Below are 69,926 nucleotides of genomic sequence, written 5' to 3'. Positions count from 1 at the left end.
TTTGCAATTTTTTGTACTTTGCAAAATTTAGGGTGTTACAAAAACCAGGGGGAACTTGCTGGGCTCCGAAAAGCTCGTCCACTGGTCGTCGCGGGAGAACGAGATGGGGACCTCCGACCAACGGAGTGGTCGTGGTACCGCCGGCTCGACGGACATGATCTCCCGAAGAAGCAGCTTCTAGTCCCGCCTGGAGCCGAAATCCCCATCACCCCCGAAGATGACGTTGATGGTCTTCGAAGCATCCTGGAACTTCGGGTTGCGCCCATGGTCCTCTTGGTCGTCATCCTCGGTCTCTTTGTCCGCGGGCTTCTTGTTCTTCTTACCACCGCCGGAGTTGCTGAACATCCTCCGGAGGTGATAGCAGTCGATGGCCGCGCGATTGCCACCTGGATGCGATGGGCACTTCTTCTACAGGAGCTTCTCGAACTCCTCCTGCGTCGTCGACTTCTTGCCCCGCGAGGGACGATCCATAGCCGCGATGATATCATCTGGCTTGCGTTTTCGGGGTGGACCCGAATAGTCCCGCTGGCCTTTGTCATTGCGGTTGTCATTTGGGCGCCTCAGATTGCTATCTTGGCACCGCTGGAACCGCTCCCACATCTTCTCCTCCTGTTCGGACCAATCGTGCATCATATCACGAAGGCCCGCAACAGTCTTCGGCCTGTTCCGCCCAAAATCCCTGTAGATGCCTGGGTCGGTGATGCCGTTGTAGAAGCAGTCGATGATGTCGTCCTCCGAGATGTTCGCGATGGTGGCAAGAACGTCGAAGAAACGATGCATGTAGGACCGCACGAGCTCGTTACATTCCTATTTACACTGAGCAAGATCATGACGAGTACCTGCGCGAGCAATCGCTCCCTGGAAGTTGTTGATGAAGACCCTCTTGAGCCGCTCCCAGGAGTCGATGGAGTTGTTGCTTAGGCTCTCCAGCCACGTGAGCGGTGCAGGGTCCAAAGCCATCGGGAAGTAGACGACTTTGGTGATGTTCGAGCCCCCTGCGATCTCAATGGCCGTGGAATAGCAACGTAGCCACTACTGAGGAGCCTGCTTGCTATCGTACTTGGTGATGCCGATCGGCTTGAAGCCCTCAGGGCACTTGTAGCTACTGAAACGTGCGGAGAAAGCTAGGAATCGGTCGCTACAGTCAGTACCTTCGGTTTCAACTTCTTCACGGACCTTGCACCTGGAGGAGATCACGGACCGCGCGTCACGGCCTTCATTAATGTACTGGCGCAAGACTTCCGAAGGAGGCCGATGATTGGCCTGCCGCGGGTTACCCCCTGGAGGTGGCTGCTGCCTCCCGCCAGGGGCCTGGCTCCCGCGAGCGTTGTCGTTGTTGAGGCTTGGCTGGGGCCGAGGATGTCCGCCGACCGTTTGGCTGTGGCCCTGGCTGCGGCTCTCGCCCACGCGCTCATCCCTAATGGTGGACGCCGGGTTATGCTGATCCAGCTGGATCCAGGCACTCTGCGCGGAAAGAAGTGCTTAACGCACATTCGGGTCATTACTGCGCTCGAGAATGGCCGTAACCCTGGCGATGTTAGCCACCGGAGTCCTGATGCCTCGTTCGCTTACGGCGGCGAACTCAAGGTCAAGCTCGCGATGCATACATCGCCTGCGCTCGTTGACCCTTCGCCGCCGGATTGTGCGAGCCCTGTTCCTGGCCCTCCATGCCACACAATCGGCGTCGTTCTCGTCGCCGGTGTTGGCTGTGACCTCATCTTTGGAGACCGCTTCAAATTGATGATGGGAAGATCCCCATCGTCCTCGCCTTCTTCTGCCATTAGCACCTGGCGGGAGGCGAGCTCATCGGAGCTCGTGTCGACTAGTTCTGTCGACTCCTCCGCCACGGTAGCCAACGGCCTACCCTCCTGGAAAGGCAGAGGCTCGAGGTGGGCCACAAGTCGATCCTCGGCCTCGAGTAGATCGGAGAGCTTCATCCCCTCCAATTTACGTAGCGCCCTTCGGGTGTGGAGGTGATCATCATATCACTGGCGCCCAAACTACCCGAGGCCCCCCGACATGCGGTGGCTTCGAGCCCTCCAAGTTGGAGCAGAGAATCTAGGTCCCCCTCTGATGCAGAGAAGGACTCAGAGAAGTCGGCCCCCTAGAGATCAGTGGCCAAGTTGCGTGAACCGAGTCGAGATTGGTTACGCGAATCCTTAGATTGGAACGAGTCCAACCCAAGGGAAGTTGCCGCAACGCTGGATGAAGTCGAGCCTGGAGCAGACTCCACCTCGATCTTTGTTGTGGAAGCATGGGTCGACAAGTGGTTGAGATCGTCCACGAACTTGTCGAGGTCGCTGCGGGGATCCGCAGCGGAAGTCTTTGGCTTCATGTCGATGAGGAATCGACGGAAGTTGCCTGCACCATCTGCGATGCAGACCCACAAGCCAAAAACAAATGTCGTGCCCTGAGAGGGAACTGACCTGGAGAATTGGAAAGTTGCCATCGAGCTCGCCGGTGGATCTTCGACACGCTCCCCTACCTGGCGCGCCAGCTGTCGGTGTTTTACCGGCTATCCACTGAGGGATATACCCAAGGTGGTAAGTTTTAGGTGAGGAGACGCCGAGATCAGGAACTCGAACGTGCAAGGAACACAAAGCTTAGACAGGTTAGGGCCGCAAGGCGCGTAATACCCTACGTCCTGTGTGGTGGTTTGTATTGCCTTTGGTGTAGTTTGATCTGTAGATCTTGTTTTGAGATGGGTCCCTGCCCTCCCTTATATATCCGGGAGGCCAGGGTTACAAAGATACTAACCAACTCCAGCTAAGAATCATATCAGAACATGTCTCGGGTAGATTCCTTCTGTATCGGTTAGTTCTATCTCCTACTTAAACGGGATAAATAAGAGATAAACAAGATAAATAAGAGATAAGATGGATTTAATCTCTTCAACCTCTTTAAACTACATTATGTACACAGTCCCGTGGCCCCGGGTCTGACAACATGGCCAGCGGTAGGGCGGGTGTCCTTTCCGGCGCCGTGGCCTTCCCTTCTAGTGCCGCGGCAGGGGGCTCTGTGACTAGGAGTGCGACGGCCAGGGGCACCGGGGCCGCTCCCCTGTCGGTGTTTTACCGGCTGCCCACCGAGGGGTATACCCGAGGTGATAAGTTTAGGTGAGGAGACGATCGAGGAGTAGAAAAATGGGCATGGTTTTAAGGATGGCGACTGAGATCAGGAACTCAAAGGTGTAAGGACCACAAGATTTAGACAGGTTCGGCCCGCGATGTGCGTAATACCCTACGTCCTGTATGGTGGTTTGTATTGCCTTGGGTGTACATGTTCTGTTTACATGAATCCTAGTCCAATACTAGCCAAGGAATCGTACTCGAGTACAACTCGAGTAGTTTCCTTCTATACCGACTAGACCTACTCTCACACGAGTAGAGAACAATATAAATAAGAGATAGGACAAGCCTTGTCTCTTAATCCTATTTGAACTACATTATGTACACAGACCCTTAGTCCCGGGTCTGACAAGCCCCCGAGCTCTTCGTAGCTGAGTACTGCAGGCTTCTTGAGTACTTTCGAAGTAGTCTTCGACTTCTTTTGAAGCTCCGTCTTGAAGTTCTTCTTCGAGTACCTTCTTGGTTGCATACAAGCTATGAGGTGCTCATGTCCCGAATTAATTCTCTGGTATGGTGTGCGATTGAAAAATCGCACTCCATATGGAGTAGCCCCCGAGCCTTAGGTTTAATCGGAGAATCAGGCTGAGGGTCACATTAGTCTTGTATCTTTCTTACTTATTTTTCAAATAAATTCGAAAAAATAAGTAGTCGATGCCACGTATCCCGCAACCCCCGAGCCTTGAATCCAAATCTCTCAGGTTTGGAAATAAGGATCTAAAGGTCCTGGCATGCAGTGAAAAAATATTCCTATGATAAATAACTGGTGTGGTGGTACGAATGATGGAAGTTAGATCTAGAATTCAAAAAACCCCTTTTTTCAGGACAATTAACCCTAAAAAATGATTAATCGAATATTTTATCTAAACAATCCACCAAACGACCCCTCATCTTCCGAATATTCCCTAAAGCAACTCTTCAACTTCGAAACAGTAAAACTGTATCCGGCCGCAGGTTATTTAACCCCACGGTAATGCCAGGTAACATCCGTGCTTCCAATCATCAATCCGCCAAGAAATTTCCGAACCCCCCAATCAGAGCCGCACTCCGCCTTCACCCCCTTGAAAAAGCCCCAATCCAGCCAAATCTCTCTGCCCCTTTCTCTGCAGCCCCCGAGCAACTCGTGGCGAGCGGATCTAGAAATGGCGCCCAAAAGATCCAACGAGAAAGATTGGAAGGGGAAGGAGTCGCAGACGTCGTCTGGGGAATGGACACACAGTAAGTGCTCCAACAATGATCTCATGAAACTTGTTTCCGAGGGTTTGCTTCAAGAAAAAAAATCTTGTCAACTGGCGTCCCTCTTTTCACGAACCTCTTCCCATGGAAAATGTAGATGAAATCGTCATATTTTACCATTTTGCCAAACGGGGTTTGGCCCTCCCCTCTTGCTCCTTCTTCCGAGGCCTTCTTTATTTATACGGACTTGAGCTCCATCACCTCAACCCGAATTCAATTTGTCACATTGCCATCTTCATCCATTTTTGTGAAGATTTCCTTGGAATTGAACCCCACTGGGATCTTTTTCGCTCCTTTTCCAAGCAAAACCGCAACTCGCTGCCAAAAATCCATCCACCGTAGGGGGCGCCGGCATCCAACTTAGACAACAAGCCGGCGATAGGTACATTTCCTACAAGTTCCCCTCCAATATTCCAGGATGCAAAAGCCATTGGTTCTACATCAGGAACCATGCCCCCCAGCTTCCTGAAAAATCCGAAAACCCTCTGTCATTAGGCCAGAGTGGAACAGCGAACTCTCCAGAGGAGACCTGGACCAAGTCGATGAGTTGCTTGCCATCATAGCAGCTCATAAAGAAATATGAGTGACCGGAATGTCTGTGATGTTTTTCTTCTTCAAACGCCGGATCCAGCCAATCCAACAACGCCACACACTAGGCTTCGAGTACATAGGCGCTGAAGATCCCTCTTGGATGTGCGCAGAGGAGTTGATTGATGACGTCACGCTCATCCGGGTCAAGCGAGTGGTGCTGGATGTGAACGTAGTTCCCTACATCCCGTAGTTGTTTTCTGCGCAAAATCCTCCAAAACCAGTAAGTATTCGACTACTTTTTAGAACAAGCTCTGCTGTTCTGCCACTGCTAACTGAAAATCTTCTGCAGGGACACACAGAGTTGTACCGGAGCTATCCACCACAACCCGACATCCCCCGACCAGACCACCTTCTTCCCAGCATCGCGGCAGAAGCAAAGAGGGCTCAAGCATCCAAAGCTCAACCAAGCGACGAAACAACCGAAATCGAGAGCCCCCTAGCGGAAAGGGAAACTAAAGGGAAGGCGAGAAGGAACAACTCTCCCAGACCATCTGTGGAGTTGGCCAAAACTCTGGCTTTGGTAACGCAGGGTCATCGGGTTGTGCGCAAACGAAAAGCACATGTAGTCGAATCCTCCAGGTATGAAGTCGTTACCTTGTTGAATTGTCAAATATCAAAATTATTGCATGCTAACACTATCTTTTTTACAGTCCTTCTGCTTCTTCTCCCGACCCCAAGCGCCAAGAGGTGGTCGAGACCGGACTCACTGGGAATGATGTTCCAGCAGATGAAGCCACAGAAACTGCTAGGACGGACCCGTCGACTACTTCCGCAGGAGTAGTAACCATTACCGTGGCACGCACCGCGCAACCAGCTGGTGTGACCCCACCACCAGTAACGAGTACCGTGGTTGAAATACCACGGGCTCTAAGAGTAAAAATGTTGTCATGAAGAAAAATTCACTATCAGTGTAGATCTTTTCTTGCATAATGTAGATCCTATTCTTTTCGACTTGTGTAGCAACATAACTAATTCTGCTGCATCAAGTCCGTAACTGACATGAGGTATAGGCCAAAGCCCACCGCGGGTACTCCAGCCCCCGAGGAACTAGCCCTGAAGGAGGACCCAACACTGCTCGACCCAACACCCCCCGAGCCCCAGCAACCCGAAGCCGGAGCTGGTGGTGAACAACAAGTCGAGGCCACTGATGCCGCTCCTGCAGATGGCATAAGTAAGTGTCTCACCGCCCACGGCTAGCTGCTTATACCACAGACATCATGTACTGAATGCATCTTGACTTGCAGGTACCCAACAACCATCAACTGAAGATGCTGCAGGGACCACAAGGCGCACTGACGAGCTGCTGGTGTCCGGGAGTGGATACCAGAACATCATCACCACAGATCTAGTGGATGATCCAATCCTAACGGACAACAACATACGATACTTTAAGAAGATCTCCAAAGAAATGTACAATTTTACCCTGGTAAGGTATGATTACTCTTCTGCCAGTATACGTTGTCGAGTTGCTTGTCTTAATCTTCCCCCTCATGCAGGATGTGATCAAGCTCTCACAACAGAAAACCGAAAAACTGAAGGCAGTCGTGAGTGGCCACCAGGAGCTCGTTGCAAAGGAAAAACGCATCTCAGAAGAGCTGACAAAGAACATATATCTTCAGAGAGAGCTCGACAACCTGAAGCTGGAGCGGACGCGAGGAACGTGGCTCCTCAAGAACAATCTCTGCAATCTTGAGAGGGTCAATTCTGAGCTCCAGGAACAACTCAAAGAACAGAAGAAGGCGCACCAAGGCAAGCCCTTTCTTCCCTTGAGTACTTTCACTTAACAATTTATCTTGAATTCTGAAAATATCTTCACCGCAGAGCTTAGGAAAATCTTAACATATAAAGAAGAGCTGCTTACTGACGTGAAGAATATACTGTATCACCGTACAGATGACGTTGAGAGGCTGCAGAAGGTAATCGCCGATACTGAACAACAGTTCACCGACTACCATCAGCAGATCAAGACGCTGAGCGAAGAGAAGGAGCAATGACAGAAGGAGCTGGAGGACCTCAAGCGAGCCGCCCAAAAGCTTGTGGACATGGTGCACCCACAAGAAGGCAGCGAAGCAAACGAGCGGCCCTTGCTGGAGCGACTTCTCGGAGTGCTGCAGAAGGTCCTCAGTTTCCTCCCTGAAGCCCCCATCGCGTGTGTCAGCCATGCTCTTAGCTTTGTAAAATCCTTTTGGCCGGAGGCTCAACTAGAGGCGTTCGTGCAGGGTGTGGCTGTGGAGTGCTCTAAAGAACAATTCAACGAGTACCTCCAAGAAGCCCAACCTGTAGCAGAAAAGATAGTAAAAAGTGTACTACAGGATTGAGATGTAGTAAAAACAAGTACTCTTTTCCTTGCATATATTTGTCTTTGATGTCTCCCCTTGTATGTGCCTTATGACTGAATTATCATCCAAGTTCAAAGCCTAAGTAGTAGACACTACCCCAGGTGCAGCGACCCTATAAGTAGTCAAAGCAGCTCCGAGTTGGAACCCATCCAACAAGTTAGATATAACCCGATCGAGCAGGTCTAACCAGTTAGGAAAGAACGCGAGCATCGTCGCGTGACTGCCGTGCTTATGGCAAGAAGTCGAAACTACCCTGAGTGCAACGACACTGGGCATAGTCAAAATAGCTCCTCATGTGAGCCCATCCAACAAGTTAGGTATAAACCGATCTAACGGATCTAACTTGTTGGGAAAAATGCGATCGTCATCGCAAACGACCATCAAAGGTCATGGAAAGAAGTCAATTCATATAAAACATGAACGTGGCCGTAGCCTCCATAAAAACTCATGACAAGAAGTCGATTTATATAAAACATGAACATGGCTACAGCCTCCGTATGTTAATAGAAAAAATTTACATTCCAAATTTTGTGACACGTGGCCTCCAAATTGATTTGGAAGAAAAAGGCCGCCTGGGTGCCCGGAGAACAGCTATCCCCGCACATTTTCTCATGGGTATAACTTGCTCAGGTTCTGAACATTCCAAGAATTTGGGATACCTTGGCTCTCGGGGTATTGTAGTCGATACGACCCCGGTCTTGTAACCTGCTTGACGGCGAATGACCCTTCCCACCTCGAGTTGAGCTTGTGTAAGCCGGACTCGTCTTGGATGCGACGTAGGACCAAATCGCCTATACTGAACGACCGTTCTCTCACGTTGCGGTCGTGATATCGCCGGATCCCCTGCAGGTATCGTGCTGACTAGACAAGAGCGGTGCAGCAAGCCTCTTCGATAGAATCAAGCTCTAACTGCCTTGCTTCGTCCGCCTTGTCTTCATTGTACATTTCAACCCTTGGGGATTTCCACATGATGTCGGCCGGTAAGATAGCTTCAGAGCCGTAGATAAGGAAGAACGGTGTTTGTCCTGTGGCTTTGGACGGCTGAGTTCTGAGTTCCCAGACGACATGTGGCAAGTCGTGTATCCACTTTCCTCCTTTCTTGCTATTTTCTTCATAGAGTCTTTTCTTGAGGCCATCAATTATCATGCCGTTCGCCCTCTCGACTTGACTATTGGCCCTTGGGTGTGCAATAGAGACATATTTGACCTCGATGCACGCATTTTCACAGAACTCCCAGAACTGGTTGGCCGTGAAGTTTGACTCCAGGTCCGTGATGATGGTGTTCGGGAAACCGAAGCGATGCAGGATATCGGAGATGAAATCAACGACTCGATCTAGTGTGAGCTTGGCTATCAGTTTGTACTCAATCCACTTGATAAACTTGTCGATGGCCACCAATACATGGGTGAAACCGCCTGGCGCCATTTTGAAGGGCCCAATCATATCAAGGCTCCAGCAAGCAAACAGCCAAGATGGCGGTATCGTGATGAGACTGTGAGCTGGGACGTGAGATTGCTTGCCAAAGAATTAACAGTTTTGGTATCTCCGCACGAGGTCCTCAGCATCGGATACTGCGGTGGGCCACCAGAAACCAGCTCTATATGCTTTTCCCACCAGCATTCTTGAAACTGCGTGGTTTCCGCAAACGCCCTCGTGAATCTCCCACAGTATGTCGTAGCCGTCTTCTCCCGTGACGCACTTCATGAGTACACCTGATCGTGCACCATGCCGGTAGAGTTTATTGTCAACTAGGACGAAACCTTTGCTTCAGCGCATGACATGAGCTGCCTCTGCGCTTCTTGCATCCATCCCCGCTGGTAGTCTTTGGTCCCGGATGAAGTCGATATAAGCCTCTGTCCAGACCTCTCCAAGCATCATAACCTCCCGATCGGGCTGTTGAAGGCCAGCATCGGTGGTTACCTGATGTGAGGGCTTGATGGATGGCTGCGTTAATTCCTGGATGAAGACTCTCACTGGAACCTGTGCACAGGTGGATCCTAGCTTGGATAGTATATCTGCGCCAATATTATGCTCCCGTACCACATGATGAACCTCCAGGCCGGAAAATTTCTTTTCCAGCTTGCGCACTTCTTGTACATAAGCGTCCATCGTCTCTTTGTTGCAGTCCCACTCTTTGTTGACTTGCTGCATGACCAGAAGTGAATCACCGTATACAAGAAGTCGCTTGATGCCTAGTGATATCGCAAAATGTAGCCCGAAAAGTAAGGCTTCATACTCGGCTTCATTATTGGATACCTCCCAAAGGATCTGGAGGACATACTTCAGCTGTTCACCCCATGGAGAGATAAATAGGACTCCAGCACCGCCACCATCGAGCTTAAGAGATCCATCGAAATACATGGCCCAGTGTTGTCGACTGGAGTTGGGACTTGGTTCTCTCGCCACTCGGCCATAAAATCGACCACAGCATGAGACTTAATTGCAGTGCGTGGCTTGAAGTCGATGGACAAAGCCCCCAGTTCCACTGCCCACTTAGATATACACCCCGTGGCATCTTGATTGTGAAGAATATCCGCCAACGGAAAATCTGTAATCACAGTGATCTTGTACTCGTCGAAGTAATGGCGCAACTTTCTCGATGTAATCAAAATTGCATATAAGAGTTTCTGAACTGCCGGGTATTGTACGTTGGATTTAAAGAGTACCTCGCTGATGAAGTACACGGGCCTCTGCACTCCAAACGCATGGCCTTCCTCACTGTGCTTGACTACAATGGCGCTGCTGACAACGTGAGTTGTCACCGCAATGTAGAGTAGTAGATCTTCTCCCGGCAGTGGAACTGTAAGGACCGGGGGAGACTGAAGGTGGTGTTTCAGATCTTGCAGGGCTCGCTCGGCCTCCTCCGTCCATTGGAACTTGTCTTGGCGTTTCAGGAGCTTGAAGAAGGGTAGTCCTCTCTCCCCGAGTCGGGAGATGAACCTGTTCAGGGCTGCCATACATCCTGTTAGCTTCTGCACATCTTTGATTGTGGCCGGAGCCCCCATAGCAGTGATGGCCATAATCTTCACAGGGTTGGCTTCAATTCCCCGGTTACTGATGATAAACCCGAGCAATTTCCCTAATGGTACTCCGAAAACGCATTTAGTTGGGTTGAGCTTCCACCAAAATCTGCGTAGGCTGCTGAACGTATCTTCCAAATCTGCAATCAGGTCGTCGGGATTCCTGGTCTTAATGACCACGTCATCCACGTAGGCTTCAATGTTCCGATGCAGCTGATCAGCAAAACACATCTGAATCGCGCGCTGATAGGTTGCTCCTGCGTTTCTTAACCCGAAAGACATAGTTTTGTAAGCGTACGTCCCAAACGTGGTGATGAACGCGGTTTTGATTTGATCCTCCTCCTTGAGCACAATCTGGTGACACCCCGAAAAGCAATCAAGGAAGCAGAGGAATACACAACCCACAATTGAGTCGACAACTTGATCGATGCTCGGTAGCCCGAAGTGATCCTTCGGGCAAAGCTTGTTGAGATCGGTGTAATCAACGCACATTCTCCATTCATTATTCTTTTTCCTTACAAGGACGGGATTAGCTACCCACTTTGGATGGATTATTTCTTTAATAAAGCTAGCCGCAAGGAGTTTAGCTATTTCCAGTTTAATTGCCTCACGCTTGTCGTGAGCAAACCTTCGAAGGCGTTGCTTTTTGGGCACAGCCTGTGGGTCTACATTCAGACTATGCTCGATCAGTTCCCTGGGCACCCCTGGCATATCCGCTGGTTTCCACGCGAATATGTCTCAGTTAGCCTGAAGGAAACTGACGAGCGCGAGTTCCTGTTTCTCATCTAAACCTGCGCCGATAACGGCGGTCTTGGATGAGTCACCCTCCTAGAGCTGGATCGACTTGAGGACCACGTTGCTGGTCGACTGGATGATCAACTTGCTGGCCTTTCTCGAAGGGATGTCCAGCCCAGCTTGGGAGGGCTGCTATGCGGCCGCGAGTACTTCCCCTGAAGCATCTGGCACACGCGTAGTTGAAGCGTACTGGATCGTCTTCTGGTTGCAATCATATGACTTCTTCAAGTCGCCTCCGAGAGTGAGTACTCCACTTTGTCCTGGCATCTTGAGAAGCAAATAAACATAAAGCGGCACTGCCATAAATTTGGCGAGTGCCGGTCGGCCCAGCATGGCATGATAAGAAGATTCGAAGTTGGCAACTTCGAATTTGATAAACTCAGTGCTGTAATTCTCCCTCGTGCCGAAGGTGACTGGAAGAACCACCGTGCCAAATGGGTGCACCGCATTACCTGGGATGATGCCGTAGAAAGGAGACTTGCTCGGAACCAGCATGTCCATGAAGTCCAGACCCATCTTTCTCAAAGTGCTAACAAAGATGAGGTTGAGACCACTCCCGCTGTCAATGAGCACCTTGGTGAGCCTGACTTCTGCCACCACCGGATCCAGGACCAAGGGGAACTTACCGGGCTCCGAGAATCTTGTCCACTGGTCATCGCGGGAAAATGAGATGGGGACCTCCGACCAACAGAGTGGTCGTGGTACCGCCGGCTCGACGGAAATGATCTCCCGGATAAGCAGTTTCTGGTCCCGCCTAGAGTCGAAGTCTCCATCTCCCCCGAAGATGACGTTGACGGTCTTTGAGGCATCCTGAAACTTCACGTTGAGCGATTTGTCCCCTTGGTCATCGTCTTCGGGTTCTTTGTCCACTGGCTTGTTCTTCTTGCCGCCACCAGGATTGTTAAATGTCCTCCGGAGGTGGTAGCAATCAATTGCCGCATGATTGGCACCTGGATGCCATGGGTATTTCTTCTGCAGGAGCTTTTCGAACTCCTCCTGCGTCGTTCTCTTCTTGCCTCGTGAGGGATGATCCACAGCCGCGACGAGATCATCTAGCTTGCGCTTTCGGGACGGACCCGAGGAGTCCCGCTGGCTCTTGTCATTGCGGTTGTCATTTGGATGCCTCAGGCTGCTATCATTGCGCCTCGGGAACCGCTCCCGCATCTTTTCTTCTTGCTCAGACCAGTCGTGCACCATATCACGAAGCCCGGCAACAGTTTTCGATCTGTTCCGCCCAAAGTCTCTGTAGATGCCTGGGTCGGTGATACCGTTGTAAAAGCAGTCGATGATGTCTTCCTCCGAGATATTCGCAATAGTAGTGCGGACGTCGAAGAAACGGCGTGTATAGGACCGTAGGAACTCGTTACATTCTTATTTACATTGAGCAAGATCGTGACGAGTACCTGCGCGAGTGATCACCCCCTGGAAGTTGTCGATGAAGACCTTCTTGAGCTGTTCCCAGGAGTTGATCGAGTTGTTGCTGAGGCTCTCCAACCATGTGAGCGGCGCAGGGTCCAAAGTCATTGGGAAGTAGATGACCTTAGTGATGTTGGAGCCCCCTACGACTTCAATGGCGGTGGAGTAGCAACGTAGCCATTGCTGAGGAGCTTGCTTGCCATCATACTTGGTGATGCCGATCGGCTTGAAGCCCTCAGGGTACTTGTAATAGCTAAATATTGTGGAGAAAGCTGGAAAACGATCGCTGCAGTCTGTACCCTCTATGTCGACTACTTCGCGCTCTTTGCGCCTGGAATCGATTACGGACCGCGCATCGCGTCCTTCATTGATTCGCTGGCGCAGGTCTTCTGGAGGAGGCCGATGATTGGCCTATCGTGGGTTACCCCCTAGAGGTGGCTGCTGCCTCCCAACAGGGGCCTGACTTCTGCGAGTGTTGTCATTGTTGTTGCTACGCTGAGGTTGGGGACGTCCGCCTGCCGTTCAACTGTGAGCTTGGCTTCGGCTTTCGCCCACGTGTTCCTCCCTGAGGGTAGACGCCGGGTTTTGTTGATCAAGCTGAATCCAAGCCCTCTGTGTGTAACGAAGTGCTTGACGCATGTTTGGATCGTTACTGCGCTCGAGTATAGCCGTTACCCTGGCGATGTTGGCCACCGGAGTCCTGAAGCCCCGCTCGCTTACGGCAGCGAATTCGGCGTCAAGCTCACGATGCATAGATCGCATGCGCTCATTGACCCTCCGTCGGTGGGCTGCGCGAGCTCTGTTCCTGGTCCTCCATGCCTCACGATTGGCGTCATTTTCATCGCCGGCGTTGGCTGTGGCCTCATCTTCAGATACAACATCAAATTCGACGATGGGCAAGTCGCCGTCATCCTCGCCTTCTTCCACCATCAGCACCTGGCGTGAGATGAGCTCATCAGAGCTCACGTCGACTCGCTCGGTCTACTCCTCTGCCACAGTGGCTAATGGCCTGCCCTCCTGAAAAGGCAAGGGCTCGAGGTGTGCCACAAATCGGTCTTCAGCCTCGAGTAGATCAGAAAGTTTCATGGCCTTCCAATGCACGAAACGCCCCTCCGGAGTGGAGGTGATCATCAGACCGTTGGCACCAAAACAACCCGAAGCCCCCCGACGTGCGGTAGCTTTGGGCTTTCCGAGTTGGAGTAAAGAGTCCAAGTCCTTCTCCAATGTGGAGAGGGACTCGGAGATGTCGGCCTCCTGAAGATCAGTGGCCAAATTGCGTAGACCGAGTCGTGATCGGCTACGCGAGTCCTCAGATTGGAACGGGTCCAACCCGAGCAAGGTTGTTGCAGCGCTGGATGGAGTCGCGCTGAAAGCAGACTCCTCCTCACTCCTCGTAGCGGATCCATGGATTGACAAGTCATCGAGATTATCAACGAACTTGTCGAGGTCGCTATGAAAACCCGCCGTGGGAGTTTTCAGCTTCATGTCAACGAGGAATCGACGGAAACTGCCCGCGCCATCTGCGACGCAGACCCACGAGCCAAAAACAAACGTCGTGCCCTGAGAGGGTACTAACCTGGTGAACTTGAACGATGCCATCGAGTTCATCGGTGGATCTTCGATGCACTCCCCTACTTGGCGCGCCAGCTGTCGGTGTTTTACCGGCTGCCCACCAAGGGGTATACCCGAGGTGGTAAGTTTAGGTGAGGAGACGCTGAGATCTGGAACTCGAAGGTGCAAGGAACACAAGATTTAGACAGATTCGGGCCGCGATGTGTGTAATACCCTACGTCCTGTATGGTGGTCTGTATTACCTTAGGTGTAGATGTTGTGTTTTGAGGGGGTCCCTGCCCCCCTTATATATCCGGGAGGATAGGGTTACATGAATCCTAGTCCAATACTAGCCAAGGAATCGTACTCGAGTACAACTCGAGTAGTTTCCTTCTGTACCGACTAGACCTACTCTCATACAAGTAGAGAACAATATAAATAAGATATAGGACAAGCCTTATCTCTTAATCCTATTTGAACTATATTATGTACACAGTCCCATAGTACCGGGTCTAACACCCTCCCCCCCCCCCGCCCCTGGACACGGCGGCAGGGGGCGCTGGGCCCGCGGGCAAAGAGGCTGTGGCAGCGAGAGCCGAGGCCACAAGTATCGTTGCATCTGCGGAACCACATGCATATGACATCGAGGAAGAATGGCTTTGTGGGTGAGTTTCTCTTTTCTGTTCTCTTAATTTTTTATGTTCGGCAGAATCACAAGCACATGACATCGAGGATGATGTGTTGTTAACTAGCAGGATGGATCAAGGAACAAGTTACTTGTTGGAAGTTAAACTTGTTGGCAACCAAAAAAAGCTAGAAAGGATGTCAGTTATTTTTCCTTTGAGAAAGTGGTTGATTCTGATCTGATTAATTTTAAGAATTTAGTTGATTCAATAATGGAGCAATACCCTCCAAGATACATGGAAGTTGCACATGTTCAGTACCAAGATGATGTTTTGAAAATCTTCCTAGAAATTAAAATAGATCAGGAATTGATGGACATATTTCAGAGACACATGCACACAAAGGTTATGGTCATGTTCATTGTATACACTAATCCATCAGAACCCTATCACCGTGAGGAGCAAAGGCCACCTAGTACGTAGAAGGAGACAAAAACAGCACACAATCTGATGCGGATAGTTACTTACAGAATCTTTTCATAGAGAGTGAATATGTTAGGGTTGATGAGGAGGTTATGTATGTAACCAGCGAACCTGTAAGTGATGTAAATGTAATTGTCACACAAGCACAAGAAAAGGACAGGGAGTATGGTACTGAGGAGGATGAGGATGACAATGAGTTAGAGGTAGAAGTGAAGGAGAAGTTGGCAGGCGAGGAGGGGGGTGAGAGGGTATAAGAGCCAGATCATCTCCCATAGGTAGGATACGATGAAGAGGACCCTCCAATGATAGTAGGCACAATATTCTAGTATGCAAGAGTTTAAGTTGGCTCTATCCCAATATGCAATTAAACATGAATTTGAGTACAATAGTGAGAAGAGTGCATATCAATCAAGCATTGTCTCTATCCAAAATGAAGCATCAGTATCCTCCTCCATGTCTTATCCACCAAGGTTAGCATCCTCCTCCATTCCCACTCTTGAACATTATGAACACTTGCATTGAAGTCTAACTATCTTCCTTCTCACCATAGTCAATCCTCTGAACCATCAATTAACAAAAGGGAAAAAAAACTACATCAGAATCACAAGGATCAGCAAGATACTCTTAAATATTGTATTTCACATTTTAACTACATGAATGAAAGTTATTTCAGAACTAGATTTTAATTTTTTGTGTTAATTTTGGATAGATGCAAGTCAAGAAGTGGCTCTAATCAACCTGAGCCATTTAGCATTGATTATCAAGGCTCCGATGAGCAAATGCATGCTCCACCAATGCCTGTGAAGGTGAAGGCAAAAAGGAAAAGAAAGGACCTAGCTAAAGAGAGTTTAAAGCAGCCAACAGTGCCTCTTGACAATCCTGCAATGGGCACAAGAAGAAAAAAGACAAGATGCTGTTAGCCTTGCAATGAGCACAAGAGGGAGAAGAAGGGTCAGTTTGTGAACTTGTGATGTAATGTGAAACTTTTGTTTTCAACATGTCCGTCTTGTTGATATTTTGGACTAAATGGCCCCAGCCATGTGTCAAACTTGTGACAACAATATAATATCCGTGCACTTTTGCAACGCTGAACTTGTGCGAGCTAATATGCATGCACTTTGCAATGTTGAACTTATGTAACCTATGAAATATTGTTGATTAGATGTTGAACGTGGAAAATATGTTTAAGTGTTGACCTTATTGCAATTATAGTTTTCTTGCTATCATTGTGGAATGTGTTGAATATGCACTTGCTGCTGTGAAATATGAACAAAATGTTGCTGTGAAATATGCCAAAATGTTGACATCCAACAAATATTAATTACTATAATGTGTGTGCAAATTATGTATAATTTGGATTTAATCTTTGCAAAAGCAATTGTTTTACACAAGTTTGCTCCTCGTGAGTTGTGGTCGATATAGAAAAATGAGAAGAAAACTAAATTCATGGTGAATAGTCGGCTTCATGAGTTGGCTTCATTTTGATTCTAGGGTAAATTGGTCTTTCACACTCCACTTCACAGCCTTTGGGCACTAAACTGACGGTAGTGTCATTGAAGGAACAAAACCAACATTTAAGGTTATATAAGGCAGTGAAATTTTTCCTGAACCATAGACGGAATTAAGCTATATTGTGGTTTTATGCAGGAAATTTTCTCTTAAGGAAAACACGGGGTGTCGCTAGCCTGCCTGCGTGCTGCGTCCTAGACCATGAATGTACAGGAACTGCTCGTTCCAAACAACTCCTCTCAAAAAAATCCAAATTCTCGCTCTGAGTGGGTGAAGATGTCCTATCCATTATGTTCGAGGCGTAATCAGATCAGGTAATTGTGCTTCGGAACCATGTTGCTATTCACCGTACAATAAGTATCCAACTTGATAGGTAAGTACATATTGGTACAACAACTTATAAACTGTATAATTTAGTGTACCAAATTGAGCAGTATATAAATTGTTAAATCAATCTGCGCACACTTGCTAAGTTATTATACGATAGGTACAATTTACTCTGAAATCAAACATAATATTTTTTTTCCGTGAGCTAATATTGTCCCCTCGCGTCGTGGAATCAATCTGTTATCCATTGCTCCCGGCCACTGACCAGGTTGCTTGCTTTCTTGCTGAGATAAACTGGCCCGTTAAGCTAATCAATTGCTGCATCTTGCGATTCAATTTCAGTTGTGAATTTTATCTCGGTATATAACTATATAGAATTTCTTTTAAAAAAGGGTTTAAAAAAATTAAAATTTGAAAAAGGGGTGGCAGTTGGGAAAAATTTGAAAAATGGGTGCCTCCCGCCCGATCATCCGGGCGGGGGCGTGGGGCCGGGGACATCCCGCCCAACCAGAGGGCGGGATGCTCCAAAAGCTTTTTGCAGGCCCCTCCCGAGGGCCCCTTCGCGAATAAGAAAGTTTCTTATTCGCGAAGGGGTCCCTGAGGCAGCATCCCGCCCGGCCAGAGGGCGGGAGGCAACCCGCCCGGCCAGTGGGCGGGACGTTGAGAGCCATTTTTTTTGTTATTTTCCTTTGGAATTTATGATTTACAATCTATTTGAAATTCAGACTGTTTTCAAATGCAATATTGATTCGCCATACTCTTTTGTATACATATAAAATTTTAATTCAATTTTACGAAGAAGATTGCTCTATCTAAAATTCGTATGAAGATGGTTAAACGATAACGTTTTGCAACGTAGAATCCGAATATTACGACAGTACGATAGATCAACCGATTAAAAATAAAATAGTATCATACAAAAACAGTTCAAATATAAAAAGTTCACCAAATCAGGAGTATCTACTCCGCATGTCCCGGACCTCGCGCTCTCTTGGCCCTCCCGCCCCTAGTCCTAGGCCGTCGGTGTATGTGGTCCTCCGAGTACGTAAATGCATCTGGAGCACGGTGAGGACGAGGCGGAGGAGGTGCTGGCGTGAACGGGTCATCCTGGAACTGTGCACCTGGAGCGTCATACGTCTGGGATGGACCAATGATGTCAGGGCCGGCGCCGCCGCCCACCAGCTCCGACCAAGTGGCGGAGCCGCCCTCCCAGTCGTCCCAGTCCGGCACACCGAATGGACCACCGTATGCAGGAGCTCCCGTCGACCATGCATGCTGAGCATAGCCATGAGAGTACGGTGCAGCTGGCCTCGAGCCTGACGGGAGAGACGTTTCTGGAGCATAGGCGCCAAACGTCTGAGGCTCCATTCTTACAGGAGGAAGTCCCATTGCCGTCGAGTGCATGACTACAAAAAGAAAAACGAAATTAGTCGTGTAAATCAAAGGTGATTGAAATGGCAATTATGAAGCACTTACAGCTTGAACTAGCGGCAGTACCGCTGGACGCTGCGTGCGGTGCTGTAGAGGTCGACGGGCCAGCTGTGTACACGTGGGCGGACGCATGAGATGAACTGGAGGTCCCCACGTCGTCTCTGCCGCGACACGTCAGTGCACGTAACGCTCGCGTCAAGCTGTCTTGAATCTTACGGAAGCTGTCCTTGTACTGTGCCTCCGGTACACGCACTCCACGTTCAATCAACGTGATCTGAGATGTAGCTTCGACCTCCGCGAAGTTGATCAGATCGATCTGCATACGTAATGGGATGCAGATTACTATTGGTATCGATCTTTTAGAAAAAAGATTTAATAATTCAAGTTGCGAAACACGTACCGCGCCACGCTGGTCCTGATCATGGTACGAGGGATACGTGTCCGAAATGGTCGGCTGGTGCTGATCCTCCACGTCATGAATACGTGAAAGAGTGACGTACAAACGCGTGCGAAGGAGGTACCAGTGGAAGTATGCGCCGTATGACGCGTCTGTGTGTGGGTGCCACTCGTCCCACACATCGTCACGTGCGTGAAGCCACCCTTGCACGTACTCCTGCATCTTGACGACCCAGTTCACCTCGTTGGCATGATATCCCCTGCGCGAATATCTGTTGCGAACATTTGAAATTCAACATTGCTTTATGATAACGAATATATAAGTAATACAAAATGAGTTATCACAAATTTACTCGTGTACGTTGCGCGGCACGGCCTGGAACGCTCGAGGTACGATCAGGTATTACCCAACTCTAGGCGGGGCCGGGCAAATCAGGTACGTTTGGCGGGTTCGCTGGACCAAACCGCTCCTGCAGCTCCGCCCTCCAGAAAGGAGGCACGGCAACCGGGCCAACAGCTTCACCCGCAATGGGAAGCCCGAGCAGGTACGACACGTCCTGCAACGTGGGGGCCATCTCCCCGCACGGCAAGTGGAACGTGTGCGTCTCCGGACGCCACCTGTCCGCCAACGCTGCAAGTAGAGAGCGGTCCAGCTGCATCCGCTTCTTCGCGCCACCGTCTTGGCCGTCGCCGGCCTGAAGCATACGTGCGAGTGGCAGCAAACCAGCCTCACGTAACCTGTATATTTTGCATTGTGGTTACAATTATCTTACACGCTATACATTAGTTTCGTAAAAAAATATAAAGTATCACCTGTCAAGCCAGCGGTCGTCCAGGTGCAACAACTCCTTTGCTACACGAGAGCGCAACTCGTGAAGCTCCTGCCCCTCCACCGCAGCCAGGTACGACCTGTGCCGTTCGTCGATGTGCGCGTCAAGGAGCTCTGGTGTCTGCACCATATCTACATGAAAAATATAAGTACCGTAAGACATATTCCTACAAACAATTGAAAATACTAAAAACTATTTATAATAGAACTAACCTAACAAATATTTGTAAAAGCTATTCAAAATACTGAAACCTATTCGAAATATAACTACCCTAAAAAATATATCTAAAAACTACTGCAATTATAAAAACTATTCAAAATATAACTACCCTAAGAAATATATCTTAAAAACAATTGAAGATACTAAAAACTATTTATAACAGAACTACCCTACGAAATATTTCTAAAAACTATTCAAAATACTGAAACCTATTCGAAATATAACTACCCTAAGAAATATATCTAAAAACTACTGCAATTATAAAAATTATTCAAAATATAACTACCCTAAGAAATATATCTAAAAACTACTGCAATTATAAAAATTATTCAAAATATAACTACCCTAAGAAATATATCTAAAAACTACTGCAATTATAAAAACTATTCAAAATATAACTACCCTAAGAAATATATCTAAAAACTACTGCAATTATAAAAACTATTCAAAATATAACTACCCTAAGAAATATATCTAAAAACAATTGAAAATACTAAAAACTATTTATAACAGAACTACCCTAAGAAATATTTCTAAAAGCTATTAAAAATACTGAATTCTACGTATAACTACTCTAACAAATATTCGTAAAAATTAATTAATAATTATACGATTATAATACCTCCAAACCGACGTGTGGACAGGGCTTCGCCGCTTCCTCTCCTCTCCTCCTCTCCTCTCCTCTCCTCCTTTTCTTTTTTGTTAATTTTTGATGAATTTTATGAGAATTAGGGGGTGGGGGGGGCTTAAATAGGTGGTGGGGAGACATCCCGCCCGTTGGAAGGGCGGGTTGCCCCTCCCGGCGACCTCCCACCCGTTGGGGGGGGCGGGGTGCCCCTCGCCAGAACGTCCCGCCCGCTGGGCGGGCGGGATGTCCCTCGGGTGACCTCCCGCCTGTTGCAACGGCTGGAGGCCCAGAACGTCCCGCCCGTTGGGCGGGCGGGAGGTCCCTCGGAAGACCCCCCGCCCGTTGGAACGGCGGGATGTTGGCTATTTTCGCGAAGAGGACCCTGCAAAGAGGTTTTCCTCCCCCCGCCGGCCCCCCGCCCGTTGGGTGGGCGGCAACTCTCATCCCGCCCTTTCATTGGGCGGGGGGCCCCCATTTTTCGAAATATTTCAAACCGGCACCACTTTTTCAAATTTTAATTTCTTTTTAACCCTTTTTTTAAAAAAATTCTAACTATATATGGGCATCATGCCGTTTGCGTGGGCCTATTTGGGCCGGCATATTGTCAATTTTTTCAGATCCACACTGCAACAGCAAGTGCTTCACTGGGCCTATTTGGGTGGGCTTTTTCTCCTCCCTCCTTTCTTCATCCGCCTTTTCTCTTCCCGACTCATCAGGGAGCCAGGGCCCAAGTTCATCCCACACACCCACTCCCATGGCGGCGGCGGGCACCTGGCTCCGGCGAGTGGCGGCGGCTATGCCGCGCATCCCGTGCGCGCTTCCCGCCCTCCCGATCGCTCCTCCGCCTGCCCCGGTCCTGGAGGCGCCTGCCCTCGCGCTCCCCGCCCGCGGCGCCGCCATGGACCTCATGGCCGTTCCCAAAAAGAAGGTTGGCCATCCCCTCTTTTCTCTTCCTAATGCGACCTTCGGTACGCCACGTCCAAACGGTCTGTGGCATTGTGGTGTGTGGTTTGTAGTCATGCTGTGTGGGGGTCATGCGGTAGGGCAGAGTGCGCGCACTAGGTGTTCGCTGAATTGCTCCTGAGCTGTGTGGCCGCAGAGCTGCCATTTCTCATGTTCCTCGGTCGTTATGTTGTTGCCTGCGCTTAGTTTGCTGTAAAAATCCAGTTATTAAGGATGACAACTGGCAACAAGAATATCCTTGCTTCAACATGCATTTGGTTCTGTTTAGGTGCACATCAGCATCTTAGGTTTGCAAGGACAAGCAAGCTGCTTAGGAAATCCATTTAAGTTTGTAATACGAAGCTTCATAAGTTAGCCATCACTTTCTATGTTGAGCTCTGTAAGACCGGTTTTGGTTATTTGGTCTCAGTCATGCTTGCAATATTACCTGCGTCCAGTTTTAGCTCTTCATCAGGGGCTATACGTGGTTAGCCTCGTCTCAGTCAGCTTTATTTTGGTTGTACTGAGCAATTTGTTGTAATCGCATCCTGCAAGCAGTGCTTTCTTTTGTTCTGGCAAGTAGTTGTTAGTCATGGAAGATTGACTCATTGAATATCTTGTATTCCAGGTCTCCAAGTATAAGAAGGGTCTGAGGAATGGATCTAAAGCCCTAAAGCCTGTTCCAGTGATTGTGCGTTGCAGGTACGCCTGCAAATTCCACAAATTGCACATCATGTTCTACATTTCTTAGATGCGCATCATATCTACTTAATATATCTGTTGCTCAGCAATGGTTGAAGTCTGCTAATGGTTGGAAGTCTGTAAATTTCTGCACTGAATTTCATAATCCTCAATACGCACATCTGTTGCTGGATGTCCATAGTCCATACATAATTTTAGCCTTGCAGTGAATACAGAACATCAGATATGTCTAATGGCCTTTTCGTTATTTGCAGCCTGGGTTATTGGTAGATAAAAAAAAATTGGTACTGTTAATATTCCTATTTGTACCTGTAAAACTTGTTCATTTCAGAGGACACCATCGTCATGTGCTCCCTGTCAACACAATTTGAAGACAGTCTGCTAACCTGCTACGTTTTGTTGTGTTATTCTGCTCGTTGGCCATTATTGTCTTGAGGATGCCAGTACCTTGTTTTCACACGACAAGTCACATGTCTTTGTTTTCACACTATGCCGTGGCCTTGATGTGATATGATTCGTGCTGTGCAGATGCTGCGGCCGTGTGAAGCTGCCGCACTTTTACTGCTGCAGTGGGGAGCGAGGGAACCCTGATTCTTCAAGCTCGTAATGTGCTCAGCTTTGGAGTCTTTGAAATTGGATAGGAGACGTGATGGGACGCCAGATGCCGCAATAGTCATTAACCTTAGCGGTACACCGCTTCCAGTTCCCTCTAGTCGATCTCTCTCCGCCTTTCTGCTCTTGCAGCTGAGTCCACCACTCCGTCAGACTACTCTTTCGCCGCTGCTTGGCGTCCTGCAATAATCAGTTTGGGGTGCTCTTCGTAATAACCCGTGTACCTTCTTCAAGTGCCCTTATACTGTTGCGCCTGCCGCTTGCAATCTTGGTGTAGGGTTTGAGTGAACCAAGGAAGCATGGGGTGAGGAGCATGGCTGAGGTTGTTGACCCCAGTCCAGGGTGAGGAATCAGCTAGCTGCTCTGCTTTCCGTTCCTTCCTTTGCAGCAACCTTATCCTGGGGACACGTTACCTCGCAATCTTGCCGCCTCATCTTAGGCGTCCTGGAAAGGACGGCTTGGCCGCCGTTGGGTATCTCCCTTCCTTTTCCCCATCACGGTGGTTTCAGGGAAGAGAAGAGGACCGATCAGATAAGGAAAAGGCTCAGCGTGATGCTAACGCAAGGCATTTTGCATATGCTGCATCCACCAAGGTTTCAGGGCTGTCTCCGGCGATATCCTCCAAATCCTATCCTCTACATCCTTCGTTTACAGAATTTTCTACAAGATTCTCTCCTCTATATCTCATTTCTCTCCAACAACGTTCTCTAAATCTCGTTCTCTATACATTAAATCCTATATTAGAAACGTATTTTGTTCCAAATTTTTGTGCGTACGTATTTATCATACCTCAAACGCTATGGACATATTTTATTTTTATTTAATTCAGTGTTTGAAACGTAAAGTAAAAATAGAGAAGAGGAGAAAGAATCTCTATATATATAGAGAAAACATGTAGCGCTATCTATTTTAAAGGACCATTTAGAGAACGCTGCTGAAGCAATGGAAAACGGAATCTTGTCAGCTCGAGGTCTCTCACTCCGTACAGAGTTGGTTGAGAATTTCCACGCGGCATTTCCTCTTTGTCAAAAGTGTGGACGGACAGCGGACACGACGCCAGGACCTGGCCACCTGGCAGACGTTCGTGATGCTGACCCGCGTGCCACCCAATCCCGTCAACGGTTTGAACGAATTGCTGGCAGCTGGTGGAACCACTGGCAGTTGGAAGAAATACGTTTCTTGCAAGAGTCAATCTTCCAAAGACGCACTGCTACAAATCCCACGCGGAACGGAACCGCACCCACTGCCCACAGGTAACACGCACGAGACGAGGAGAGAGAGAGAGAGAGAGACAGCAGAGAACCGGTCGTCTCGTCAGCTTGCAATGGTGGTGGGGATTCAACGTCGGGGACCGGCCCGCGCGGCCCGGGTATTTAGGCCCGACCGCCCCCGCCGGTTTCTCCCTACTCCTTCCCTCCCAGGCAGGTCCACGCGGGCCGGCTCACCCGACTGACCGACTGTTAGTCTGTTGCACCAACCGCGCGCGCGCTCGGCCTCGGCGCGGCGAGTCCAACCAAGGAGCCGGCCGATCCCGCTCGCGTTCGAGTCCTCATGGCGGCGCAGCAGAGCAGGCGGGTGCTGCAGGTGGCGCCGCCGGGGAAGGGGGACGGGGAGGCGTTCCCGACGGTGCAGGCGGCCGTCGACGCCGTGCCGCTCGGCAACCGGGCGCGCGTCGTCATCAGGCTCGCGCCGGGGGTCTACAGGGAGCCCGTCTACGTCGCCAAGACCAAGAACTTCATCACCGTCGCGGGGGCGGGGGGGCCGGAGGCCACAGTCATCTCATGGGACAACACCGCCACGCGCATCAAGCACTCCCAGGTATGTAGTATTCCCTCTCTGCCTGCGCCCTGCTCGACGGAATGCTCGCCTCGGGAGGAGCAGCCTTGTTTGCATGCGCTGCGGTTACTATGAGTTGCTCCGGTTACTGCGTACTACTGCAAATTCCAAGGACTTCTGTTGCTCGACCGGACGTACCCAAACCTAAGTTGCCAATTGCATGGGTTTATTTGAGGCTTCAGGCTATGCTTTCTTTTCTTTGCATTGTCAAACACATGAACATTTCTTCCGCCGTGCCATGTGGTTTGATCAAAGTAATACCAACCTTAAGGGGGCCTATGAGATTCTCCTATAAGCAAGTAAATACTGTCGATGCATAGAGGCAACGGGTAAATTGAATTGCTCCCACATGGTTTCACTAGTTTTGGTTTTGGCCGAGCTGTACAAGATTCTCCTATGTACACAATTGGATATTTGGATAAGCAAGACTGTAGCCACACCCATGAGTTTGCTCCAGAGCACAATTCGAGATGTAATAAATATTTTGAATGATTCATATATATAGATCTCGCAATGATGAACTTTGCTGTTCTCTCTTATAAAGTCATCCAGGGTCATCGGTACGGGAACATTCGGCTGTGGTACATTCATTGTTGAGGGGGAGGATTTCATTGCAGAGAATATCACGTTTGAGAACTCAGCTCCCCAGGTACTGTTTCGTCATTTGTTCTCCTGCCACAAACAAATGATCATGTCATAGGTGTGGGATGGGAAGTTGATGTATACTACTCGTGATACACAGGGCTCTGGACAGGCAGTTGCAGTACGGGTGACAGCAGATAGATGCGCTTTCTATAACTGCCGGTTCCTCGGTTGGCAGGTACGTCTGCCTCTGCACCTCCTGGTTAAATCATCTTAATAATCAGGATAACATTCAATAATACTTTGTGTAACTTTTGGAAACTCTAAGACCAAACAAATTTTATCAGGACACGTTGTATTTACACTACGGGAAACAGTACTTAAGAAACTGTTACATTGAAGGCCATTGTGACTTCATCTTTGGTAACTCTGTTGCACTTATGGAACATTGCCACATCCATTGCAAAGCAGCAGGATACATTACTGCTCATAGCCGGAAATCCACTTCCGAAACTACTGGCTATGTATTCTTGAGGTGAGTCTGTTGTATGTAGTTCATTTAATAAAGCACATAAACCTTTCAAATATCTTTGACACTTTATTTGTTTGATTAGTTTGTCAAAAAAATTGAAATGTTGCTTCAGCATTTTAATGTGCCATTTTTGTTCCCTTTTTGTTTCGACACTTGGACAAATGCTCAGGTGCATTATTACTGGAAATGGAGAAGCTGGATATATGTTCCTAGGTCGCCCATGGGGACCTTTTGGGAGGGTTGTCTTTGCACACACTTTTATGGATCGATGCATCAAGCCTTCCGGGTGGCATAATTGGGACAAATCCGAGAACGAGCGAACTGCTTGCTTCTATGAGTACAGGTAATTGGAGAATTCCATCTAAATATCAGCTATTGGGATCAACTGGAAATATTGCAAATTGAAGAGGAACCTTTGTTGTCTTAGCACTCAGATCAGATTGAATCCTTCATGCAAAGTAATATGCTCTTCAAGTCATTGTGACTAACTGATCGTATAAGTGTATAACATTCTTAGCACTCGCCAGATGGCAATATGTTTGTATTGTTATGAACCTAGTGTGTTCAGGATGCTGTGGAGTGCAGACTGTAATGCTGACTGCTAACACTTGTATACTCATTTTTCTGCAGATGCTCAGGGCCAGGCTCTCGCTCATCAAACAGGGTGGCTTGGTGCAGACAGTTGCTCGATGTAGAAGCGGAGCATTTCCTCTCGCACACTTTTATTGATCCAGACCTCGATAGGCCATGGCTCCTCCAGATGATGTCAACAAGAATACCAGCCTCAGCATAGGCTGATCCCACAGGATCCTGGTTTATCCCTCCTTTCGAGTCCATCTAATTAATAAATAAAGCTGGAGGGTGTATTTATTTAATTTATAAGTTTGTAACATTTGGTCAATTAGTATCCACATTGATGGTAATGTGAGTGGGTGGGTGTGGGAATTGGGGGAGGATGTTTTGTTGTGAGAAGCTTATAACAGAGCCAAGCACTACTCCGAAATAAGCAATCCATTAATTTATGTACCCTTTTTTCTCAGTGCTAAGTGCATTATAAAGTTTTTTTTATAAAAAAGTGTGGAGATCCTTTGGAGTATTTCCCCTTGAATAGTTGAATGCAGTGGTAAATCTGCATGGTTTGTATGTGCAGCTAACTTCTGGATTCAATTCAGCTGCGACCAGTATGCAGGAAGCTGTCTTCAGAATCATCGTAAGTTTGATCAAAACCAGCTTGTTTGATTAGACGTTGAAGTAAGCAAGACCCTAAACTTGTTTTTTCTTAATTCCCATGCCTACTCGGATAGCAAAATTATGTGTACTGCATGCTTCTTGCAGATTCTTGTGCAATTCCCGCATTTTGTGAACATCTTCCCTACATTTGTATTAGCCCCGATCCCATAATGTGGATTCCGGACGGTTTAACCCATCCAATTTAGGAGCCGTTCGGTTAGCCTGTTCCGGGCGTGGAACGGTCAGGAATCATTCCGACGCTATGTAAATTAATGAAGGAACAGTGCGTCTGGAAATATTCCCACGTAACCGAACGAAGCCTTAGACTCGACGTCTAAAAGCCAGGGAAACTTTCAGTCTGGAAAGACCTGATGTGCCCCGTTACGTGCATGGGGAGCTGCCTGAGAGCAACATGGTGATGCACATGCCTGAACAAACGCACAGGACACGAGCTGATTTCCTTGCAAGTCATAAATCATAATACGGCACAACAGTAACCACGGAAAGGGATAATGAGATAAGTGAATGAGACTGAGGGCCTGTTCCAATCCACTAGAGCTAATAGTTAGCTGGCTAATAAATTGTTAGCTAGATTAGCTGACTAATTATTAGCTGGCTAACCGAGGGGTGTTTGAAACTTGTAGCTAATAGTTTGTTTTCAAGAGGTAAATGTCCTTATTACCCCTACTGGTTTATTATTTATTTTCATCATTTTGTTAGCAATATCCAACGCCAAAGAGGCCGTACTACAGGCCGTACGTGCCATGTGCCCATGGAGCCTATAGTTAGATGCCACACACTTTCTCTCATGCGTACGTCAAAGATAAATGGCAAATCAAAGAAAGTTCATTCGAGAATTACAGGAACTTGTTCAATAGTCATACAAATTTAACAAATTTGTAAACACAATAAATTCAAATCGGTCACCGTCTACTGTTGTACAAAGCATGTGCAATACTATCACGGAACGCATTCATGCCTTCTTCTGCACCATTTCCTTGAGACGAATAGGCTTGTGATGTGGCAATCTAGATTAATACTTGTGATGTGGCAACCAGATTAATAATCGAACAGCCATTCAACAGTTAATCTAGATGCAAAAGTTTCCAGCTTAACTACCGCACGTTTTTGGGCTCACCTTGAAGTAACAGCGGCGCTGCAGCAGGCAGCCAGCCAGGCAAAGGGCCGGGGCTACCTCCCAGCACCGGAGGAGGCGCGACCAGGGACGTGCGGGCAAGCGGACGGGAGACCACCGATGCCGGGCGGCCGCGGGCGCCTGCCAGGGACCGGAGAATGGCCGAGCAAGAGGGCCCGGCGGCGGGCGAGCGCGGATCCCTGCCGCGCGAGCGCGAACGCCGGCGGGACAGATCTGAGGCTCCGGCGGCGCGCGGCGTGAGGGATCGGAAGCCGAAGTTGGCCGGGCGGGATCGGTGGCGGCGGTTCTGTACGCGCGGGCGTCGGGAGCGAGGGTCAGAAACGTTTCGGGAAGGAGGAGGTGGAAGGGTATTTGGGTCATTAGCGCGTTATTAGTTGGTTTTAGCTGGGTTGGACCAGCTAATAAACTAATGGTTAGCTGGGTATCCAACTAATAATTAGTTGGGCTATTAGTTGGCCCGTTCTAATTTTCTCTCAGCTAAAATTAGCAGCTAATTATTAGTTTTAGTGGATTGGTACAGGCCCTTAATGCCAACTCAACTAGACTTGTGTTGATTCTCAGGTATATACGGTACATGTACAGCACACCTAGCACTAACAGAAACGCTAACACCTATAGCTAAAAGACCGGGTCAGGCAGATTACAAGGAGAACGTGAGGCAGTCCGTTAGAGCATCTTCAAGAGGCTTTTTATATCTTTAGGAATAGAGATTTTTGTAAAAAATTAACCTCCAACAAACTCTTCAATTGGATATCTAAATAAGATCCCCTCAGTTCCGGATTTCTCACTAGGCAAAGATGGAGAGCGAGAATTGATTTCTAGACTACACACAAGATATAAAAAAGCTGTTGAAGAGTACAAAGATATAGAAAACGATTTTTACTCAAATAACTCTCTAAACGATGATTTAGAAGTAAATTTTAGAAAGACTCTTGGAGATGCCCTTAGGAGAGGAGTCCTCCACTAACACCCCGCCGCAGTCGATGCTTTGTTCTTGTCGATGCAGAGGCTGGACCGAAAATCATTGAACAAGACAGTGGGCAACCCTTTTGTCATAATATCTGGAAGCTGTTGGCCGGTCGTAGGGATATGAAGAACACGCACAACTCCTATGGCAACCTTTTCCCGTACAAAGTGAATATCCAGCTCAATATGTTTGGTTCGCCGATGATGCACCGGATTTGAGGCCATATATACAGCTGAGATGTTGTCGCAATACACGATTGTAGCTTTACCAATTGGAGCTCGAAGTTCGTCAAGTAGCTGCTTCAGCCATGAGCATTCAGCAACACAGTTTGCAACTGCACGATATTCAGCTTCGGCTGATGATCGGCTGACAGTGGTTTGCCTTTTGGATGACCAAGAAATCAGCGAATTTTCCAAGAAGACACAATAGCATGATGTCGATCGTCGAGTGTCTAGATATCCCGCCCAATCCGCATCTGAATACGCCACAATATCATTGTTGCTGGAGCCATGGAGATGAAGACCGTGATCAGAAATACCACGAATGTACCGTAGAACTCTCTTTGCTAGTGACCAATGTGCATCTCGTGGAGCATGCACATGAAGGCAAATTTGTTGAACAGCATATGTGATATCTGGAGGAGTAATCGTCAGGTATTTTAGAGCCCCTGCAATGCTGCGATAATGTGAAGGATCTGAGAGAAGATTTCCATCCGAGGAAGATAACTTAGGCTTCGTATCAACAGGGGTTGGCAACGGCTTGCAATTTGCCATGCCAGCGCGTTCAAGCACATCTTCAGCATATTGACTTTGGCTGAGAAAGAACCCAGAGGAAGAACGTTGGACATTCACGCCAAGAAAGAAGTGCAGAGGCCCCATATCTTTGATCTTGAACTCTTGCTGCAGCTGTGCAATGATAGCCCGAAGCAGTGCATCAGTCGAAGCAGTCAGCACCATGTCATCAACGTACAGAAGAAGGAAAGCTGTCCCTGCGCCCCGCCGTAGTACAAACAGCGATGAATCAGACTGTGTTGCCGTGAAACCCAGCGTCTTGATGTGCCCTGTGAACCGAAGGAACCAGGCACGAGGCGCTTGCTTCAGTCCATACAATGATTTGGACAGCGAGCAGACATGATGTGGCCGAGCTGGATCAACAAAGCCGACTGGTTGCTGTGCAAACACTTGCCCCTGAAGATGCCCATGAAGAAAGGCATTAGAGACATCAAGTTGATGCGCTGGCCAATTCTTGGAGGCAATGATAGACAGCACGGTACGAATTGTTGATGGCTTCACCACTGGGCTAAATGTGTCACCAAAATCAATGCCCGGGCGTTGAGAGAACCCACGGACAACCCACCGTGCCTTATACCGATCAAGGGAGCCATCAGGATTAAGCTTGTGACGAAAACCCCACTTTCCACTGACAACATTGACACCAGCAGGCCGTGGCACCAATGCCCAGGTCTCATTGGCTCGAAGAGCATCAAACTCAGCTTGCATAGCTGCAAACCAGTTCGGATCCTGGAGGGCAGCACGAGCAGACTTGGGAATGGGAGAGATGGCAGCCGTAGAGACTCTGTGAGCATACCGTGGGTTGGGTTTAAAAACCCCAGCACGAGCTCGGGTGAGCATATGATGGCGAGGATGATCATCAGATGTCGAGGTGTCGGTGCTGGCGGGAGGCTTGCCATCAGGGGCAACAAGAGGCATTGACGATGGCCCCGGGGCCGGTGGAGGCGTAGCTGATGCCGGCGAGTCCATCGTCGCGGGTGCCGGCGAGTTCGACGTCGACACGAGCGTCTTGCTCAAGGACACTATCAAGGCCACAACGATCTATTCCTCCCCTGCACCGAAACCAGCGGGGTAGAAGTGGTCAAACACAACTTCCGGCTCACCTGCAACTTAGTTTAAAGAAAATTACATGAGTACAAAATGTACTCACAAGACTTACGCAAATTAATAACCAAGAAATATGCAATGAGAACTCAACAAGATAAGGGCTTTAGAGTTAAGTAAGTTTACATATGCATAAGCTCTCTAATCCAACATCTAGCTCTCTAGCAATTTAATTATATTGCGCAACCCATCTCACTATTTTAGTTGCTTAAAAGAATTAAACAATACAAGTAACATAAGGTGACACGAGTCATAACCAAGCATAAATGATACTTCTACAAAAAATTCATTGGATATTGAGCTTGCTCATAACCGAGAGCGCGACAATTAGAATTGATTAATTAACCTTGCAAAGGTGTACTTCTTTACCCACACGACACAAAGACCATGCGGCTCATCCAACCGATCACGATGGGTAAGGGGATGCTCGTATCAACCGTTCCCAACAAGTCCCAACCATTGAAAATCATGCCTAATTTGCGCGGAAAGTCACTTAGATCCACCGGGGAACACCTCTAAACCTCTCTACAAAGCCCTATGGCCACACATCTAGAACGGTACCTTAATGATTAAAATAAAGAAGGTATTCGGCTCATCCATACCATGATTAGATATATGGTAGTACGTTAAGTTGCTAAAAACCGAGGTCATCCACGGACAGTTCTTAAACGATTCAAGCGGATTATGCCTCCAAGACTCCTTTCTCTAGATCCTACCATTCCGCCCAAACCACGATACATTTACCACAAGACCATCCCAGGCTTTCCAACATCTCGAAACCAGACAAGTGCGATCAAGTATAGATCAACTATAACCATGGCTAAGCATCTAATCAACTAATTAGTTATTAACTACAAGTGGTAAGGATATGGATATAAAACAAGGAAGATAAATGCAATAAAGTAGAATCAACAATGCGATAAATAGATATAAATATATAACCCCAAATACCCAAGTGAGATAACTAAATTAAATCAAGTTGAGTGGATAAAAGAAATCATGCTTACCTGCTTGCCTTGGTTTTTTTTTTGGTTCAACCATGAACTCTACGCCGGGCTCGGGCTCAACGGGCTCATTCTCCGACGTTTCGGTCACTTTAATGCATGTTAATGCATGAATGAGATACATGCTTTAGTATGATGCCATGATTTGTGCATGAGCTGATATAAAATGAAGAATGAATGACACAACATGCAATGAAACAAAAATATAAGCACAAACATATTAAATAAGCATATCATACAACAAGCATAAATCATGAATTAATTTAAGCATACAGAGGACATCAATAAGAAATTATGAAAATTGGATTTGCAGCAAAATCAATTTTATAGAATTATTTATGAGCATGACAATTTTCAGTTTCTCTAAACAAGATAAATCTTAAAAGATATGCAAACTATTTTAAACAATTTCCAAAAAATACCACATGAACTAGATAGATAGACAGCTAACAAAACATATTTTACCCTTTTATCACTTCTCAAATAAAAATTATGAATTAAACAAGCTTGCAAGTAGAGAATAATAAATCACACTAAAACCTTATCAAACAATAGATAAACATTAGAACAAGCTGCACTACTTGATAGCACATTTTGCAGGGAGTCTAACAAAATTTAGTTTGGCATTTTTAAAGTAGTATATAATGTACTAAGCAATTAACTTACTTTCACAAAGACAAAGGTATAACTAATTTTACAGAATAGTAATATGCAAAACAATATTTTTGCTGAGTAGATCTACAACACAGGAATCCAAGAAAACAAACTTCACAGTTTTTGGAGATCTACACAATTTTCTACGCATTTTGCATTTTATAAGTTGACAAGTTTATACAACACATGAAAACGCGAGAAAACGCTAGGGGCACCCGGATCCGGCGCTCCCAAGCACTGACAGGTGGGCCCTGGAGGCCAGGCAGACCCGGGCTGAGTCAAGGCAGGCCGGGCGGGCTTGACCCGAGGCAGGGGCGCAAGCGGTGGCGCGGCAAGGTGAGGCGGCAAGGCGGCGAGCTCATGGCGTGGTCCAGGCGGGGGCGAGGAGTGGTGAGCAGCAGCGTATGGGTAGCGTGACGAGGAGGAGCGGCGCCGGCGGGAAGGGCTCGCCGGAGGCCCTGCATGGCGGGAAAGAAGGGGGGGGGGTTGTTGAGGGCCCAAATCGAAGGAGGAGGGCGAAGGGAAGGTGCAGCCACGAGGAACTGAGGCGGCGCTCACCGGAGAAGGCGAATCGACGGCGGCCGGCGGGGGGGAAGATGAAGGTGGCGGCAGCAATGGGGAAGATGGGAGAGAGAGCTAGGGTTTGGAGGGGGGTTCAAAAAGAGGGGGAGGCGAGCGGCCGGCGGGGCGCCTCGGTTGCCAGGCCATGCTGGTCCAACCGGCAGCCGGCAAAGAGGTGCCGCTGCCCCTGCTGCCCAATGGGCGGGCGAGCAAGCGCGGGGAAGGCGGGTTGAGGGGCTGATGGGTGGGCCCGGGGAGGAGGGGAAAGGAAAAACGATGGTTTAACTCAAAATTCAAAAACTAGGACTTTTCGGGTTCCAAAAATCATCAAAATTTTTCTAGAGTAAGATCAAACCACCAAGATCACACTGCAACAACAAGAACTCAAAAAGCTATTATAGATTGCTCACAGAAATTTAAATAAAACAGCAGTTTTCAAAATCTTCAAGAATTTTGTGGCTCGGGTTAGTTGTCACAAAATAGAGCAAAAATATTTTAAATTCGCCATTTTAAGTCTAGTATTTGAGTAAAATTTTTGGAGCCACTGTTGCATAGCAAAAGTTAAACTTCCTTAGCAAACACTCATTCACACAAGGTAAAATAAATAAACAAACTCAAGCAACACATGCATACGATGCTTCATTATTCTTTAATAATACTCATGATGCTGCTAGTTATATATTAATCATGTTTTTAACATTTGGATTGTGACAGAGTCCTCCGCTAACAATAAGAGCCTAACCTTCCATCCTCCATGCCTGTCTTCAAGACCTGCGTTCTTGGCCGCAAAACTACAGGAGCCTCTAACGCAAGCCATGAGGGATCGATCCCTTTAGACTTTGGACTTGGGACTTGGGACTTGGGAAGAAAGGCACCCCCATCCGGCACTGATTTGGTGTGCGGCGGCAGCAGCCATGCCGACCCGTCCAGTCGCGTCGCGTCGCCGTCTGCCGTGGATAGAGATCCAGGCAGGCCGGGGTGGACGCCATGGTCGCCGCTCCGGGCAAGGAGGGGTCGCTGTGCTGATGGCTACACGTCGATGGCAACGGCCCGCCAGCAACACTTAACGCCCCTGCCGTGCTAGCTTTGAGTTCTCTTTCGTTCTTTTTTTTAAAGAAAAAACTCGTTTGTGTAGCTAAGGATTAGGCTCTGACAGTTTTGTCACAATTCGAAATGTCCAATTAATTAGTTAATTGGTTCCATACTTCTAAACCACTCCCTTCGTCTTATATTATAGATCATTTTAGTATTTCTAAATATATAGTTTTTAATATATATATTTAGACGTATGTGTATATCTAGCATCTAGAAAAATCAAAACCATCTATAATTTTAGTTTGGAACTGAAGGAGTACTGCTCGGTACTCACTGGTTTGAAATGATGATTAGCTTGTCTTAAACACTATTTATCTAAAAACGGAGGGAGTACAGAATTTGTGGCTAACATGTGTGGGTGCTTGTTGGGAGAGAATTTGTCAACAACATTCCAGCATTCCTGCATGCATGTTCTGTGAACCGGTAGTAGTTGCATGTGCCAAGCACACCTGAGACATTACAACTGTCTAATCAAGCATTGACGCTACATGGTAAACCCTTTTTATCCTACCTGCACATTTTAGCTCACACGAATTCAAAACATTGATACTAAGTACACGGTAGTATCAAGTTAAGTAAAAGAAAAAAAACATTCTCCCTTAGATACCGTCCAAGATGGTTACAGTGACTTGAATCCACACAGAAGCGGGAGGCAAAACAAAGGATCGTCAGGCTCCAGTCCGTCCCTTCTGAAACGCACCAATGCGCTGCTGCATCGCCGCCGCGTTCGGCGCGGCCTTTGTCGCCGTCGACACGTCGACGGCCCTGTGGCTGGCGCACCCCGCGAGCAGCCCGACCGGCCGGTGCTCCCGGTGCTGCCTCCCGGCGACAGGACCCCTGCCGCCGCCGCCGCTGGCCCATCTGCCAGAGGGGCGGTCGCCGCCCTGCTCCGACGCGTCCGCGGCGCTCGCGGTCACCACGCTCCACTGGATGCTCGCCTCGCTCGGTTCGTAGGGGCAGTCCTCGATCATCAGGCTCTTGATCTCGAACAGGTCCGAGCTCGACTCGCTCCCGGCGCCATCATCGTCGTCGCCGTCGACGTCGTTGCCACCTCTGCCTGCTGCTCCGCCAGCGTCGCCGACGCGGCCGGTCGCCGGTACGTTGCCTCGGACCGGAGCCACGAGAGCGAAGCTCCTCCTCATAGAGCTTGAGCAGGTGAGCTCAGCCGCCTTCTCCTCCCGTGTCATCTCTCTCCCGATGGCTGCCACTTTCGCCGTGCCAAGAGTCAAACTCGGCGGGAGACCCGCGGCCACCACGCCGTGGTTGATGCCATCGTCCCCAGCGAGCCCAATGGCGGCCTTCTGCATCCTCAACTCTCTGTACCAGTCGATCCTGCTCGCCGCCAGCTCGCCCGTGTCGTGGACTTCCTTGGTCGCGCCGGCGTCGACGCGCACCGACCGCTTCCCGGAGCACGTGCGCATGAGCACGCCGACCTGGACGCAGCACTTCTTGTCGCGGGAGCCGCCCCGCCGGTGTCCGCCACGGAAGAGCGCGGTCTGGCTGTTGGCGCTGGACGCCGAGCTCGCGGTCACGCTCACCGTCGACGCGCGCGTCGAGGACGGCCTAGCCATCACCACGGCCTCGGCCGGCCTCGAAGCGGCCGTCTGCACGGGCGGCACCTCCACCACCGCAGTGGCGACGGCCTCCTTGCGGTCACCACCGTCGCCGTCCATTGCGCCCTTGAAGTAGCGCTCGGCGGCGAACACGTCGAGCTCGCCGTCAGCGTACGTGCGGCGCCGGCTCCCCATGCCGTGCGCCGGCAATGGCCGCGCGGCACGGCCGGTCTCGGCATCCTTGTTGCCGGTGTCAAGGTACGACGACGAGAGAGAGCCGTTCCGGCGCCTCCCGGCCACCGCGTCGTCGAAGGTGACCGCCTTGCCGCCGCCGTTTCCCGATCGCCCCACCTCCATGGTGCAACCAACACGACGCACCCACCTAGACCCAGTACAAAGTATCACGAAAAAAATGGTGTGCGTCGTCGCAGAAGGGGACGATGTGAATAGGCACACTTATATAGACATCACCACACATCACCAAAATAAAAAAGCAATAAAAACTATATCGACACATATATTTCACCAACAGTTCTTGTACGAAAACTACTCAACAGACAAACTTAATTGTCAATTTGTCTGCACGAAGCAACTCTGATTATCTGACGGCAGCAGGGAGGAGATTAGGAGCGAGGCTTTGCAGACAGCACTGCTGGAACACTGATGGCCATGCGTTTCTTCTCGCAACGTTCTAATCCAAAAGCTTATGAGCTCTGCAAATCTGAAGTCGAGAGGGTAGTTGCCGCCTTGACATCCATCCATCCATCCATTCATCCGCATAGGAGCTTGATGCAACCCTGACACTGGTGCTAACAACTAAAACTTGAAACTGTTCTGCAGCGCGACCCCGACAGCGACCGGGGAGGGCGACAGGGAGACGCCATTTCTGACCGCCGGGGAAGAACCAAAAGGGAAACTGTGGCCGTTCCCTGGCCATCTGGGCATGGGACACCAAGGAAATTTGAACAACAGTGACGCTTTTCGTCTGCAGGGAGCACTTGGGATGATGAGGGTCATGATCTTGGGACGCTGATTTTCCGGGGAAATTATGCGGTTTTACGAGCCAGAATCTCCGAATTAGGAGCCTGATCGCGTTTTTTTGTGTGTGTGTCTCCCCAAATGAGAGGCGAGGGGAGAGAGAGGGAAACACAAGGTACTATCTGAAACAGGGAGACCAAGATTGGTGTTTCATGCAACAGTTCGGCTCAGCTGTAAGCGTGTACCACGGAACAGTCCATCGCTCTGCTCCACAAGAACGAACTACTCTTACTGTTCAAAATCTGCTGTCATCGCTGACGATAACTAGTGTTTTGAGCAGCGGCATCCTGCATAAAATTTTATTTTGCAAAGATATTATATACTGAGGACTCCAGTTCAGATCATGGTATGGCATGAGACACTGAAAACCTGTGTGTCTGGTAGAGTTTTGTCTGCCCGTTCCCGCTGCATCCAAATTTCAGAGTCTGCAGCTCCGAGCCAAACCTCAAACAGGGAGTTTTGGAACGTCTTGGATGAAATAAACGGATGATCAACGGTTCACGGGTGAACAAGCAGAATCTTGACCACGGGATGTGCGGCATTTGCCGTTTGGTCTCTTAGGTAAGCTTGGATTTTCAGTCTGTTCCCATTTTCTCTTGACCTTTTATTTTGGAGGTGTTGTATTTAATTGGTAGGTAGTTTGGTCCCAAATGAGACCATCCGCATCTTCATTTTCTGATTATTTTTTTTTCAATTCTATCGTCGGTTTAAGGCCTCCTTTAGAATGCAAGATTTTTGCAAGAGAATTGTACAGTACTTTTCACATGAATCAGTTGATTCCTTGCAGCATTTCAGGAAAACAAATTCCGCGTAAATCTTAGGGCCTCTTTGGGAGAGCTTCAGCGCCGCTCTCGCCGCCACTCCTGCTAGAGCCCTACCAAACGCTCCACCAGAGTAGGTGTGAAAGCCGATCGAGCCACCGGGGTTGACCTTACTTGCACGACGAGGTCAAATACAGGGTAAACAGTGTCGTACACTGTATTTTGCAAATTTCGTCGGGGTCCGACGACCCCGACGGACCAAAGCAGCTCCGCCCCTAAGCCGGTGCCCTGCCAAACTAGCCCTTAATTTTCTTTCTCCCAACTACCAAGTACCAAATGAGATTTCATCAAAAAAAGGAGGAAATAAGAAAATACCAACAGCAGCAGCGTCAGCATCAATGAAGGGTTACCCGTACTAGATGTGGCCCTAGAAGCAAAGCAGCGATTTCCAAACAACATGTTATAGATGACAGAAACAATAAACAATATGAAATGCACATGGAGACAAAAATATATTAAATAAAAAATTCAAAGATATCTCCGAGGACGTTTTTCATGCAAATATTTGAGGCAACGAGGGGATATACGTATGAACTTATGGACCACAACACGTCTCATTATATCTTAGCCATAGGAAGTTCACGTATGGACCCTGCGTCCTATGTTATCATGATAAGAGTTTGTCAACATTCTCCAGAAAATTTAAATTGCTGTTCAATGATTGTGAAGTCCAATCATGTACAGGTTTGACCAGCAAACATCCCTTATCCTTGCTTATATTTCGAACCTGATATTTCGAATCCCGGAGCTATATAAAAGGAGAACAATATTTGAAACGTCTTATTACACCTTGGTCGTAGTTCAACTCATCAGCATTGCAAGACAGAAGAATTTGCTAGCATTAACACAAAAACAACCTTAAAAACACTTGATATGACACATCTCCAAGTACATAGGCACACATGTTGGCATTAGCCACGACATGTGGATTCCAGCAGTTTCCAATGCAGGCTGCATTCTGCCCTGGTCGGACCCAACATTTAACATGGCGCCAATCAATCAATTCCCAGTTAGTTTCAGCGAAAACTACTGGAGGCCCAGTTAATGCATATCCGTGTTCTGAAGTGATGGTGTGAAAAACTGAGCAACTCGAAACCATGTAAAAGACGGCCAGTATGCGCAAAATTTTCCACATACATTTGTCAATTCAGAAGCCACATCACGTAGCTTTTGCAGTTGCAACAAGACAAGTAGGAATAAACAAAAATACAACACCATTTTTTCCTCCCAGGGGTGGGGTCATTGAGGCTTCTCTCCTCCTTGCTCTTGTTCACCTTCACCCTTCCCAACAAGCTGCCACATCCAACAAAACTTGAGTTAACCCCTCATAAACAACATCGATACTATCATGGCAACACAAAAGCTCGAGCATGGACTGATCCAATGCTAAAATGTACTTTCTTTGGATTTTACATCGACTCATCATAAAGCACACTTCCCAATGGCCTAGCCAAACCTCAAAGGTTGAACAGCACACATGTCATGAATCAAACATAACAGCACTGGAGCAGATGCAGGATACAAAAACAAAGAAAAGAGATATTTTTAACAAGAATATCATACAGTGACTAAAAGTCGCACAAGGTAAAATCACAAGCAAGTCCTACATCACATAGCTAACTCTAGGAACACATTATAAACATCAAAGACATGCAAAACAACATTCGATTAAGAATTAAAAACCATATACATAATATATGTACCACAGGGTAGAATTAACCATAGAAATACTAGAAAGTTCAGCAGTTATACCAAGGAACCAATCAGTTCATATGCTTCCATCACTTTCGGGTCATCTTCATCTTCATAACCAACCTGCAGAATTCTTGGCCCATTAACTGACCAAAAGGACCTTCGACCATCATCCTGAAAAAATGAACTTTCAGCAATGATTAAAGCAAGTGGCAGAGTAGCGTGAGACGTGGGAACCAAAATGATCTAAAGTCTTGAAGTCATTTTCCAAAATAATTGTTATAGACTATATTGGCCCTTTATTTAAAATTCAGGTGATAAGTTGGTCAGGAGGGCCTAGTCTGTAATTGTTTCATGCATGAGCTCCAAGAGTCCCAGGTAGGAGTCCTTTTGTATTGGTTATAATTTTATTCTGTTACACTAAACTTCTGGTTTAAGCTGTGAATACTCAACACCCTTGAGCACCAGCCATACAATAATGCCATATTACAGGGTACTATCAAACAAGAGTGTGTGTGGCCGTGGACCACTTCACCTGTCATTTTGGGTTCATTATAGCTGGAGTTTGGTGATCTACTGACCTGGGCCACAAGAGCAGCCCCACTAAAACCTGGTGTATGAGGTATTGAGGTGGAAAGCCTATTTATATGCACTTAAAATTGGTCCAGTGCATTTTTCAAGCTCCGGTGGGCTGTGAACAATTGAAGGAAGATACGACCATAGAAATCTTCAGTGCAATTTATTTGTGTCAAATTGTCCTTCTTTTGCACCGGCTATTGTTTTCCTTGATAAATATCAGATATGAGACACTCTTCTGGGTGTCTTTCTCCAAAAAAAAATGGTCAGGTGGTAAGGCAAGCACCTGTTTGCATGGATCCACCCCTTCTAGTTCAACAAGTAACCTATCTCAGAAAAGTGCATTATGTGGTGCTGATAATTCATTTCAAAATAGAATTAGTAACAAGGCTGCAATTGCCGGTATTCAGTGTGATTAAGTCACGTTAATGCATATATTAAGAAGTAGTCAAGAGCAATTTGTTTTTCTTGAGGTGAATAGTACCGGCCCATTACTATTTATCAATAAGCTGATTTCTCTTTCCCATTCCTCCTTGCATGCATTTTGTCTGAGCTCAAATTTTGCAGGATGATATCATGAATTAAACTTTTTTGGAATTTAAGTCTCATAACAGGTGGATTATGTGGTTGGTAACATGGTAACACCTAAAGGAGCTGTAACACAGGAGATGTTCTCCTGTCTCACAATTAATGTTGCTATTTAAGGTTCACATTTCACAATACAAATGAAAAACTGTACAACATGATCAACATGTCTAAAATGGCTAGGGACAGATTGACAAATCTGACAATTGCGGATGTATATAGGATAATTTAGTTGAATGATTACAAGGGGAGAGAAAGGATTATATTTGGTTAAGACATCTCAAAACGACACTGCAGAAAATATTTGAATAATTGGAATTATGCATCCACAATGAAACCAAAGCCACTACCATGGAATATTAAAATTACCTGCAATACGATCATATAAATAGCCTCCAGTGTCTGTTGCCGAATTTCAGAATCCTCAACAGCTTCTCGTTCATGAGAGAGTGCACTTGATAGCTCAAGTGGCATTTTCGATCTGTCTTCTTCACTATATATCTGTAGCATATCAGCCAAAAGACGTTGAGTAGTACACTGACACATGAATGTTCATCATTTAGCACAAAACAATAGAAAAAGAGTCTTTTTGGGCAATTACTCAAAGAGGCTAAAAGCCATAAACTTTCGCAGGTAGAGTAACAGATCCACTGTTGTCACTACGGATCACTGCGTCTGTACTTTTGCAAAATGTATCAAGGAGACTGAAAGTGCAAGGGAATGATGCACATAAGCATTTTCACAAAAATACAAATGTTGAGCAAAGCCTCCAACAAAATATGTTGCCAGGAGAACTTAACCCATAGACACAGTCTTCTACAAGAATATGCCTTCTAAAACATATAATAAAGTTTACTACTCATTGGGGCACACAAGTCAGAAGGAAATGAAAATTACCAGGAAAAAAAGATAAGGGAAACTGACACATAAAAGATTATGCCAATAAAAGATACTGTTGCAAAAATGAGAAATGTTAATGATATGTACCTTCTTTCCAGCTACCGGCAAAAGCAGAGCTGGCCAAAGATATTCTGCTAAAGAAAGCAAATTCTGCAGCTGAGTATCAGCTTCAAAGCAACAGTTTCGGATTGTACCAGCAACCTACAAAAAGTTACAAAGGTATAGAAAAGCAAAAAAATTAGTAGGCATGCAACAATTTGATAATAATTTATACTAGACTCGTAAAATAACAATACAATTCAAAAAGAAAATTATGGCACTCAAGACTAGAAATTGATGCAAGGCAGCAACTAATTCTAATTGATGGTAAATCAAGAATTGGTACATGCATAAAAATAAGATAGCAAGGAGTTTTTAAATAATGTGGCATTACAAATTGAATTATCAGCAAACTGATTTGTTAACATTCCCCTTGTGTGTCTGCAGTAGAACACTGCACGGCAATTAATTAAAATACCACAGCAGCTGATGGCATGCAGCAATGATTAGTAATAGTACTCCCTCCGATTCAAGATACATGTCATTTAGTACAGGGGTGAAGCTAACGCTAACTTTACCATGGTGCACCATTCAAGCAACAGACATAGCTTTATAGCAATACATGGTGAACATGAGTCAAGTTAGTGGCAAAAATTTTCATTTCCTGGTGCACTAGTACCAGGCTAGCTCAACATAGCGCCGTCCCTGGTTTAGGACATCGGCGAAGTCTACCAAAATGAAACTTTCACCAATAATTTCTATGAAAATATTTCAAATGAAGATAATTAAATATTTTGAAAGTACTTTCCATGATGAATGTAGTAGCATCTATCTTATTTTGTCAATCTATGTAATATTTTATATATATTGATGATCAAAAGTTGCAAAAAGTTTGACCAGCAGAAATCCAAAAAAAAGAACCAATCAAACTATGTCAAAAGTAGGGAAACCAGGAGCAGCCAATTGAGTGAGGGAGGGAGGAAGATTAAGCAGCACATACCCCTTTCTTTCTAAGTTGGTTTGTTGAATCAAATTGTCGAATAATCTGCTTCAGAAGACCTCTCTTAGGTTCCATCAATATTCTCCTTCCAGCTTCAACCTTAGATATATTGACAAGTATGGAGGCAACATATTCAAACGTGTCTTGCTCTGCATTATTAATTAAAAAATAAGTTCACTTATGTGCCAATTGAATATTTGGCGCTGACTCAAGACAAACAATCACCAAAGTGGTCAGGAGGTTACAAAAGTAATTGCAAAAATGAGAAGTAGACCAATCGGCAAAAGGAAGGCAAATTTAGATAGAAGCTACATGTGGGCAAAATAATGTTTTAAACCTTGTGAAAACATTGCATGATCAAGTCATAGTATAAATGTATGGTACAATTCATCATTCTGTTGGCGATGTTTACTGATCATGAGCTGCAATGACATAGTACATAGAGTTTCATCCTCTTGCATAAATTCACATGAAAATGTAATCAGACGGCAAGAAAATTAACTAAAAGAAAAGGATCAAGCACAACCAAAATGAGATGCAGAATCTGCAATAACCAAAAAAAACTAATTTATTTAATGTCTAAAACAGAGGAACTTCAAAGTTTCTTACTTGAATGTAGAAGTTACATTAAATTTGCAATTTATAGACAGAAGAAACTAACCTTCGGAGTCACTGGATGACCTACAGAATGATCGCACAAGCTTTGCAACATACAATCCTTGCACCTTTTCATCCCCAACCTTTCAAAATGACAGGGATCACATTAGTCTTTCCTTGACTGATCTCATCACTTGGAAGGACTCAAATAAACAAAAGGATCACGATTTGAAACCAATGCAAGAAATAACTAGTCACAAACTAAGCATATAGTGTGGATACCAAAAACACGAATGATGTGACAGAGTTATATAGCACTGTTTGGGGATACAGAACCTAATCAATCAAAAGCAATGACAGTTGTAACTTCAGCAGTTATCAGAAATGATTTGGCAAAATAGATGGCAGACATCTGGAAATACCGTAGGAACAACATGTAGTATAGAAACAACACAACTGTAGTACAGAACCCAGAATTGAAACAGCAAAGTGGCTAACACCAGCCGATGCAACAGTCTATGGTGATGCAAGTTCCTTCATTGAGAGAAGACATATTGGTTGTTAGGACTAAAACCGTTCTCCTTTTGTCCTTCCAGAGAAAATCAGTAATGCCTACAGCAATCACTTTTTCTCCAAACAATAATGTTTGAACCTCATCGGCAACTATCATATTGCTCAAACAGAAGGTGGTGTCAGTAAACGCCATCAGTATAGATCAAAATTTCATATTGGAGCATGCGAAATTCGAGAGGGAACAGAAGGCAGCAACGGACCTGGAGGAGCGCGGCGACGCCGGACGCGACGTGGGTGAGGTTGACGAGCAGCATGACGAGGCTGCGCGCGAGCGCCGGCTGCTCCCCGCCGCGCCTGGCGACGACGTCCATGGCGGCGTCGACGGCGCCGAGCGCGACGAGGCGGGTGGCGAGGGCGGCGTCCTGGCTGAGGTTGACGAGCGAGTCCGCCGCGGCCTCCCCCGCGCCGCTCCCCGCCGCGGAGGCCAGCAGGCGGAGCAGCGCCGGCAGCGCGCGGTCGGCGCGCGCCGTGAGCGCCCGGAGGCCGTCCTCCCCGCCCGTGAGCCCACGCACGATGTCCACGGCCGCGCTCCGCACCTGCGGGTTGCGGTCCGAGAGGAAACCGATCAGCTCGTCGAGCTCGTCGGCCATGGCGGCGGCGGCGAGGGTTTAGCTCGTTCGTGGGGGCTTCAGGAGACTTTCCAGGGGCCAAGGTGTGTGTTCGGCGGCCGGCGACGCGATGGATACGGGTGAGACCATGTTTTCGCGAACCTCGCGCGGACACGTAATTCTCCAGATTACGTGTCCGGCATTGCCCCAAGGACAGCGGCAGCGCCACCGACCCAACACACGCAGGAGGACGGCAGGAGCGGCTGGGCGCAGAGGATCAGATGAGCCGGACAGCAAAACTGCAAATGGGCCGGACAGCGGGCCCGGTTCGCCTGTTCGCATGCATGGGGGGCCCGCTCCTCGTGCATCACGAGTATTTTCCGCCCGTCATTTATCCCATCTAGACTTGGTCAATCCCCGACGGACGGCCAGTCATCACGCCACACCCCACGACGCCGGTCGTCAGATGCTCAAATACATGGGGCGTGCACTTTCAGTAGTCTTAGCGTTCCCGACAAGGGTCTTTTTGAGGGGTGTCCATGGTTCCTCCAGAAAACTGCTCGTTTCACCACTTTGTCACGCTACTACCAATTGTCTATATCTTTACTGTTGCCTTGCGTAGCGAATATGAAGAAAAAAGATAACGATACGTACGTTCCTTGCTGTCTCTCCCCACACTTAGGCTCCGTCTGAATCCCTTCCCTTCATTTTCAAGGATTAAAATCTAGTCAGTAGAGTAGCCTATTTATCTTGAAATATAATATTCCATAACTTTTCAAAGTTTATATATAAGCTTATTTTAAATTTGTTGGGGTAGGAGATGGAAATTGATTTTATAGATTTTCATGTTATATCTTTAATGTACAATCTATAGCACACTTTTCGATTCGCTTCACTATAGCAAAAGTGCAGTGCATAAGTATCTCTCATGTATGGCCAACAATAATATACAAATATATTACACACATAACTATATTATATTAACTTAATTAATTTATATTTAAATTATGATTATTAGAATGGAATTCAATTTCAAAGATCCAAACGGAACCTTAACGAATTATTAATCGTAAATAAGAGCAGGATGTTCAGTTTGGAGGCTCAAACATCCTGCTCTCACTTGTGATGTTATACTGTCGATTGTCTATATCTCGGCTGTTATCTTTCGTGTATTCTTACCTGTTGAAAATAAAGGGTGGCGGCAAATAGGTGTCAGTAAGTAAGACTCTAAACGCGTAATACGTATTGCTTTGGAAAAACCAATTCTAGAAAAGAAAATATAAAAAGCAATAGCATGCCACTGCTATCTCTCCTACCACTTAACGTTCGTAAAATAAGAGCACGATGTTGAGTTGGAGCTTCAAACTCGAGATAGATAAGTTTCACCGTAGGAAACCTAACCTGTTCGTTCGATGTTGAAGGTGCCATGAACGAACGGAGTGCGCGCATCAAAGATGAAGCTCTGAGCCTCTGCACCACGCTGGACCACCCGGGTACGTTTTGTGTTTGCACGCGCTCAGGCACACAGCGAGCTAATAGGCGCATTCCCAATGGCGCCTACCACCGTCGTCGGGTCGTCCTCGCAACTTTCCCCACATCCTGCTCGTTCCTCTTCCTCTCGTTGCGTCGCGGCCGCCCACGCCACCGCCATCCGCAGGCCGCAGGCCGCAGCTACCACCACGGCATCACCCCAACCCCAACCCACCCCGCCCTTTCGAAACCCAACTGAAAAAAGGGCGCACGCAGCCAGAGCTGCTGCACGCGGGCGCACCCACCTCCCCACTCCTCCCAACGTTCCGTCCGCTCCAAGCAAGGCACCCAACCCGCGCGCGTCCCGATGCCGGCGCTCGCCGCGGCGGCCGCGGCGTGGGCGCTGCGGGCGGCGGTGTGGGCGTGCCTCGCGGCGTCGGCCATGCTCGTCGCCGAGGCCGCGTACATGGGCCTCGCCAGCCTCGTCGCCGCCGTGGCGCTGTGGCGCCGGCCCGGGCGGAGGTACCGGTGGGAGCCCATGCCCGGGGGCGTGGGCGGCGACGTCGAGGCGGGCCCCGCGGCGGCAGCGGAGTTCCCCATGGTGCTCGTGCAGATCCCCATGTACAACGAGAGGGAGGTGAGCCGTCTGCGTTACTGCGTTTGCGTTTCAGAATCTCTGCTTCTTTCTTCTGTGCAATAAAGCTGAATGCGCGCTGCAACTGCAAATTGCAGTTACTCGTCGCGATCGCGAGATTGTACTGGTACAGCTATAGGAATATATATATATATAGAGAGAGAGAGAGAGGGAGGGAGGGAGGGAGGGAGGGAGGGACGCGGCTTACAAATTGACGAAGGTTTTAGATGTGGACCTATGGTCCCAAATACTTGAATGCGTCGTTCTGATAATTTCTGGGGGATTAATCAAGCTACTGGTTTGGTGGCTTCAGGGCGCCCTACTTCTGATAAACACTTGGGTGCCATTTCGGTTATCTCTGAATGAACTGGGGATGACGAACTGACCACTTGGGGAATTTATGAAGCTACGAGTGTCGCATTGTGTTTGTAGTGTTCTCTCTTTACTCTCAAGGTGGAGTTAGTATCAGAAATGGGCCCCACTGTTTACGAGCACACTGCACACTGGCTTTGATTAGTGGAACCGTGATGCTACCACTTAAATATAGTTACCCACCTACGGCATTGCATTCCTTTTACAAACAAAAACTGGAAATACCTTGGTTGCATGGGTAAAGGGAACGAAAGTCTTCCTTACAAAAAAATAGTTGGGAGGAATGGAGACGGGTGGGCAGAGTACAGTGTCTGCGCTTACCATCCTGGCCTGGTGTCAAGTAAATCAGCCCTACTGTGCAATTTATGATGTAAGTTGCTGCGTAAGATGGATGGGGACAGTCTCGTTTTTCTTGCTGTACCGACATTGTCACTAATGCAAGTTTAGTCCTTTGTTTGCATCGCTGGGCAATTGACCAACAATGCTAAAAAGCAATAGTTTTTCCAAGATGTCTGAACACTGCTCTTGTGTGCCTTGCAGTTTTATAGAATTTGACACTGGAATCAATGGGACATTTGTTTCTTTTTGCAGGTGTACAAGCTATCCATTAGTGCGGCGTGTGCCCTGACATGGCCACCAGACCGTATTATTATACAAGTATTGGATGATTCCACTGATCCGATAATTAAGGTAGAACTTGGTTACAGGGACATGGTTTCTCTTGATTGACTAAAAGTAAATACTTTCATATAATTCTGGGTCAAATGTGCGGTGGTCGATGAGAAGCATTTTCGAACGTTAATTGTGTGTTAACTTTATAAAAAAATGATCAGTTTCCCATCTCAATGGAGCATATGAATACAAAGTACTAATTTGCTAGGTTAGCTCCAGCAACACTGCTTTGGTCTACTATATTTATCAGTGGGATAATTTAGTCACTTAATGAATACCAAAAATCAATGCTTCAAAAGATTTAAAATTTAGAAATGCTTTGATGCATTAACCGGAATGTTAAGAATAAAGGGATAGAAAAAGCTTCTATATACTGCACGGCCATTGTGGAAGATATTAAACATATCTGTGTTCGCCAGCAGTCGGGCATAATGCAAGTTACAAGATGTGTTAAACATCTATAAAGTACCTAAGCTTCTGTTTTTTCTACAGAAAAGGCATTACTATCGATGTCTGGAACCCCAAATGCTAATGCAGTATATGTGCATGACATCAAGAGCATCCGTTTCATGGTTGTTTTTTGATAGTTATGCCACTGTAATATGTTGACATCATTTTCCTCAAATGCAGGAACTAGTGGAGCTTGAATGCCTTGATTGGGCCAGCAAAAAGATTAACATCAAGTATGAGGTTAGAAATAACAGAAAGGGATACAAAGCAGGTGCACTGAAGAAGGGCATGGAACATATATATGCCCAACAGTGCGACTTTGTTGCTATCTTTGATGCAGATTTCCAACCTGAATCTGACTTCCTTTTGAAAACTATACCGTTTCTTGTGCATAACCCAAAGATTGCACTTATACAAACACGTTGGGAGTTTGGTAAGCATGAAGATATCATTTTCTAGTCATATATATCTTTACGAATATTCCGTTTTCGGAGTTCCTATCCTTGTTGGAAATTAAAGCAAATTATGTTTTGTGCGTGGTTCTGACAAGTCACCCTTGTCTTGTTCATGAGTATTCCTTTTTATTTGTTAAGAGAGTAGATTTGTTTGGTCAGTTTGGATTCTTTTGTTCAGTTAGTTTGTTTCATTTAGCTAATTTCTTAATTCTTAGAGTTATCCAAGTCATCCATGTAAAATACATGGTAATTTGTCTTTTTAATCAATTAAAATATCACCTAATCAATTTTAATCAATTTGTCTTTTTAAGCAATTTCTTCACCATTTGCCATGATAGTGGTCATGTTGATGAAGTAAGTGAGGAGTTTTGTTCATTATGATTACAGGATGTTCCTGACCTGGCCTTTGCCGGGCGATTTTGCAGTGAACTATGATGTTTGCCTGATGACAAGGATACAGAAGATGTCTCTAGATTATCATTTCAAAGTTGAGCAGGAATCAGGATCATTTGTGCACTCGTTCTTTGGCTTCAATGGTAAGAGCTGGTTCGTAGCTGTACACTGAGGTTTTGATTTTTTCCTGAGACTGTCTGTTTCATGTCACAAAATGGAGTGTGTCAAATTGATTGAAAAATAATAACAACTGTGTTCTGTTTGCAGGTACAGCTGGTGTGTGGCGTGTATCTGCTATTAATCAATCTGGGGGATGGAAAGATCGCACCACTGTAGAAGACATGGACTTGGCTGTACGGGCAAGCCTCAAGGGATGGGAGTTCCTGTATGTTGGTGATATTAGGGTATTTGGCCGAATCTCTGCAAACTTCAAATAATTGCTTTTTGCTGAAGCTATGATATGTTGTGCCATGTCAGTATTACAATTGCAAATCTTATACAGGTTAAGAGTGAACTTCCAAGTACCTTCCAAGCCTACCGACATCAACAACATAGGTGGACTTGTGGTGCTGCCAATCTCTTCAGAAAAATGGCATGGGAAATCATTACAAACAAGGTTTGTCTCCTCGGACCCCACTCCATAAGGCATTGCGATGAGTTTGTCATGCAACAGTTACCATCTGACATTTTGCAGGAGGTGTCAATATGGAAGAAACATCATCTGTTATACAGCTTTTTCTTTGTGCGAAGGGTTATCGCCCCCCTTGTGACATTCTTGTTTTATTGTGTTGTGATCCCTTTGTCTGCAATGGTTCCTGGTGTCAGCATTCCTGTATGGGGGCTGTTCTATATACCCACTGCCATTACATGTATGAATGCCATAAGAAATCCTGGGTATGCATAATCTAACTGCAACAACCTTCCATCTGCATGTTAATGTTGCCATCTTTGTATGACATTATGTAATACATCAGGTCTCTCCATCTGATGCCCTTCTGGATTCTGTTCGAGAATGTCATGTCCATGCACCGCATGCGTGCTGCTCTAAGTGGTTTGCTCGAGACTGCGCGTGCAAATGACTGGGTAGTCACTGAGAAGGTAGGAGATCCGGCGAAGGATGATCTTGATGTTCCACTCCTTGAACCAGTGAAGCCAACCGAATGCGTTGAGAGGTAACTGAAGAAGCTTGGTGTGTAAAAGACATTTTTTGTGTTGAAAGAATAAATAAACTGCTTCTTGCAGAACGTGCTTATGATTTTAATCTTTGCCTTTGCAGGATTTACATTCCTGAGATCTTGCTTGCACTCTGCCTCCTAATATGTGCCTCATATGACTTGGTCCTTGGAAGCCATAAATACTATCTTTACATCTACCTCCAGGCCTTTGCATTCATCATCATGGGTTTTGGTTTCGTTGGAACAAGAACTCCATGTTCATAGCAGCTTTGATGATGTTACTAGTCCCCATTTCACAATTTGCTCCTGTGAGTACAGCTGAACTTTGTATGCATTCGTGCAAGGTAAACCTTATCTGATGATATTGTTTTGCATGATACTGGGCCATGCTTAGTCTAGGGAGTTTTAGATTCCTAACAAAAAAAATTCCTTATTACCACTGGCAACTCAGAATTTTACGATTTGCCACTGGTAAACCCATTTTCGCTGACATAATGCGTTTTCTCAATAATCGCCCTATGCTAGATGTATTTGCCTGTAGTAGTCCCATGTCAGATATATAATTGGGCATGGATTTCAGATTTTGGGTTCATAGTTGTAACAGGAGGAGAGGCGAGTTTGTATCCTAGGTTCCTAGCTGAATTAGGAACCTTGTAGCATATAGTTTTATGATTGTCATGTGTAGAGATGCCAAACCATGGATGTATGAACATAATAAAAAGATGATGAAAGATGGTATTGATTCTTGTATTGAGATAGAGCAGTAACCATTTTATTTCAACTCTTTGCTCTATTCTGCAAATGGTGGGGCAATGTGGGGTTCTAGATCGGTATCAAATCAAAGCACAAAAACCATATATGATTGGCGCTACATGTGGCTCTTCTGCCACATAGAAATGCAAGCAAGTGAAGCAAGAATCTTTTGCTTTCTGGGGTGAGCAAAAAGGAAATCTAGCTGGTTCGTTTGCTTTGTCGGATGCTGAATGGTCAACTTATTTTAATTACACTCACAATGCACGCACACTCACCGCTACGAACATCTTTGAATATTGAACCGGTAAATTTTCGAGATTGACGAATTCATCACAGGTGTCTCGCTGTCGCTGTCGATGGGAACGTCGTCTACCTAAAAGCACAATGTCGTTAAATCATAGAAAATTCGCTTCCACGGGGAGTCGAACCTCAGGTTTTGAGGTGCTACTAAGGTTCTTAGTAACCATTAGCTACGGACCTTTCGCTGCTGAATGGTCATGAATGGTCACTTTGATGATATGTAGTTTTTTAGATTGTGTAGATCCTATACACTTGTCCGGCTCTGCTGGAGATTCACTCTTTTCATGTTTTGCTTTCTTCCCCCCTCTCTCTCTCTCTCTCTCTCTCTCTCTCTGGTTCCTTGCTGTCTCTGGTTTCGTTGCTTTAAAGTCACTTTTGCTACGCTGGATAGAGGAAGGGCGCGTTTGGTAGCTCTCCCGCCGCTCCGCTCCGCGCAAGAATCGGCGGAGCGATGCCAAACAGCAACTTTTGTCGCCCGCTCAACGCGAGAATCTAGCAGGATCGATTCATCCGATTCCACATAACACGAGGAGCGAAAAAACTTGCTTCCCACCGATCCCTTCCGCTCCTCCAGGCCGTTGCTCGTCCTCCGCCCGCCCATGCCGCCGCTCGTCCCCCGCCTGCGGCAAGCCGACGTTCATACTTTGCTCGCCCGGGCCGCCGCTCGTCCTCCGCTCGCCCGGGCCACCGCTCGCCCTCCGCCCGCGGCAGGCCGCCGCTCGTCCCCTGCCCGCCCGCAGATCGATTCGCGCCCCCCCCCCAGCTCGCACGGCCGCCGGAGATTGATTCGCTGCCCGCGGAGCTCGCGCAGGCGCCGGAGCATGACCGGAGCTCGATTCGCGGCTCCCGGAGCTTGTTTCGCAGCCCTCGGAGGTCGCGCTGCCGCCGGAGCTCGATTCGCAGCCCCTGGAGGTCGTGCGGTTGCCGGAGGTCGCGCCCACCGGAGGTCCATTTGCGCCATTGGAGCTCACTGGAGCGCTACCAAACGGATTGTTTTGGCGAGGAGGAGCGGCTGGAGCGGGAGTACCCAGGAGCGAGGAGCGAAGCGGAGCGGAGCCGGTTTAGAGCGCTGCCGAACGCGCCCTAACTAGGGATCACACACAACCTAGCTCCAGCTATCTGCTGCCGCTCCTTGCGCCGAGCACCGGTGTGAAACGGAATAAGTATGATGCCACATCTTGTTTGATCGATTAAAATCTTTGTTAATCTGGAATAAGGAAATTATTAGAATGCATGCTTTTCCCTAATTGTCTAGAAAATGGGACATGCCATGTTCACTCAAGCACAAGGGTAATGAACGAGAATCGCAAAATAATCAAAGTAAAGACTATAGTAGGTACTCCCTAATAAATAAGTGATGTTTGGGGTATTGACATGGTTGCTAAAAACACACCTTAAAATATTCTTTATATGTACTAAGTATAGAAATAAACTTTGAGACAAATATAGTTGTATTCTTTCTAAATAACCAAAAACTTAACACATAAAACTTTATTTGGAAATTAATTTTATGTGTTAAGTTATGTGTATAGAAATAAACTTCGAGACAAATATAGTTGTATCCTCATTAACTTCAACGTTTGACGTGGCAACTCTTTCATTCCAACGTAGAGAGCTTACGAATTTTGAATACAAAATACATGCATATAATTTTTTTGCTGAAATCATAGATGTCTCACCGTGAAAGTTTTTGTGAACCGGATAAGATTGTTTTGTCTTCTCCAAAGTCCTATCAGAAGTTGCACATTTTCTTTCTAAAGACAAAATAAAATTTAAATCGTCTTGGGCATTCGCTTGACTTACCTCGTGAAAACCACATATAAGGATATTCTCCTTTTACCTGGCTACGCTTAGGACCCAATACCCGCGAATCAAACTAGCCCTTGAGACATATTTTGTCTTTAAAGAAAAAAAAACAATAATAATGTGGGAATTGCCGGTCTCTTTCAGCTAGCTTTGAGTTGAGGACAGGTTTCCATTCTCTTATTCCTGAGTATGGAGATCAAAGTGGATTCACTAACGAACCAAAGCGAGTCGCCGTCGGTAATTAAAAGGCGTCAGCTTTGACTAAAGAAGGATCATGAAAGGAGTGGTAGAAGGTTCTGGAAGAGAAACGTGGAGTTCCACGAGCTGAACATTTCGATGCTTTGACTTGCTTTCCACCCTTTTTGTTTCTTTTATGTTTCAACGACGGGAAACAGAGTCATAATATATACTAAGTTTCGCAAAAAATATATATACTACGCATATTGCGTGATGTGGCATTCAACTAATAATTATTCTTACTTTTTCCAGTACATTTTTATGTTTCATTGTTCTATCATAGTTCAAATAAACCAATACCAACAAAAAAAATGCAAAAGAAAGTGACGAGACGAATGTATGGGATATACTTTCTAAACATTTGTATATATTGATTTATTTTGAGAGCTAGATTATTAAATGTCCGGAAAGTCTACTCCCTTTGTTTGAAATTACAAAGCTGCCTTATTTCATCTCGTTAGCAAAGTCTTTAACTAACAGTTATCCTAATACTAAATACATAATTGTTGCGAGTCAAAGCTGATGGGCTATTACCTTTGTATTCAAGAATGCTTATACTTTTATCACGTAAATAAAATATTAATGAAGTAATTGTTGGTCAAATTTTTATCCTAATAAAACGAAATACTCTTATAAAAGAGTGAGGGGATACATGTTAGCAGGGTCTTATTATAATGAAAGCTGCCGTGCCGTAATGCTGGATTTAATTTAGAGGAAAATGTTGACGATGTAATGTAAGGAGAAAACAAAAGCGAAAAAAGCAGTGGCAATATCTAACTTGGCATGTTAGTAGCTTGTCAACGCCGGTGATGGAGTGACACATGACAGGTCTACATATCAACCTGGTGGACCAGGTCCATCTAGACACTCAAGGGCCTTATTGGATGATGAGTAGGAAGGAAGCAAAGCCACGGTCGATGTCCATGTCCTTGTCGAAAGGAAAGAAAAAACACAGTCGATAACCTTTCTTCCATATAGATCACTTTTCCACCTGGCTAATCTTTAACCACTATTTAAACCTTTTTAAAAATTGAAAACAGTATATATCCCTCTTTTAGAATGAAAGTGTTAAAAAGCTTCCTAGAAGCTCTTATGGCATGTTTTATTTTTCTTATATTACAGTTTTGTATTTTTTTTTGAAAAATAGGCACCTGGAAATAATCATAAGCCAATAGTTGGTCGACACATCGTTATACAGGCACATAGACCCTCTACCCCACTGTTCAAGAACACTCATGGCGGCACACCTCATCCATGTCCACGAGATACATCACTTTGCAACCCTCATGATGACAAAACGGTAAATTGTACTGCAAAGCAGCTATGCTAGCAAAGCTTGCACGGAAAATATCAGCTAATAAGCTTCAATAAAAAGTAACCACTACACATGAGCAGCAGTGTAAAAAATCACAGCCACACAGAGGTTGCCGGTTGAGTGAGGCGACACACCATGCATGGGAGAGAGTGAAACGCTTTCGGCACGCTAACAAAAAGTACCAAACCCTTTGCATTACTGCTGGATGCAACGAAAGAAAAAAAAACAAACGAAACTACCAGGACCACATACATGTGCAATTGTTATTCCTTTATATGCCTAAATTGAGATTCTCTGCCTGTTTTGTTCTTTTCCCATGTATAGGTAGGAAATCACCGAACAAGTCTTTTTTTAGTAGATAAAGTCATCCTAGGTTTTGTTGACACGAGTAGGAGGACTTTTCCTGCATGGATGATGGGTATATGTAACTAAGGGTTAAAGATGGCCACGAATTGGTTGCCAAGTTAGCTAGGCGGTTTGACGAAGAGACATAGGAGGTAAAAGGGACACTTGCAGCAGCTTCAAGCCGCTTGAATCAAGCATGTCCACGAATGGATTTGCGCGTTAAGCAACGAGAGCAACAGGTGCCATATGATGTGAACACACATGGTACCATGTAAAATCAAGTGAGGATTGCTAGAAACTATTCAATAGAGACACTTGCATCCCGTAACATCTTCATGGCAGAGGGCGTGTCTCGAAAAGCCATCGGAACATAAGAAAATTTAAAAAATCACCACAAACATTGTAATAACCATGAAACTTTTTGCACTAGAGACGATCGCACAATGCAAACCACACAGATCTGATCAAGATCGTCAGAAGCTCTTCCTTATCAAAAACACATGTGCATTTCCATGTTAGGCAATGAGAGAAGCATGTGCCAAGTGAAAGCATATACCGTACAAAACCAATCTGAATGTTAAAAGTTATTCGATGGAGCCACTTGCATATCGTAATATCCACATGGGGGAGTGTGCGTCGCAGAACTGTCGAAGCATGTAAAGGTTTACATTCACATCCAGTAGTTACCACAACCTTGCAAAACAACGATGGCATTGTAACCCACATACGTGATGAATATTGTCAATCACTCCATGGAACCATCTGAGACTACGTACTGTGCCAAAATCAAGCTAGGTTTCATCAAGACACATTTAACCAAAGTTTGAGGTCATATATGAAAAATCTCCAAGAAAGGGATGTAGTAATAACAGATACACCCAAAATTTTGGCGGCTATATGCACGAGTCCAAGGTTTTGTTCAACATGAGGCTATGAGAGTGACCTTTTTCCATGAATCCAGAACCAAGTTCTAAGATAGCCACCCATTAGCCAAACAATATAATTTGACAAAAGAAAGTGGAAAAAAAAACTATATGAAACATGTCCTAATTGAACATCATGGATGCCCGTTCAAACCCGCTTGCGTTGCCCACGAGGGGCGACCTGAGCGGACCGCTACCGCCGCTGGTCCTTCCGCCTCCCTCCCTCCATCTCGCCGCCGCTAGAGGGCCTTAGCGCGGAAAGTCTGCCGAGGCTCAAGGACGGCGATGGCGAGGCCTCTTCCTCAGGAGCCTCTCCCTCCCTCCAACTATCTCTCTCCTTTCCCTCTCGACGACAAGTATGGTGGGGGGCTCCGGCGCTGACAGCCGGCCGGCGCTACGGCTTGGTGGTGGTCAGATCCACCTCGTGTTGGGCGGATCTACCCCCTCCCCACTTACGCCGGCAAGGTCGGGGGAACCACGGTCATCTCGCCACTGCCGGCAGCCAGCATGCCGTCCTAGCCGTGCATGTCAGCTAGGTGGCCGGATCCGGTGCCATGGCGGCTAGATTTGGCACCTTGGCACGACGCGGAGCTCGGCCATGGCGTGTGCGAAGTAGACGCGGCGCCTGCAGAGGCGGCGCCCACACGGCAGGGGCGGGTGTGGTACCGGGATGAGTGGAGCCACAACTCGAAGGTGCCGTGCGCGAACGGGCAGGCGCTCCCGCGTGGGCACTTAGCGCCTGGGCGGCGCCGGAAATCCGGGCAGGGCTCCCCGCGTAGGCCACGTGGTGCGGGTCCTGATGGCGCACGGCCTCCCCAGGTTCGCGTACGCACGCGCACCTCCTATAGGTCCGTCGGCTGAGCTCGGCAGCGCGGTACCTTGCTGCAAGCATGAGCTGCCATAGGGCTCAAGCAGCAAGGTGCTACCTCTTCACCCCAACTGCCGGTGCGGAGGTCCGGGCTGGAGCTCTTGCCGCTGCAGGCCTGGAGTGGTGGTTTGCTGCACGCGCGAGCCACCAAGGGCTCAAGCAGCAACGTACGGCTCCTTGCCCCGGCCGTAGTGGTCGTGACGCGGGGACGCAGAGGCCCAGCAAGCTTCCACTGCACTTTAATGTTCATGCCTTGCTGCTCTTGCGAATCACCAAGGGTTCAAACAGTGGGGTGCGGCCATGACACGGCAATGGCCAACAGTGATGTGCTTCGTTGCATCGCGCGAGCCGCTGAGGGCTCACGCAACAAGATACATGGTCGGTGGTGTCGCTGGGTAGATGATGACGATGCCCTTGAAGCCGTTCACCTTCTTGGAGACGTCGTCATTGTGATTCTACCCTTCCTACACTTGGCTGGTGCTTGGAAGTGATGACTTATGTGCAGCGAAAGTATTGCGCCCAGTGCGCAGGAAGGTGCCCACCTCTGCACATCAAGTATATTGCAGGCTCGCAGCTTCCAACCTCGATGCATGATATCTTGTGTTGTGAGTTTTTATGAGTGGTTATGCCATATTTGAGTTCCTGTGCTAGGACGTGTTGTTATCTGTGGTCATGCCACAATTGACCTTATGCTGGGCATGATGTTGTTTGAGACCTAGTTTAGCTAGGTAGCATGTCGTGGTTTTAGCCTGGTTTTTCCAAATGAACCGAGCGATGTAGGGTTTTGCCTCGTTTCCCCTAAAAATGGGGCTGTTGATCTGTGGTCTGCCACACTGTTTTAATATAATTCAGGTGGTTGATCATTAAATGAACATCATGTAGATTCATATGATTATATACCATATAAAATTTAATCAGATAACAATGAAAGCTCTTCTCGTGAAACCACACACACATGTGTGTCTTGATATCAACACAATGGGTGGGGTTTTCACCAAAACGTAACCTACAACCAGGGGTGGATCTACAACCCGGTAGGGGCACGCGGGGCTCCTAGTACCCAGTAATAGTGGTTAGCTTAGGAAAGAAACGGCCTAGTAGACAATATCAACCCAATCTGTTATAAGCGTACAGGCAAACAGATATCAATGCTGCTATGGGCTCATTCTCGTTCGTCACATTCTTTTCATAGATGAGAGATAGTAGACGGTTCAGTGTGGTTCAGCCCGGTTCCAAGCTTACTCCTGGAACTGCCGCTACGTATAATCAGCTTGATTAAAAGTTAGTCCCCTTTGCCCTCCCCTTTAGGCTGGCAATTGGCTATTTTGCAAAAAACACCCTCCGATTTTCTAGAAATCACAATTAAACCTAGCTAGTCCGGCCCATACAGTAACCACGTTCATATATTTTCCACGTAAGACCTTATACTAATATTTATTTCGATATAAAGAGGGAAAAATTCAATAATGCTGTCGTGTTTAAAAAAAACCCCGCGAGGCACTTTTACATCAACCCCCTCCCGCAGCCTCGAAGCCTAACCCCCTCGCTCTCCTTCCCGGCTCCCCGCCGCCCTCTCCCTCCTTCTCCTGCTCCCCGCCACTGCCTCCCCTCCCCTTCTCCCTCTCCGCCTGCCTCCGTCGCCCCTCCCTACCATCGCTCCTCCTGCTCTCCGCCGCCTTCGCCCGCTGTCACGGGATCCACACGGCCCCTCTCCCCAACCCTACCGCCTCCTCTCTCTCCCTGTACCCCGGCGGTGCCTCCTTTCATCTCTCTTCCAGCGTCTTCTTCCCGGCAGCGCCCCTCTACGCCCCTCACCCCTTCGTGCGACATGAGCCAGCGTGGATCCGGCGGACCTGCTCGCGGCGTGGTCGGCAGCGAGGCGCCATGCACGTGATAAGGAGAAGCAGCAGCAGTGCGGGTCCCGCGCGAGCGTAGGAGCAGAGAGGCCCCACGGGCGCAAGAGCAGAGGCTGTGCAGTAGCGGTGCGGCGTAGGCTAGGAGGCGGGCGCGGCGCGGGTGTGCAGGAGGAGGACCAGCGGTGCGGCTGGCGAGGCGCGTGCGTTGGCAACACCATCTGCGGCGCGACGCGGATCAGGCAGCGGAGAAGCATGGCGTCGAGGTCCATCTCCGGCACGACGCCTCGGCCCTTCACGTGAGAGGGCCCACATAGGTTCCCAATCCTTATCAGCTCTCGTGGATCCGGAAGGCGAAGCAGCCGTGTGGTCTAGCGAAGGAAGGCAGTGGCGGCGATGGCCTCGCCGGCGGGGGAATGTATAGCGGCGCTGTCCATGCAGAGGTGCTCTCATCTTTCTCCTTCCTCCCTCCTAGATTCTCATCTATCCTATGTCTCAACCCCTCTCTCCTATCTCCTGCTCTTAGGTCCTGGTGGCGTGGAGCTCGGCGAAGGTGGCGGCGGCGCGGCCTCAACTTCGAGGGATTCCCAATGCCTCGCCCACTCCATCCTCTCGTCACCTCCACGGCTCCACTTCCAACGCGAGCAAGCCAAGTTATTTGGTTGTCTGTGTCCGCGGCGCCGGCTAAACACCACACAACAAGCACATTCAAGGCCCTTTAGTGGCGCTCCAACCTAGCTCCGCTCCACTCTGCTCCTTGCTTCTCGCTGCTCTCGCTTCTTGCCACTCTAGCTTCCCAGATATGCTGTTTGGGGGCACTTCTTGTGCTCTAGCTCCAGACGACGACGGCTGGAATGGGGTCAGCCATCGGCGAGTGCATGGTGCCATCAACAAACAAATTAAATTGGCGAGGTCGATTTGAAGGAGGAGGAGCTTGATTCAACACCCAACAAGGTCAATTCGAGGTGCCGTGCATTCTTCCGCCTCGAATTGACCTTGCTGGGCCTTGAATCGAGCTCTCCTTACTCAAATCGTGCTCCTCCTCCTTCAAATCGACTTCTCCAAGCAGAGAATTGAGCTCCTACTCCCTTGAATCGACCTCAACGAACCACGAATTAAGCTCCTCTTCCCTTGAATCGACATCACCGAGTCACGAATCAAGCTTTCTCAGCATCGAACTAGCCTCTCCTCCCTCGAATCAGCCTCTCCTCCCTTGAATCGAGCTCCTCTAGCCGGAGTAGGAAGGCGAGTGAAAGCCGGTAGCATCAGAGGAGGTAAATACGTATTCAGCTCCTCTGGATTGAGATGCTTACATCTCCATGTTGAGGTGACTGAAAGGGAAATGCCTGGATGTAAAATTTGCTGTGTCATGACTTGATAACTGTCAGATAATTGCTATGTGCATGCATCGTCGGATACACCTCGGTAAGGGTTTCCGGAAGTCAAAATAATTTGCCATTCAATTTAGAATTATGAAAACCAGTGCATAGACACATACATGTGATGTGTATTTTTCATCAGTGCCTTCTAAGAAGTTAATATTGATATCCTGATTTTTTTTTCCGCCTAGTGTACTTTTTGTAGCAGAAAATGATTGAAACAAATATGTCATGCGAGTTGGTCCTCCACTTGCTGGAATGCTATGGTTGTCCCGTCAATCTATGTTGCAACAAAATAAGAGCAATCTGATGTTAGCACGGCACCTAGAAGACTGAAATGTCATTTGCGTAGGCTTCCTAGTAGTACCATTTGCTAATCTGTTGGCTTCTTTGCAAACTGAAGAACAATGTTGTCTATAATATCCTAAGGCTCACCAAGTGCCAAGATGGCATTGGTTATACATCAAATTTAGCTTGTCGTGCTCTAAAGTGCAGCTTAATATATCTCTCTAAAAATTAGCATAAGATAGTTTTCTTTTTCAATGAGAGGCATGTTTGTGAAAAGAAATTTGGTTTGAGTCTACTTTCTTCTTTATTATATGATTTTTGTCTGCCATTTCAGTTTAGTATTCTTGATCTGTGATAAGCATGAGGGGGGGGGGGGGGGTGGTGGGGTATTTTCTTCCTTTTTTTCAAATTTCCAAGAAAACTTATATTTTTTCAATTACCCTTCATTGGCATTCATCAATATTTATTAATCAAATCATGGTAACCTTGTGATCAGTAGTAGTATTGATACATAGCTCCAGTTGATTTTTTACCTGAATTTTGGAAGAAAAGTGAAAGAGTGTGCAGATATCTAAAAAGTGTGTATCCGAAACATAATAATGTAGTGAAAGAAGATTACTACATAAAGCAATTCACCTCAGTACTCATAAGTCATATAGTTATGCCAAACAGATACAACAGAAATGTAATGTCTCTGATGCTGTTAAAGATGTAGCTTACGTTTTGTGAGAAAAATATTTGATAATCCTATAATGGCTTGTTCGATGTGATTAGCTCTTTGTTGTATCTTTTGTTAATATCAGCTAACTACAGCCTATTTCTAGCTTTCTTACTTCTTGCCTAGGTCATTGTGGTGAAGAACTTCGCACTGCAAAGGTAAATTGAGTTTTCCTGCTTTGCAGAAGATCTTTGTTTTACTTGTCTGACATACTTGCTTTATATGCTTACAGAGAACATGTAGCTTTGCATCTAAAATAGTGTCGTTACATAGATATGTATAGAGATTATGGTCATGTCTTGTTGTCAAATTTTCTAGAAAACAGGTGTCTCGCTCTCAATTCTCTGTTTAATACATATGACTAAGAGGTGTGGCTACTAATTTTCAGGTCACTTCCAAGTGCAAGGATAAGTATCCCGGTTGCTGCCTACTACTGGCTTAGGCTTGAGGTTGTTACTGCTTTATCTTGTATGTGTCATGTCATGCAATACTGTACAAAGGCTTGATGTCAATGATTGAAGATTAGTTATCACCAACTTCTATAGTTATATAGTTTAAGGTCATATAAGGTCACTGCGTTTACTGATATCAATACTGTCAGAACATGTCGATACTGATTGGTCTGCTCTGCAAAATGGAACTGACTGTATAATCTATCATGAATTTGTTCTTGTGATGAATATTTCATGCTTTTATTCACATATGTTGTTTCTTCCAAATTTCCATAGAATATCTACATGATTTGCTCTTCTCACATTTATATATAGTTTGTTGTCCTTATTGCCTTATGGTTACTTGCATTTGATTGTTTAAATGGTAGGGCGCGCATCGAATGTTCTATAGTATAATATATAGAAATTGTAGCACCAAGACGTTCAAACAAGAAATAGAAAAGAAGCCAACAGGATCTAGATAGTACCAGCTAATTAATGAAACTCATATGGGCCGTCACTCACTCGATTGTGCGGCGGTATTGATGTACCACCCAGTTAATTAAGTTCTCCCTTTTCTTTGGAAACCTATTTACATTTGATGGAGAAGAATTTACTCCCTCCATTCTGAAATATAAGGTATTAAAGGGTTTAAAATTTGTAACGAAATATAAGGTATCTTAGAATATTTTGAAAACTAATTATTCACAGCCGGCCATGAAATCAGCAAAATGGCAACCAAAGATATTAAATATGGATACACGCGTTATTTTCTCATCTCCTTAATCTGTCATGAAAATGCTAGGATGCCCTATATTATTTACAGGATGGAGGGAGTAGCTGAAACCAAAGGCTGTACATGCAAAAGGAAACAGAGCTAAAAAGGGTCAAAAGAAGGTAAGAAAATTGACTCATTTTACCTTGCCTAAACTATTTAAAGCAGGTCAACTTAGCCCAAATGGAATGTCTTTTTTTTTGTTTCTCCGTGAACAGATTAAGCTTATGTTTGCATTTTGTGGTGGTTAGGAAACATCTTAATATATATGTTTTTTTAAAAAGAGGTACTATGGTTTTTGTTGTAACAAGATTATTTTTTCCAAGCATTTGTCTATATCTCGGGTTGATTATTTTTTTAATTACACAGTACAACTTAGAACACTCACAACGCACGCACACCCACCCCTATGAACACACGTGCGCAAATCCTACCCCTATGAGCATCTTCGAAGACTAAGCCGGCAAATCCTCAAGATTGACGAAGTCATATTGTTATAGGTTGTGGTTATCTTTTGTTATATCATTCTCTTCCTATGACAATAATCATGGAAGACGGTCGAATACATGTTTCTTTTGTAAACATTAGAGGGTGAATTGTATCAATTTAAATAGTTTGTAAGCTGAGCGAACAAGAAGAGCGTGCCAGCTGCAATAGACGTGCAATTTGGCAAGAAATCTCAGCTAGCTATCCTAATCCAGTACCAGCTTAGGGCCAGTTATATTATTTGCAATGTTCATCGAATAACCTCTCTGGCCCTACAAACCCAGGAACACTCGTGTGGTACATTATTCTATAGGTCCATAATAACGTTGCATCAACTTTTTGCGACCTCCTGAGCAATGATGCTAAAATGGCAAATTTTACTTCAAAGCAGTCTGGCTAGCTTCAATTTGCACGGCAGTATTACCTTATTATAAGAAGTCCTTCCATAAAAATAAGGTAAGACTGGGAGCAGTAATTTACAAAATTGCAGCCACAGATAGGTTTCTGGCCGTTGCAAGGTGAGTGAGGTGATTCCATGTCAGATTGTGATCGAAATGCGTTCAGCAGCATGCCGTGCAAGGGAAAGGGAGGACCAATGTGCATGAACTGGAGTCCTCTGTGCCCACGCAATTCTCTATGACTCTCTCTACCTACCTGTTTTCTGTACAGCTGGGAGGCCACAAACAAAATTGTCCATGTGGAGTCCTAGGTTCAGTTGGACATGAGAGCGACCTGGCCTCCGAAGGGAGCTGAAACCATGTTACAGAAGATAGGTACGAAATGGCAGCAGAAAGGAACGAACCTACATGGAGGTAGCGTCGTAGATGGGCACAAACGCACTGCCATGCTAAGCAATGAGAGCAATAACATGCCAACCGAAAGCAAATCCGTTACATTGCTATGTAATCCTGGGAAGCTCGGACAACCACACGTTTTGCTTTGTCATAGCACTATAGCAAAGCCCCTGGTGGTTTTGCAAAAAGAAAAACATAAATGTATAGGTTTGTTACATGGTGTCGAAATGCTTCGCATAGTTGAACGCGATGCAACGAAATAGATCGATCAAAGTACTAGGGCCACATGACCATCAATATAGTAAAGGTATGTGTGTCGTTAGACCATTCTTTCTTTTCTTATCTACGACTACTACGAGAGTGTCCTGGATAGAAAAGCTAGTTTCAGAGGTAGCCATAAACCAGCCACCGTTTGTCAAGCGAGGAATTGGATGGAAACAGCACACCTTTCTAGTTTTTACCTTGAAGGCGCGCACGTCTCCTAATAATGCTAGAGCAAAACAAGGTGTGGTGTATGCTTTCCTTATCCTTTGCCAACCCCAGCAAACAAGAGCTCGACACAGGCCTAGATTACTGCATCCTCCGACCCTAGTTTTATCCTAGTAACAAGTTCTTTTTTTTAATGAAACTGGCACGGTCCTGAGGGCGCCACACGCAGAAAAGCAGGGAGCTAGTAGCTAGCGGCAAAAAGGGCAAGGGGAAGCAAGTTGCGACTTGGCTGAGGGGAGAGCCAAGGGGAGGGCGCCAGGTGCGTGGCGACTGGAGAGTGAGAGGAGAGGGGGGGGGGGGGGGGGGGGTGGCGCTGGTGGCGCGACGGCGACGCGCGGGGAAGGAGGCGAATCAAAAAAGGCACCCCGGAGGCCACAAGCGGAGCTTGTGGCTCTCCACCCCTCCCCGTGGCCCCCACCACCGCCCCTCTTCTCTTATACCGGCCCCCCGCCCCCCGGCCCATGGCCGGTAGCCACAGCACAGCACGCCACGGCCGGACTCTTCTTCTTCTTCTTCCCAGGCGCCAGCGGACCTGCGGGACCTCGTCGTCCGATCCTTCACTGGCAGGGCGCAGCTAGCTGCAGTTAACGGCAGCAGCAGCAGCAAGAGGAAGGAAGCTTTCCGGCGGCGGAGGATCGGGGAGGAGGAAGATGGTGGTGGAGTCCACGGGAGGCGGCGGAGGGGACTTGCTCATCAAGCTGTTCGGGAAGACCATCCCCGTGCCGGAGACCGCCGCCAAGGTTCGTTGCGGTGGCGTGCTTGCTGTTCTATCGCTACCTGACTTCAATTCCATCTTCTCGATCTGCACGCGTTTCTTGGTCGGATTGCTTCTTGATTTGAGGGTTTGCTTGCGGGTGGGTGGGTGTTCTCTGAAACAGAGCATTGTCGTCATGCTTAATTTCAGTATCAGTAAGCGGCCAAATCCTTTTCAAAGTTAATTACATGCATGTTCCCCTTCTTCTCAAACATGGTGCGTGACTGAATTTTGTGCGGATTTGGAGGTTTCTGAAGCTCTTTCTGGTCTCTTCAGATAAGAGGCTTATCCACTCAACTCCCTGGATCTCAGGCCATTTCCTCATTAAGCTCTAAGAAAAACAACTTCTCACCTTCCAGTAGGGTTAACAAATAGAAACTAGTAGTACCAAATACAGCAACAACATGTGATCTAATACAGCGGGGGATGGGAAATTCAACTGCTACTAGTTCAAACCAATGCTGTAATAACAACAGAAAATGTTTTAATTCATTCACCTCCATCAAATTTGCATCCATGTAAATTAGATGTGTAATTCATTGACAAAAAGTAAATAAAACAAGCAGATGTGTGTTCCTCTCTTTCTTTTCCTTTTTAACAAATATATACTGTAGTTCTGTAGGCTTCTAATTCAGGCAAAGGAAATTTACAGTCAATTCTAGGAGCTGATCAGACAGCAATTCCTCTGTTCCATTCCAGGAGAGCAGCGGCGGCGGCAGCGGCGGCAGCAGCAGCAGCACCACTGAATCCGATGTCCCGGAGAACGCGCACCAGGACGCCTCGGACCCGTCCCCGCAGCCGGAGGTCGTGGACGCCGAGGAACCCAAGAGCTCGCCGGAGACGCAGCAGCACGGAGCTGGCGACATGGCCGGCCAGAGGGAGAAGCTCAAGAAGCCCGACAAGGTGCTGCCGTGCCCGCGCTGCAACAGCATGGACACGAAGTTCTGCTACTTCAACAACTACAACGTCAACCAGCCGCGCCACTTCTGCAAGAACTGCCAGCGGTACTGGACCGCCGGCGGCGCCATGCGCAACGTGCCCGTCGGGGCCGGGCGCCGCAAGAACAAGCACGCCGTCGCCGCCTCCCAATTCCTGCAGAGGGTCCGGGCCGCGCTGCCCGCCGCCGCCGGTGACCAGCTCAAGACCAACGGCACCGTGCTCAGCTTCGGCGGCCACGGCGCGCCTCCCGCGCTGCAGGACCTCGCCGAGCAGGTGTCCCACCTGAAGGAGAAGCTGCTCCTCCCGGCCAGGAACGCCGGCAACCCGTCGCCGGTGGGTCCTTGCAGCGAAGGATTTAGCAGCACGGACGACAAGGCCCATGGCGGCGGCATCAAGGAGAAGCCCACCGTAGACAGACCTGCAAATGGAGCGCCGCATCCGGCAAGCATGAACGGAGCAGCCGTGTGGCCGTACGGCTGCGCGCCGGCGCCATCTCCGGCGGCGTATTTCTCGTCGGGCATCGCGATTCCGATATACCCCGCCGCACCGGGTTACTGGGGCTGCATGGTTCCCGGAACTTGGAGCCTGCCATGGCCGGTGCAGGGCGTCTCGTCGCCCACCAGTGCTCCTTCACTCTCATCATCGGGGCCTGAACCCCTCACACTGGGCAAGCACCCCAGGGAGGCTGACGAGGGAAGAAGCGCCCATGGCAGTGGCAAGGTGTGGGCGCCAAAGACAATCCGGATAGACGACGCCGACGAGGTGGCCAGGAGCTCAATCTGGTCCCTCATCGGCATAAAAGGCGACAAGAAGCAGGACGCCGCAGATCATCGCGCTGCCGGGCACAAGCATGGAACGGTGTTCGAGCAGAAGCGTGAGCCCAAGAAGCCGGCGATGATCGCAAGCTCGCCGCTCCTGCACACGAACCCCGTCGCGCTGACACGCTCGGTGACCTTCCAGGAGGGATCTTGAAGCTCATCGGCAGTACTGAAATTTTTGTAAATCAGAGGATTGTAATATAGGTATTGGGGTGGGGTGGGGGGAGGGGAACAGAGTGTATGTGCGACATAGCTACTTGTGGACTTGTAATAGGTAGCCTCATGTACATAGAATTAGCTATTTGGGTTGGAGAAAGACCAGGAGATCAATATGCCCCCTGGTTGTGGATAATAAATAATATGAAGAAGGAACATATTGCTTGAGGTATTTCATTCTTCAGCAGCTTGTTAACAAGGTCTGGCTATAACAAAAAGAAAATGGTAGTGCATTCACTAGCCCACTAGATTCAAGATATATTCTAAAAGTATACCTCATACTTATGTATTTTATTCTTGAAATCAGGATAGGCAGGGAGCATGAAAAACAGTATCAGATTTCTTTGCTGTGTTCTGTGCATCAGTCCTTTTTGCAATTTCCTTTTTCTTGTTCCTTTTTTGCCCTTTTAGTTGGGATAATTGGGCCAAGAAAGTGATGCGAAAAAGTGGAGGCAGCCATGGCCAAAAGGAGGGAAAGTGACATGCAACTGCTTGTGCAATTGCCCCCACGGCCCTACTCACCTTAAAGGCTAAAGCTGAGTATTTTTAGATCCTTTCCATACTGCCAGCCCACTGCTACAAAACAGTCCAATCAATATGAAAAAGGATAGATAAAGAATTGAAGCAAAAGAGAGAAATGGAAAATCTAGTAGTAGATTTGTGAGTGAGATGGGGAGAGGGACACATGAACATACATGTTTACTAATCCAGTAGTATTTAGGTACTGCTAATCTCATGAATAAACAGATAATATGATTGGAAATAAAAAGAAAATTCTCATATGGAATCAAGAAAGTTGCTTTCACAATTTTATTAATATTAACGAGAAGAAACATACACGTGTGTTGTTGACTGAAAAGAACATGCACATGTGCCATAGACCGGAGGAGTAACTTGAAAACAATTCAAAAACTGACTGTTCAAGATAAAATGGTCAACGTACTTCCTGTTTGCCAAGCAGAAAACCATCTTTAATTTGCAATGCTTCAAAACATGAATAGTTACCACCATTACTGCGCCTTTTGGAGTTGACATTTGGGTGGTGCTATCTCCACTTGCACATTTGTTAACCAACTTAACAGGGTATTATATTTTATCTAATCTCCGAGACCCAAAGTCCACCCACATGTCAGCTTGTCAACTTAGTGATCAGAAGATTCAGAAACAAAGTTCTAAAAAAGTGATTAGTGGTAACTAGGCTGGTCACACTATACTGCCCAAGTGCTGGACAATCAGTGCCTTAGTAGTAAGCATGCCTATCAAAAAGTTAGACAGAATGGTGTGCTTACAACTAAGTGCCACTCAGATAGCTTTTCGGGGCATTCATAGTGCACCCACAACCCAATCAAATAGATGATCTTACAATGCCAATTCGAATTGCGCTCATAACTGAGACAAACATATGATAACATTTAAGCTTTCAAAAGATAACTTCGCTTGAAAATTGAACATTTGAGCAATCAACACATACCTCCAGCTAAGATGAATCCTTTCCTTTAGTTACTAACTGTCCAAACAGAGTTCCGCGTAGTGATAAAAAATATTGAACTTACGTTCGCTGAGAAGCACAACAAAATTTTAAACCCAGCAACTTAATAGAAAGCCAAGCTTGCTCATGTAACGTGTATCTTCGGTAACTTTCGGCTATGCTATAAAATGAGTGAAATCATCCTTTTTGGACACCTGGAGGTCAAACCCTATAGGCAGTCGACATGTGTGCAGCCTCCGAGTACCTTTTCAAAGTGATGACGCACCGAAAAAGACTTTACTAAAAAAAATAAACTTTGAACAAGCTTTGAGTGCACTTTCCCATCAAAGGCAAGTAAAGAAAGAAAAAAGTAGCCATACCCATACAGCGGCTTGAGAGGACTCACGAGTCACTAGCTAGGAGAACTCTTAACTTCTTTGTCCATTCCAGGTGTTAAACAATCTTATCGTGATTGTTTTGAATGGTATTTTTACGTGTGGTCAAGTTTAAATACGGAAAGGGCATAAGAAAAGAGGGGGGATAGTGAGGCTCCAACCAACCCACCATGGACATGCACAGATTTTTACGCATGTCGCTCTCGAAAAGGGGAGAACATATGAAAGCAAAGGTGAACATGCCTTGCAATTGACTCAATTGATGTGTACCAGTAACTTGTTTGTAATCACACAGGCTGATAACAGGCAATATCTAACCGTAGAATTGGTCAAGGTCTAACTGATATATACATGGAGGGAATGGAGTGTTCAAAGGTAATTAGGGCGCATGCTCGTGTTTCGTATGGTTTTCAAGTGTAGCAGTAAAAGTCAGAGATCCATCTTGTACTTAGAAACATGCCTGCAATCAATTTGGAGGCCGAATTCAGATGCGGATAAATAAATGCAATGAGATGTCAAAAAATTGTACGCTCATTTATCTCAACTAGCCTATCAACCCGTGCTCCGCACGAGCTAATTAGAATTAATATAAAAATAAAGCTTATAGCTAATAATTATAATTATCTATCTCACGCCCTCTTTCATGTATTAAATATTCTAACACATACTCTAAAATATATATTTATCATTATCTAGTTGTAATAGATTTCATTTTGCATCACACCTCCATGTGTGTTTGATATATATTTAATTGAACCATTTGTTTGTCAATTGGTATTCTTATCTCTTCCATAATACATAAATATATGGTGACACATATCGTGGGTAGTATTTTTATATAAACAATAACATAAATAATATATTAATAATGATAGAAATAGTAATTTAGAATTCTATATTGGTGCACTTTAATATTTTGTTATAATTATATAATTTAGATTCAGATTTAAGGGTTACTTTAACTTTTAGTTTTAATAATAATATAATTAGATAATTTATATGCAAATTTAGAGAGTTATTTGCACTATTTTTATAATGGTATAGGTGGATAATTTATACGAAAATTAGGGGGTTACTTTAGTTTTTTATAATGGCAGAGGTGAGTAATTTAGATACATGTTTAGGGGGTTACTTTAGCCTATTTTTATAATGGCAGAGGTAGGTAATTTATTAGGAAAGATAACAGATTCAATGACCATTGTGATTAGAGTTATCGGATTGATTTCCGGATGTTTCTAATTTTTGTGAGAATTTTTGAAATTTCTCTATGTTTTTAAAGTGTCCACATAGGATCATAGGTGGCTTCATGTGAAAGCTTAAAAAATTAGGAATAGTAAGATGTCACGCGTAATTCCAAACATCGAAACAACAGATTATGCTGTAGCCAAGATTATAAGCTATAAGACTTTCTGGGAGAAGGAACCATACAATATTTGCGCATCATAAATAGAATGATAGTCATATAGGTCATTTAGGATATTCTCCAAATCAATTGATGGCATCACATTTTTTTTTTCAAAGCATCAAGATTGAATGAAATGCTGAAAACAAGAAGATCAGAGGATGGTACCAGTCACTGTCTCTTTGATAGCAGCATTACACAGTTAAGGCCTGGATTTTGTATCATATTCATACCAGGAGTTAAGATGATTGTACGCCTCCATGCCTCATCCAGTATCATACACCTGTGCACATAGATGCCATCTCAATAAAGTTGCATGGGAACATTGCTTTGTATACGCAAGT

At 46.6% G+C, this 69,926-nt stretch overlaps 6 protein-coding genes across 7 annotated transcripts; 4 read left to right on the top strand and 2 right to left on the bottom strand.

Annotated features, from left to right (window-relative positions):
* The first annotated feature begins 21,237 nt into the window (after positions 1-21,237).
* Positions 21,238-23,195, top strand: LOC112877289. Its single transcript, XM_025941535.1, has 3 exons — positions 21,238-21,447; positions 22,090-22,163; positions 22,692-23,195. The coding sequence occupies exons 1-3, from the start codon at positions 21,274-21,276 to the stop codon at positions 22,768-22,770; spliced, it is 327 nt and encodes a 108-aa protein (XP_025797320.1). The 5' UTR covers positions 21,238-21,273; the 3' UTR covers positions 22,771-23,195.
* Positions 23,196-24,067: 872 nt separating this feature from the next.
* LOC112877288 (pectinesterase 31-like) lies at positions 24,068-26,792 on the top strand. Its single transcript, XM_025941534.1, has 6 exons — positions 24,068-24,593; positions 25,156-25,260; positions 25,354-25,431; positions 25,541-25,728; positions 25,895-26,068; positions 26,356-26,792. Exons 1-6 carry the CDS (start codon positions 24,327-24,329, stop codon positions 26,516-26,518), a joined length of 975 nt encoding a protein of 324 aa, XP_025797319.1. The 5' UTR covers positions 24,068-24,326; the 3' UTR covers positions 26,519-26,792.
* A 7,871-nt stretch (positions 26,793-34,663) lies between these two features.
* LOC112872920 lies at positions 34,664-36,785 on the bottom strand. Its single transcript, XM_025935948.1, has 2 exons — positions 36,671-36,785; positions 34,664-36,295 (listed from the first exon to the last, which is right to left on the bottom strand). Exons 1-2 carry the CDS (start codon positions 36,783-36,785, stop codon positions 34,956-34,958), a joined length of 1,455 nt encoding a protein of 484 aa, XP_025791733.1. The 3' UTR covers positions 34,664-34,955.
* A 1,982-nt stretch (positions 36,786-38,767) lies between these two features.
* Positions 38,768-44,349, bottom strand: LOC112877068 (protein HGH1 homolog). Its single transcript, XM_025941271.1, has 7 exons — positions 43,862-44,349; positions 43,153-43,231; positions 42,492-42,640; positions 41,540-41,653; positions 40,922-41,053; positions 39,452-39,565; positions 38,768-38,992 (listed from the first exon to the last, which is right to left on the bottom strand). Exons 1-7 carry the CDS (start codon positions 44,249-44,251, stop codon positions 38,939-38,941), a joined length of 1,032 nt encoding a protein of 343 aa, XP_025797056.1. The 5' UTR covers positions 44,252-44,349; the 3' UTR covers positions 38,768-38,938.
* A 1,337-nt stretch (positions 44,350-45,686) lies between these two features.
* On the top strand, positions 45,687-50,580 carry LOC112876400 (probable glucomannan 4-beta-mannosyltransferase 2). Of its 2 annotated transcripts, XM_025940499.1 has the most exons (9): positions 45,699-46,316; positions 47,277-47,375; positions 47,988-48,240; positions 48,688-48,798; positions 48,923-49,059; positions 49,158-49,271; positions 49,350-49,549; positions 49,630-49,827; positions 49,932-50,580. In XM_025940499.1, exons 1-9 carry the CDS (start codon positions 46,047-46,049, stop codon positions 50,092-50,094), a joined length of 1,545 nt encoding a protein of 514 aa, XP_025796284.1. In that variant the 5' UTR covers positions 45,699-46,046; the 3' UTR covers positions 50,095-50,580. The 2 variants fall into 2 exon arrangements, with proteins under 2 accessions (XP_025796283.1, XP_025796284.1); XM_025940498.1 differs by having other exon boundaries at positions 45,687-46,316; positions 49,158-49,549.
* A 13,465-nt stretch (positions 50,581-64,045) lies between these two features.
* On the top strand, positions 64,046-66,492 carry LOC112877333 (cyclic dof factor 1-like). Its single transcript, XM_025941626.1, has 2 exons — positions 64,046-64,330; positions 65,044-66,492. Exons 1-2 carry the CDS (start codon positions 64,241-64,243, stop codon positions 66,253-66,255), a joined length of 1,302 nt encoding a protein of 433 aa, XP_025797411.1. The 5' UTR covers positions 64,046-64,240; the 3' UTR covers positions 66,256-66,492.
* The last annotated feature ends 3,434 nt before the right edge of the window (positions 66,493-69,926 follow it).

Source organism: Panicum hallii, chromosome 9 (genome assembly GCF_002211085.1).
Source record: "Panicum hallii strain FIL2 chromosome 9, PHallii_v3.1, whole genome shotgun sequence".
NCBI classification, from domain to species: domain Eukaryota; kingdom Viridiplantae; phylum Streptophyta; class Magnoliopsida; order Poales; family Poaceae; genus Panicum; species Panicum hallii.
The sequence above is the reverse complement of the archived record's forward strand: the minus strand, read 5'-3'. Positions and strand labels throughout refer to the sequence as shown.

Excerpts from the sequence above, each read along its gene's own strand:
- LOC112877289 (XM_025941535.1), top strand. The coding sequence starts at position 21,274 with ATGGCGGCGGCGGGCACCTGGCTCCGGCGAGTGGCGGCGGCTATGCCG. Across the intron at positions 21,448-22,089 it reads TGGCCGTTCCCAAAAAGAAG|GTCTCCAAGTATAAGAAGGG; the intron begins GTTGGCCATCCC and ends CTTGTATTCCAG. Across the intron at positions 22,164-22,691 it reads CCAGTGATTGTGCGTTGCAG|ATGCTGCGGCCGTGTGAAGC; the intron begins GTACGCCTGCAA and ends CGTGCTGTGCAG.
- LOC112877288 (XM_025941534.1), top strand. The coding sequence starts at position 24,327 with ATGGCGGCGCAGCAGAGCAGGCGGGTGCTGCAGGTGGCGCCGCCGGGG. Across the intron at positions 24,594-25,155 it reads CGCGCATCAAGCACTCCCAG|TCATCCAGGGTCATCGGTAC; the intron begins GTATGTAGTATT and ends TCTCTTATAAAG. Across the intron at positions 25,432-25,540 it reads GCCGGTTCCTCGGTTGGCAG|GACACGTTGTATTTACACTA; the intron begins GTACGTCTGCCT and ends AAATTTTATCAG.
- LOC112872920 (XM_025935948.1), bottom strand. The coding sequence starts at position 36,785 with ATGCCCAGATGGCCAGGGAACGGCCACAGTTTCCCTTTTGGTTCTTCC. Across the intron at positions 36,296-36,670 it reads CGGGGTCGCGCTGCAGAACA|TGTGCCTATTCACATCGTCC; the intron begins GTTTCAAGTTTT and ends TGTCTATATAAG.
- LOC112877068 (XM_025941271.1), bottom strand. The coding sequence starts at position 44,251 with ATGGCCGACGAGCTCGACGAGCTGATCGGTTTCCTCTCGGACCGCAAC. Across the intron at positions 39,566-40,921 it reads TTTATATGATCGTATTGCAG|GATGATGGTCGAAGGTCCTT; the intron begins GTAATTTTAATA and ends TCATTTTTTCAG. Across the intron at positions 38,993-39,451 it reads ATGAACTGATTGGTTCCTTG|CTTGTTGGGAAGGGTGAAGG; the intron begins GTATAACTGCTG and ends TGGATGTGGCAG.
- LOC112876400 (XM_025940498.1), top strand. The coding sequence starts at position 46,047 with ATGCCGGCGCTCGCCGCGGCGGCCGCGGCGTGGGCGCTGCGGGCGGCG. Across the intron at positions 49,550-49,629 it reads AATGCCATAAGAAATCCTGG|GTCTCTCCATCTGATGCCCT; the intron begins GTATGCATAATC and ends GTAATACATCAG. Across the intron at positions 49,828-49,931 it reads CCAACCGAATGCGTTGAGAG|GATTTACATTCCTGAGATCT; the intron begins GTAACTGAAGAA and ends TTGCCTTTGCAG.
- LOC112877333 (XM_025941626.1), top strand. The coding sequence starts at position 64,241 with ATGGTGGTGGAGTCCACGGGAGGCGGCGGAGGGGACTTGCTCATCAAG. Across the intron at positions 64,331-65,043 it reads TGCCGGAGACCGCCGCCAAG|GAGAGCAGCGGCGGCGGCAG; the intron begins GTTCGTTGCGGT and ends GTTCCATTCCAG.